Consider the following 72,089-nt stretch of genomic DNA (forward strand, 5'->3'; position numbering starts at 1 on the left):
ATGGGACCTCAACAGCTGTTGTGTCAGTGGAAGAGAATGGGTCTATACACTTGTGACACGCCCACAAAGTGAGGAATTTATAGAGGGAGAAACTGAAATTCCTTGCCCAGGTCATACAACTAGGGTTAGAGACACAGTTGGTGGCTTGATGCGATTGCCCAGGTGCTAGTCCTGCTCCCACGTGCTGTAGTTCAGGGAAGTGACCGGCCAGGTATCCTCCTGGATTGCTGGTTAGCTCAGGTCAGAGTTAACCCCAAGCTGCAAATACAAACAGAATTTGGTAAGCTCATGTGGCCTTGGGCCAAAACCAGCAAAAAGTGTCAGGGAAGGACTTCGTTCCTTCCAGAGTCAAATATAGAATTTGAGTTTATTCAAGGAGAAGTTTAGGGTCGCCCAAATAAATCACCCCTCCTGATGGAGGTCCCACCCTCCTGCCACTGCCTAGACAGACCCCAATGGGCCAGAAATAAAGTATCCTTAGTGGAGAACCACAATCCTGGGGCTGAAAAGAATAATTTCACTTATTATATTCCACTACTTGAACATATAGAAGAAGCTTCATTGATTAATGATAAATTCCTAGTGTAGAGTCTGTTAGTATTAGCATCACAAGGACAGTGTTTTAAAGAAAAAAATGAAAACAGTGACTATTATGGTACAGGAGAGAAAATAAGCAAATATCCAAACATTGGCGAATAAGACATTCCCTTCTTTCCTAAACTTGGGACAAAAGAGATCAGGCAAGGATCTGACTTGTATTCCTTTCTCTTAGCCAATAAGGAGAACTTTTAAAGAAAAAGAAATCCATGGAATAAACTAGAAATGTGCCTCAAGACAGACAAAGGGAATGCAAAATTAAATTCTTAATGTGAAAGGGAAGGCACAATGAAGCCTTCTAGATGAGATACCTTTGGAGAAAATTTCAATTTCACTGTTTCTTTTCTTTCTTGCTTGCTTTATCTTTTTTTTCACAGATAGGCTCTGTGGAATGCCTGAAAACCTTTTTCTTATTTCTTATTTTCTTTTTACTCTGTGGTATACATTCATTTTTTTTTTCAATCTTCCTTCCAACATTGAAGCAGCTCCTGTTTTTCTAGTTTTGTTTCCGACACCTAGCTATGACCAACAATACCTTCCATTGAATCCTTTCTTTCCTCTGCTCTGTTTCTCTTTTTCCCTTCATCTCTCCTGTCCCTTCACCTCTTTACCTCTCATTAACCCTTGCAGTTCCAGGTAGATTGTGACTCTCATAAAGAGACACTCTTTTTTTTTTTTTCAAGCCTAACCTATTTTGCTGCATAAATGCAAGTTTCTAGACATGATTCTAACTAGGTCCACAGACTCAGTCTTTTCAGCAAACAGGGAACTCTGAATTTATTATGTATGATACAGTTTTTGCCTATGTTTTGAGTTGTTCATAAGACGTTATTTTCCTTAGGAGAATAAAGTATATTTTAGTCTGGGCAGAGAACAGCTTCACAAACAGCTTTATATTGTATTAACTTGCTAAGTCACTGACTTCCCAGGGTCTCTAACAAGAGATTATGACATGATTTGAACATGACATGATGCCTTTTGTCAGTTTTTCATGTCATTTTCTTATGGAAGGGTGATGAGTATTCCAAGGAGTGGCATTTATGTCAGGAAAATAGATCTTTAGGAAGCTAAACTTACGAGAGATAAACTAAAATTTTAAATTGCCATATTATTTCAGTACCTTGAGCTCTTCCAGAAATATACATATCCATGACATTTGGGTACATTCATAATTTTTCACCATGAAAATCCCAACTTTATGAATAAGTGTTATTTACAGTCCCCTCCCGATTCATGGATATTTGCTTTTTGCTATATTCTTCCACATGTCTATATTTTGATATTATATTCCTCTACGTAATGCTTTGAAACATGAGGGGAAAAGTAATGTTTTTGAAAAACAGGGATTATGTTTGCTTGTGAATGTGGAAGATGTAAGTTTTTCTTTAAATATCATATAATGTAAAGTCAGAGAAGATATAAATCCAAATGTGCCTTTTTATCAGACAGAAGTCTTCCTTTAAATCTACTCAGAGCAGGATTTTTTTAAAATTAATACTTTGACTATTTATCTTTAGTTTGTACCACATAAATGTCTCTGTAAGTTAAGGAGTTTGTTGGAAAATTGACACATGTGGCAATCTATTTTTCATGAATCAACAATGAAATTTTTACCAACTTAATCAACTTGAAAATTTCTTTTTTGGTGGTCTTTTCTACTTTGGAAATAAAACTTAAGAAAAGTACTTCTGTTTTTTTCCTTTCAAAGGGAAAGTTTTTTTTTAAAACAACATAGAAATAAGTCTACTTTACAAAAACACTTATGAAAGTAACTAGACTTGAGTGAATGGAAACTTTGCAAAACTTAGGGAAAAACTTTTTAGCTGTACCTCAGTGGCAAAGTATGATTTTTCTGACAGTATACTCATACATTCACCCAACCTACTTTAGGTCATTAAGTAGAGCAAATTTAAAATCAATGAATAATAAATCATCTTGAGGAAAATACTATAATCAGAATTAAACTGAAATGTGAAATATTTAAAAAATCTTAGAAACTTTTAAAAATAAGATTTTTTTAAAAATCTTGTAAATGATAATGTTTTCCAAATTCAGAAAATCCATTAACTCTGTAGGCTCATGAACCATTAAAATTCATGGAATACAGAACTGATCACCACACTAAAGTGGCCACAAAACTGAAAATCGAGTCACGCATCCAAAATATTTGTTCATGCAGCACTCTTGCTTTTGCAATACAGGTAGTCATATTTCATGTCAAAATACATATTTCAAAAGACTTATGGGAAAAAAAAGACTAATGGGAAAGATTTATGGCAAATTATCTTTCTGTTGAAGAGGAGCAGTTTCTCTTTTCATTTTAGTATTCTCTTCCTGTGTTTTCTTCATTGTCACTTGCGTCGTAAACTTTCCTTTTCATGAGTTGGACTTAATATTTTTGTTTCCACAATGTTCTAGGAGGGAATTTTTAGTAGAAATGAATTGCGAAGCCTGTGAGTTTGGGACATGGCTTGTCTTTTTATTCATGAATTCGGAGGTATTGTTCAGTAAAATATGCTTTCAGGATTGCAGAGGATATCATACTCTTTTAATAGGCATCAGTGATTTTCTCCTACTGCATTCTGTCTCTCTGTATCAGTCTAACAATTAAATGCTATCAGTTTGTGTCATTTCCTCAGGGATTCCCTGTAGGCAATGCACCACTTTGGACTGTTTCACTGCATTCAACATACTTTCTAATTGCCATATCAAAGGTTTACTTGAACTCATTTTTAAGTATAATGCATTTGACCATAAAATCAAGCGTTTGCCGTTGAGTATGCACTTCCGTCAAACTTCTAGCTCTACATTTCACTTAGGAGAAAAGCCTCATATTTTAATGCAGGTTTTGAATGCAGATTCACTGCAAAATAAGTGAATAATAATGCCAGGTTATTTTGGAAAGTGTTCTTTTATGCCGTCACTGCATTTAATACAGTCACAAAATGGCTGCCCAACAGGTGGGCTTTTCAGAGTGTTAAGCCACAGCAATCAGAACAAAAAGGACACCAGAACCTAATGTTCTTCTGAATTTAAAAAGCTGTTCATGTTCTTTTGTTAATTTTCAGATTTAGCCATGTTCATTATGGTTGAGTCCCAAATGCAGGACATTCTTTTTTGACATTTTGCCCTAAATAGACACTGACCGAGGCTGACTCTCCAACTAGCTGTTTTGTTACAGGCAGGCGGAAACTAGTTGTGAACAATGAGTGGGCATTCTTGGTACTTAAATGGCTAAGGAAAGGACCAGTTTTGACCCGCTGCAAATCTGGCAACGTCTGGGTTAACAAAAGTGTGTTTGACAAAAGATGAAGTTTCTTTTCCTATATTTTCCCAAAAAGTAAGTATTTAATTATGTCCTAACACATTTTTTCTTTCTTCGCCTGGAGGATTATATGCCCCGGTGACAGGCTCATTCATCCTCGGAGGTTATCGTTTGGTTCAAAAGCCTTCTCAGAAAGAAACTATTCTTTAGCCAATAAAATTATTCACTTAAGGGAGAAGGATTACAAACGTATATAATTTCATTGTAGCATTATCATTCCACCATAGCAGTAGCATTTTATAAGGTAAAGTTGTTTAAGAAACTTCTCAGGAAATTGACAAATACGGCAGTATATCTTTCTAAGCAAAAGATCAGGCTATATTAAATACAAGGAGGAAAACGTTTCAAAGGATTTAAGTTTATAAATGCTCAAGTGAATAAAAGAAGGATATAAAGAAAATAACTTCTATACTTAAACACAAGACTAAAGTACACTTTTGAGTAAGCTGTTGAATATCTTATCCTTCATTGTAAAATCTGTAGCCTTTTAAATTGAGACTTTAAATATTAATATGTACAAAGCATGGCATTGTTTATAATTCAGTAAAGCTAAATAATCATTCACTTAGAGAAAGAGGTGAGTGAGAAGTGTTTGTGAGAAGAACATAAATATAGATCTTATGATATGAATTGAATTAATGTGTATGTAATAAGTTGCTATTTGCTTGCAGTAAATAAATAGAGAGGTTAAAATAGCTAAAGTGTTTTGTCTGGGTAATGAATAGTGTCATAGAAGGAAGGAATAAAAACATCCTACATTTCAGGGTTTTATTTAAAAATACAACCTAGGAATGTCATGGGCTGCTCTGGATTCAGCCACGTCACCCTTACGTTCTGCATCAGCTGTACTGTTCACAGAACACTGATGTTCAGAAGAGTGGACTGGAAGCATTTGGAATTCTGACTTGTCTGCACAAACATCAAAAAAAAAAAAAAGATTTCATTACGTCTGGTAGAGTTTTCAAAAAAAACCTCTTTATATTACTATATCTTAATCCTTGGTACTCAGTACTATATTATAAGTGGAACTTGCAGTTATAGAGACAAGCAGTCTTTTAAAAATGGAGTTTATGGTGATGACCTTAGCTTTTATTAAACTGGTCTGAACAACTTTCATTCTTCAAGGATTCCAAAGCTCTCTGGTTTAGAGAATTTCCCCCTAAAATTCCATCTGATTTTTAAAGTAGGCCTAAGTTTCCTTGTGTAAATTTGGACTGACCTAAAAGAAAATCTAGTAGGAAGAGACCCTGGGGTTATGCCCAGAAAGTGGCTTACATCTGTCCATGGCTTACATCACTTCCATCCACATCCCACTGGCCAGAACTCAGTTGCATGGTCCCTATCTAATTGCAAAGGAGCCTGAGAAATGTAGTCTTCCTTTACGTCCAGAGAAAAGAAAATGATATTGGTGAATTTCTAACAGATCTCAGCCACAGTGGTCTTTACCCGAGGTTAGAGATCATTTGCTTTCCCTCCCAATCACTGAAGTATACACATTTCCAAGCTTGGCCTTCTTGTGCACACACCTGAAGTGTCTTGGCATCTCTGGTCTGCGTCATAGACTGAGTTGATCATTAGCACTTAGGAGAAAAACTAAAACACCCTTCCAGTCCTTGCATAGCATTTTTAACTGATCTGGATTTTAGAGAAACAGCTTTAATTAGCTCCTGGTTGCATAAAGAAAAAAGTGTCTTGCTATTTACCTAATAAACCCCGGCCCTGAAACTTGTTTAGATTTATCCAAATGTCAAATCTAAACACAGAAAAACATACACATATGTAAATTTGCATAGGAAATTCCCAAGAAAGAAAATTGAAAGGTTTTGAATAGACATTGTAGTATCTCAGTGGTACTAATTATAATTCAAAGCAAGACTATAAAGGTGCGAGGTTCAACAATGTATGTAACTAAAGTGGAAAAAAAAATCTATTCATGGAAAAAAATTAGGATCACTGCTCTCCATGAACTATTTGAGTGGACTCTGGCTCTCTGGATTATCAAACATATCTATTTATTCGTTTTTAGCACATGATTATAACTTTTTATTCTCTGACTCAAAAAGTGTGGGAAGTGTAAGTCTTTAGTGTGAAATTTAACATCAAGTTGCATTTGAGAGGACTGTTTTTTATTATGCTCTTGGAGAGTTTGTAGTATATTGTGAAACTAGAAAACTGCACCATAATTAATTTGGAGAGCTAGTCCAGCCACAGGGATAGAGGCAATTCACTTGCACTTGGGAAACTGATGGGTAGAGAGACTCTATTTTCCTGCTGAGACCAAATAGATTTTTCATGATATTGTTATGCTAAGTTGAACATCACACCTTTTATGTTCTCCCCCTTTGGCCTTGAATAAACATCAGTACAATAATAATCTAAATGGTTTGCAAGTGGTCATGAGCAGTTGCCCATCTGCTTTGGACAGAAATTATACAAATCAATTACATGGACATAAAAGCCAAACAAATGTGGGTGACTCAACAACAGAAATGAAACAGATGAACTCTTAAGTTTTGTTCACCATATATAACCCCTTTAGTAACCAGAGATGAGTAAATTACAGTCATTAACCTTGAGAAATTAGATGATTTGTGCATAATAGGTTTGAAACAATACCTTTCTATTCCAATTGTGATGAGTATTCTGTCCAGCACAGGCATAGTTAATTGAAGGTCTACAAAGGAGGTTGTTTTGATATGGTTTGTTCCTTCCTAGAGAGCTTATTCCATAGAATTAGCTTTCATTTGTTTTTCACTCTATAACTCAAACTAAAAAATTCAGTTGCTAGGTTATGCTTAAGTAAAAGCGAACATTGACTATCTGAGGAGTAAAGTACGTATGTAGTTTAAAGAAATCAGTACTGAACTTATGGGCAGGGGCTTACATTAAGAGAGACCAGGAGAAATACTGTTTAAGCTTTCTCATAAGTATTTGTTAAGAGAATCTTAATTAGTCATCACTGCCATAAAAAAAAACCTATCAATGAGGAGAACTTGCAGGTTGGGATAAAGTTAATCTGAAACGTTTATTTTTCTCTTAGGCTGTTCTCCTGTAAAAGTAAGACTCATTGGAATTACTTTTCCAGCCAGGAGACTGTGGGGGAGATCATCACTGATCTCTCAGGGCTTCTTGAGAGGTGGGTTTCAGGTCCTGGTTCTGTTTCCTGTAAGATAAGTCACTTTAGAGTCATTACATGTTGGTTGTCCCCGCCCCTGTCAAGGAAGCCTCCAATTTACAGAATCTGGGTTGAAAATCTCAGTGGCAGCCTCTCAGAATGTCTTTGGAGAAAGCCATTGGCCATGAGTTCTCCAAACTGAGACAAGCCTTTGCCTGAATAAACAGGCTTGTATTACAGAAAGAGAGTATTATGTTGGCATAGGAAGAATGATTTGACTGCTTGACTGATTAAAATGAAATGGGGTGTAAGTGGGTAGTTGGACTATGATGGTTCATTTCATGGGTCAACCTGACTAGGCTAAAGGTTGCCCAGATAGCTGGTAAAACATTTCTGGTATGTCTGTGAAGGTGTTTTCAGAAGAGATCAGCATTTGAATCCTTGGACTGAGTAAAGAAGGTCACATTCACCATTGCAGATGAGCATCATTCGATCTGTTGAGGGCCTGAATAGAACAAAAGGGTGTAGGAAGGGCAGATTTGTTCTCTGTTGAACTGGAAAGTCCATCTCCTTCTGCCCTTGGACATCAGTACTCCTGGTTCTTGGTCCTTTGGGTTTGAACTGAAAGTATACCACCAGCTTCCCCAGGCCTCTAACTTGTAGATCATTGGACTTCAGTCTCCATAATCCGTGAGCCACTCTCTCATAATAGCTACCTATCCATATTTGTCTGTCTGCCTGTCTATCTCTCCGTTTATCCTACTGGCTTTGTTTCTCTAGAGAACCCTGACTAATACCCATACCTAAGATATCTCATCAGATGTTACTAGATGTTACCTGGATAAAAGATGCCTTGAGTCCCCTTTCTGTGCTGCAGATCTACTTAAAGTGATCACAGAAGAATTACGTTCTTTCCATCCCTGTCTTTTGTCATTGTTTTTCATTTATTTCATGCTAACTTTTTTTGAGGACTTACTCTGTGCTAAAAGCTTTGCTTCTGTCATATTCTTCATACCTCCCTCCCTCCCACAGCTTCTTCTAAAGTATAAATCTAACATATTCAAAGCATTGAATTTTTAGCTTGTTCTGACAGTATGTCTGGGCTATCTTTCTAATTTCCAACTGCCATCTTTCTGAGGTTTTTTTTTTTTTTTTTAAACCAACACCTGCACACATCTTGATTTCTTAATCACTCTGGGTTGTTGCTTACCATTGTTATGTTTTCAGAGCTCTTCATGCCTCAGGATTACTGCAGAGGACTTCAGCTTGGCACTGGGGGAGTTAAAACACTTGAAGAGTAGTGTATGTTCTTAATTAATACAGAAAGAAGAATCACTTATAATTTACTAAAAAGTACCCAGTGCTGATCCAAATAACATTTTGGAGTAAATGGGTATGCAGGGAACAGTCTTCTCTGGTTCCTCATTCACTGATTCTTCCTGCTGGTGTGAGGGCTGTTCAAAATAGCACTTCACTTTTTGGTTTATTTATTAAGATCCCGCACTCAACTATAAGAAATTAGCCTCCTAGAGGTGAATCACTTTCCCGATGGCAAAGAAGAAAAAATCTGTTCCTATAGCAGAGAAGAAAACTCTGCATACATTCCTGAGGCAGACAATAAAAAAAGGCCAGATAGGTTTATTGCATAGCTGATTCCACGTGTGAAATAGGGCAGCTGGATGTTTAAGTAATGTGGACTGCAGTATTGCAAAGAGTCATCTCCTTACCACCCATTAGACGAGGGCTGTGCCTGAGATGGGAACATGATGGGTTTGGGGTGAACTTTTAAACTCAAAGCTCTTTAGTAATTGAAAAATGGAAAAGCTCGAAGAAAAGTGTTTTCCCCCACGTAGGATATTCTGAAAGCTAATCGCATAACTGCACTGGAAGAGACAATGAGAGGGCTCTAGTCAAGCCCCGTGCCAGGTATGTGAAAATCGCCCTGCTGCGAGTCACAGTCTTTGCTTTAATTATCTGCAAAAGGCTCTGGCAGTGCAAATGTTTCTCTTCCCTCCTCTGTTCTCAGCCAGTGTACTGGTGGCTGATCTACTGCATCGGCATTTTCAAAGACTCCCCGCTTCCTTCCATTTCCAGGGAGCTAATGCCAGTTAGACTCTAAGTGTCTCAGCAAAAATAAATTCCTCAGTAAAGGCCACCTCAGGGACACAGGTATACTGATTCATGGTTGACCTGCCTGCCTGAGTGATGCTGTCTCCAAGCCCCAAGAGGCCAGACAGGGGCTGAGGGAATTCATAAGTTTGGTCTTGTCTCTCTCCCCCTCCTTCTTTCGTCTTTTTTCTTTGCTGCTTTGTTAGTGATATAGAAAGGCACAAAAACATCCACCCGTATTTTAGAAAAGAAAAGCTCACACATGGCTCACACTATGCCCCCATGGAGAGAGCGAGAGAGAGAGAGAGAGAGAGAGAGTGTGTGTGTGTGTTTGTGTGTGCGTGCATGTATACACAAAGGATACATAAATTATATATAAAATATTATAAATAATATATAAATTATATGTTAATATATAAATATATAATATTATATATGTACTATATTTTATGTATACATATATATACACATAATCACTTTGCTGAACTAAACAGTTTTTTGCCTGTTTAGATATAGCCAGTGGAAAGCATGTTAAATAGGCATTACTTTGGGACCAGAGTCCTAATCCCTACTTTCATAACTCCTCAACAGTTCTTCAAGACACACTGAGCAGTGACAATGGCCACAACACTCCATAGCCTGCTGGGTGTCCGGCCCCTGCCCTCTTTCCTAAATAGATTCACCTGCTTCCCGGCTAGCTGGCTTCTCTCTGAGGCAGGTTTCCCTGGGCCAGCATTCTCCCCTCACCGCCTCCCCATCAAAACTCACCAAATCTATGGTCCATTCCTTGGAGTTTTGGTAGCTGATTGGCCAGTTAATGAGGTGAGTGGGTCATGACACAACCACGTGTATTAATCCAAGGTCTCTACCAGGTAGTAGAGAGGCTGGTTTCTAAAAGGAGACATTTCTTGTGCTCCTCAAATCTCCGTCCGTGGGTGACCATTGGTTGCCTACTGGCTCCAGTTTAGTCTGCGTCTTTGAAAGGGCATGAAGTGATTTTTCAGAGTGACTGGATCTCCCTCCACAGAGAGTCTGTGTTCTGCAACTTTTGTCACAAACCTGGCTGAAAGTTCTCTTTGGAGAAGGGAGACCTACGGTTCCCTGGAGCAAGAAATGTTACCCTTCTGGGCACCACACATACTACAGCAGCAGGCTTTCTGAGGGTCTGAATGCTCCTCAAACCTTCTTGGCCAATGACAAATACCAAGCTATGGGAGAGGGGTGGTGTTAAATGATTTAATAACTGCATTTCTTTTCTGTAGCATTTTATCTTTAATATTAGTACCTCAGCAAGAAAACCATCTATTGAATTCTGTCGCTCAATAGAAACTGTATTTATGGTTGTAACTGTGATATTCCCCCAAAATTCAAAGTTGATACTCTTCATCGCTCCATAGCTCTTCATTGGAGAAGAAAATTTGTCTTTTCTTTTTGCTCTTATCGAAAGGATAAATCCTCACAATTTTATTTTTCCAGTTAAATGTTTGCCTTTGCCATCTTCCCTTTATTCTGTTGTTATTCAAGATAACGTCAGCCTTACCCCTCCGCATCTGCTGCCTGACCTAGCTGCTCTGTAAATGTGTATCTGCAGCTTTTTGTAGAGAAAAGACACGGGCTTAGAGCAAGAGCAGGTTAACCAACCCCGCCCCTTACAGAGGGCAGGACTCACCTTTCTGAGTCTCAAATCTGTTATCTGCAAATGAGGATAATGGTACAGTAATCTCTAGCTGATTGTAAGGATTAAATGAGATAATGCATGAAGTCTTCATTCTTTGTCTGTTTTGAGTAAACCATCCCAGTTGTTAGTTCACGCCAGCTCTTTCTTTTTCTCCATTTTAAACTCCTCTCCCGTAGTAGAAATTCACAGAACTGAATAAAATTGCAGATGTTTGCTATTTACATAATAACTTTAAAAAAACGACATTTAAACAGACTATAGTAAGATTTACTGTGGTTTCTTCAAAGGGGCCCTTTTCTAAGCTTTTTACTTGGAGGCCCAGAGGTTAAGGTTAAGGCTCTGTTTATAATAGTAACTTCTTAATCACGTGTAATGTACGTCACCATAATAATCTATTCCCCACACTGTAGCCAGAAGCCAGAGCAATTTTTCTAAGGAGCGAGTCTGACAGGGCCATCCCTCTGCTCCTCCCACCAGCTCCTCAAGCTGACTTGGGTCCATCTTCCCTCCCAAAGGTCTCTCCCCATCTCTCCCCTCCTCACCGCCTGACCGGTGTTCCACACGTACAGCCGCTAAACAACGACGGTGTATTGAATGAAGAAGTACATGAATGAGTCAACAAAGAACAAGGTGGTCACATACTCAATCGCTTTCCTTGAACTACAGAATTCAACAGATGGCCTTCTTGCCACTGCCACTGTAGAAAAAAGCTCATTTACTAAATTTAAACATTTATCTGTACGTGGCTGCTGCCAAAGAGAGGCATAATTGGTAAATTCAGTGTTAAGATATTTTTTCTGAAGGTAATATTTCCCCCATGGGAATTTCTGTTATTTTTTTCCTTTTTCAGTTTTATTAGGTAGAATTATTACAGTTTGACTGCACATATACATTATAGTGCATGTAAATACATACATACAATATACTGCATATATTTTTTTAGTTTACGCATATGTACTAATCATTGTTTCTAAGAACAGATTAGAGCTTTAGCTTTTTAAATTTATATAGTTATCTAAGGAATAAAGCCAACCACAAAATAAGAATCAACAAAATGTGGCAATCCAATCATAAAGGACAGTCAAATGTGCTTACACATATTCAAGAAATCAATCATCTAAGTTATAAATAATAAGTGGTTCATTTGTGTCCTTATTTTTTTTTTTTTTTAGATTCCACATATAAGTGATATCAATATGGCATTTTTCTTTCTCTTTCCAGCCCACTTAGAATGACAATCTCCAGGTCCATCCATGTTGATGCAAATGGCATTATTTTATTCTTTTTATGGCTGAGTAGTATTCCATTATATATGTACCACATCTTCTTTATCCAGTTATCTGTTGATGGACATTTAAGTTTTTTCCATGTCTTGGGTATTGTAAATAGTGCTGCTATGAACATTGGGGTGCAGGTGTCTTTTTGAATTTTATGTTTCTCTGGATATATGCCCAGGAGTGGGATTGCTGGGTGACATGGTAAGTCTATTTTTAGTTTTTTAAGGAACCTCCATACCATCGTGCATAGTGGTTGTACCAATCTCCACTCCCACCAACAGTGTAGGAGGGTTCCCTTTTCTTCACACCCTCTCCAGGATCTATTGTTTGCATATTTTTTAATGATAGCCATTCTAACTGGTTTGAGGTGATATCTCATTGTAGTTATGATCTGCAATTAGCAATGCTGAGTATTTTTTCATGTGCCTATTTGCCATTTGTATATCTTCATTGGAGAATTGCTTATTTAGGTCTTCTGCCCATTTTATTGATTGGGTTGTTTGCTTTTTTGGATATTGAGTTGTATGAGCTGTTTGTATATTTTGGAAATGAGTCCCTTGTTGGTCACATCATTTGCAAATATTTTCTCCCATTCTGTAGGTTATCTTTTCATTTTGTTGATGGTATCCTTAGCTGCGCAAAAGCTTTTAAGTTTATTTGTTCACTTTTGCTTTTATTTCCATTACTCCAGGAGCTAGTTCAAAAAATAGACTGCTGTGATTTACGTGCATGAGTGTTCTGCTTATGTTTTCCCTCAGGAGTTTTATAGTATCTGGTCTTACATTTAGGTCTATAATACATTTTGAATTTATTTTTGTATATGGTGTTAGAGAATGTTCTAATTTCAGTCCTTTACAGATAGCTGTCCAGTTTTCCCAACATCACTTATTGATGAGACTGTCTTTTCTCCATTGTATATTCTTGCCTTCCTTGTCATAGATTAATTGACCATAAGTGCATGGGTTTATTTCTGGACTTTCTATCCTGTTCCATTGATCTATGTGTCTGTTTTGGTGCCAGTACCTTACTGTTTTGATTGTGATAGCTTTGTAGTATAGTCTGAAGTCAAGGAGCACAATTCTCCCAGCTCCATTCTTCTTTTTCAAGATTGTTTTGGCTATTCTGGGTCCTTTGTGTTTCCATACAAATTTTAACATTTCTTTTTCCAGCTCTGTGAAGAATGTCCTTGGTAACCTGATAGGGACTGCATTGAATCTGTAAATTGCCTTAAGCAGTATGGCCATCCTATCAATATTGATTCCTCCAATCCAAGAACATGGTACATCCTTCCATTTGTTTATGTCGTCCTCAATCCCCCTTATCAGTGTCCCACTGTCTTTGGCATATAGGTCTTTTGTCTCCTTGGGTAGGTTTATTCCTAGGTATTTTATTCTTTTTGGTGAGATGGTAAATGGTTTTGTTTCCTTAACTTCCCTTTCTGCTATTTCATTGTTAGTGCTTAGAAATGCAGCTGATTTCTGTATATTCATTTTGTATCCTGCAACTTTACCAAATTCATTGATGAGTTCTAGTATTTTTCTGGTCACTTCTTTAGAGTTTTCTATGTATAGTATCATGTCATCTGCAAACAGTGACTGTTTTACTTCTTTGTTTCCAATTTGGATTCCTTTTATTTCTTTTTCTTCTCTGATTGCTGTGTCTAAGACTTCCAAAACTATGTTGAATAAGAGTGGTGAGAGTGGGTATCCTTGTCTTGTTCCTGATCTTAGAGGAAATGCTTTCAGCTTTTCACCATTAAATATGATATTAGGTGTGGGTTTGTCATATATGGTCTTTATTATGTTGAGGTATGTTCTGTCTATGACCACTTTCTGGAGAGTTTTGAGCATAAATGGATGTTGAATTTTATCGAAAGCTTTTTCTGCATCTATTGAGATTATCTTGGTTTTTATTTCTCTATTTGTTGATGTGGTACATCACATTGATTGATTTGTGTATATCGAAAAATCCCTGCATTCCTGGGATAAATCCCACTTGATCATGGTGTATGATCCCTTTAATGCATTGTTGGAGTCGATTTGCTAGTCTTTTGTTGAGGAGTTTTGCATCTATATTCATAAGTGATATTGGCTTGTAATTTTCTTTTTTTATGATATCATTGTCTGGTTTTGGTATCAGGGTGATGATAGCCTCATAGAATGAGTTTGGAAGTGTTCCTTCCTCTGCAATTTTTTGGAATAGTTTCAGAAGGATAGGTATTTACTCTTCTCTAAATGTTTGGTAGAATTCGCCTGTGAAGCCATTTGGTCCTGGGCTTTTGTTTGTTGGGAGGTTTTTAATTACGGATTCAATTCCAGTACTGGTAATTTGTCTATTCATATTGTCTATTTCTTCCTGGCTTAGTCTTGGCAAATTGTACCTTTCTAAGAAATTGTCCATTTCTTCTATGTTGTCATTTTTGTTGGCATATAGTTGCGCATAGTATCCTTTTATGATCCCTTGTATTTCTGTGGTGTTGATTGTAACTTCTCCTTTTTCATTTCTGATTTTATTGTTTTGGACCCTCTCCCTTTTTTTCTTGATGAGTCTGACTAAAGGTTTATCAATTTTGTTTATCTTTTCAAAGAACTAGCTTTTAGTTTCATTGATCTTTTCTTTTCTTTTTAGTCTCTATTTCATTTATTTCTGCTCTATACTTTATGATTTCTTTTCTTCTACTAACTTTGGGGTTTGTCTGTTTTTCTTTTTCCAGCTGCTTCAGGTGTAAGGTTAGGTTGTTTACTTGAGATTTTTCTTGTTTCCTGAGGTAGGCTTGTATTGCTATAAACTTCCCTCTGAGAACTGCTCTTGCTGTGTCCCAGAGGTTTTGGATCATTGTGTTTTCATTTTAATTTGTCTCAAAGTATTTTTTGATTTCCTCTCTGATTTCTTCTGTGATCCATTGGTTGTTTAGTAGCATATTGTTTAGCCTCCACATGTTTGTAGTTTTTGCAGTTTTTTTTCTTGTAGTTGATTTCTAACCTTATAACATGGTGGTTGGAAAAGATGCTTGGTATGATTTCAGTTTTCTTATGTACATTTGCTGAAGCTAGCTTTGGGGGCCAGCATGTGGTCAGTTCTGGAGAATGTTCCATGTGCACCTGAGAAGAATGTGCACTCTGTTGTTTTGGGATGGAATGCTCTATAGATATCAATTATGTCCATCTGGTCTGATGTGTTATTTAGGGCCCATATTTCCTTATTGATTTTCTGTCTGGATGAGCTGTCCTTTGATGTAAGTTGGGTGTTAAGGTCCCCCACTATTATTGTGTTGTTGATTTCTCCTTTTATGTCTGTTAACAATTGCCTTATATATTGAGGTGCTCCTATGTTGGGTGCATATATATTTATAATTATTATATTCTCTTCTTGGGTTGATCCCTTAAGCATTATGTAGTGTCCTTCTTTGTCTCTTGTAACAGTCTTTATTTTAGAATCAATTTTGTCTGAAAAAAGTATTGGTACTCCAGCTTTCTTTTGGTTTCCATTTGCATGGAATATTTTTTCCCATCCCCTTACTTTCAACCTGCATGTGTCTCTAGCTCTGAAGTGGGGCTCTTGTAGACAGCATATATGTGGGTCTTGTTTTTGTATCCATTCAGCCAGTCTGTGTCTTTTGCTTGGAATGTTTAATCCATTTACATTTAAGGTAATTATTGATAGGTGTGTTCTTAGTCCCATTTTGTTTATTGTTTTGAGTTTGTTTCTGTAGGGTATTTTTTTTTTCCTCTTTCTTCTTTTTGTTCTCTTTTCTTATAGTTTGATGACTAGAGAAGATCCTTAAACATTTGTTGTAAAGCTGGTTTGGTGGTGTTGAAATCTTTTAGCTTTTGTTTATCTGTGAAGCTTTTGATTTCTCCATCAAGTCTGAATAAGAGCCTTGCTGGATAGAGTATTCTTGGTTGTAAGTTTTTCCCTTTCATCACTATGAATATATCGTGCCACTCCCTTCTGGCTTGCAGAGTTTCTGCTGGAAAATCAGCTGATAACTTTATGGGAGTTCCCTTGTATACTATTTGTTGCTTTTCTCTTGCTGATTTTAATATTCTCTCCTTATACTTAATTTTTGTCAATTTGATTACTATGTGCCTTGGTGTATTCCTCTTTGGATTGATCCTGTGTGGGACTCACTGAGCTTCATGGACTTGGGTGACTGTTTTCTTTCCCAAGTTAGGGAAGTTTTCAGTTAGTATCTCTTCAAAATTTTTCTCAGGTCCTTTCTCCCTCTATCTTCACTTTCTGGGAGCCCTGTAATGTGAATATTAGTGCACTTCATGTTGTCCCAGAGTTCTCTTAAACTATCCTCAATTCTTTTCATTATTTTTTCTTTTTCTGTTCTGCAGTAGTGATTTCCACTAATCTGCCTTCTAGCTCACTAATCCATTCTTCTGCCTCATTTAGTCTATTCTTGGTTCCTTCTAGTGTGTTACTCATTCCAGTAATTTTATTCTTCAACTCTGTTTGGGTATTCTTTGTATTTTCCAGCTCTGCTAAAAACTTCACTCTGTGCGTCTATAATCCTCTTGAATTCTTCTGAACATCATCATTCTAAACTCTTTCTTAGATAAATTGCCTATCTCCTCATCACTTATTTCTTCTTTTGGGATTGTATCTTGTGCCTTGTCCTGGAAGATATTCCTCTGCCACCTCATCTTGTCTTTCTCTTTGTATTTTTAGGTAGGTTAGTCACATTTCTTGACCTTGGAGAGGTGGCCCTCTGTGAGAGATGTCCTATGCCTCCCAGCAGTACACTCCTCTCTTGTCACCCAAGGGCCAGGGTCTGGCTGGTCCCAGTGCAGAGTCTGGCCTATTTTGTGGATTCCTTCCATATGCTTTGGGAGTATTGTTTTCTTATTTCTAGTATCTGCCCCCTGGTGAATGAGGCTGAAATAGAGGCATATGCAGGTTTCCTGGCAGGAGGAATCAGTGTCTGGGTGAAGCTTGGTCCTGGACCTCTGGTGGGTAGGGCCCTGTCTAGAGGTGTTTGTGGCTCAGGAAGTCTGCTGATAGATGGGACTGTGTTCCCACCCAGTATGTTGTTCAGCCTGAGGCTCCCCAGCCCTTAAGCCTACAGGCTGTTGGGTGGGGCTGGGTCTTGGTGCTAATGATCAAATCAAGATGTCAGCCTCCAGGAAAGCTCATGTAGATGAACAGTCCTGGAATGTCCGCCACCAACTTTTATGTCCCCTGGGTGAGCTGCAGTCATCCCCTATCTCCCCAGGAGAACTTCTAAAACCAGCAGGCAGATCTGGCCAGGTCCCTATGCAATCACTGTCTCTGCCCCTGACCCAGTGCATGTGAGATTCCATGCAAGGTTCCCAAGAGAGTTACATCTCTGTCTCCCCTAGTCCCTTGGGGCTCCTGAAGTTAAGCCCCACTGGCCTTCAAAACCAGATGTCCTGGGGTCTCCTTCCAATGCCTGAACCTTGGGCTGGGGAGCCTGACATGGGGCTCAGAACTCTCACTCCTTCCTGTTGTGGTTCCCTCTCTTTGTTTCCACTTGAAGCAGATCCTTTTTGCTGGGCTCTAGTTTTTCTTCTCGATGGCTGTTTAGCAGTCAGTTGTGGTTTTGTTGTAGCCTCAAGGAGAGGTGAGCTCCTGGTCCTGCTACTCCACCATCTTGACTGATACTCTGGAGCTAAAATTTAAACCCAGGTTTGGCCTGAATCGGGAATTTTTTTTTTTTTCAGTTATGTGTCTAGAGTGTCTTTCTGGAAGACAAACTTGTCTATAAATCAAACAGCTAGCTTAAATGGGAAATCAACTTTATTAACATATGTGCATATGGATTAAATGTGTAAAAATAGTAAGGATGGAGAAATAGCTATGCTTATGTTTTCCCAAGTGTTTTCATAAAAAACATTCAACTCTTCAAAATCGTGGAAAGAAATATAGTGAAAAAGAAAATTCTTTAATCACAAATTATATTTGTTTTTATGCTGGAACTGCTCACATGGAGATGATTTTCCAGAGGAGGGAGCAGACAATAAATATGATATTTAAGTAAATTACGTAGTTTGTTAGAAGAAACTGAGGGTGAGGAAGAAAGAAAGGAAGAAAGGAAGGAAGGAAGGAAGAGAAAGAAAGAAAGAAAGAAAGAAAGGAAGAAAGGAAGAAAGGAAGAAAGGAAGAAAGGAAGAGCCGATGAGAGCAATCTGGAACGTGGGAGTAGAGGGAAGGAAGGAGGTCACTAATCAACCTTGGACTTCTCTTTATGTGTAATAATAAACCCCGTCATTGTTTAAGCCAGTTGAGTAGGCATTTTCTCTAATTTGTATTCAAAAGCAGCATAATAGATACACACACCCCAGTGATTAGCTTTTCTGGATATTTTCATTCCTAGTTTCTCTTGAGCATTAGTTATGCTTCTTGGGCATTTCCAGATGCCCCTAGTTTTCTTGAAAAGAAGTAACTAGGGCTATTGTCAATGCTGTGGATATGTCAATGCTTAATGCTTCTGAGGGCAACAATTCTATCTATAATGTGTATCAGTGTATACCCAGCCCCTTTATAGTGCTGGTTATTTAATATATGTGGAATGAATAAATGAAGTTTCCATAATTCTGTTTTTATCATAATGGTACATTAGGCTGATAGCCTCAGGCAGCAGACCAAGGTTAACAGAATGCCTTTTCAATTCCTTTTTTTCCAATTTTGTTTATAAAGGCAAATAACAGTCAGAAGCCATGACTTTTCAAACATCAGTTAGGTTTTTTACTCCAGATGAAGGCTGAAGTTCTTCAGCAACAGTGAATTTAAAAGCATACTTCCCATGCTATTAAGCCCTAAATGTTTAAATCAACTGAAACGATACAGGAAAGAAACAGAATTTACACAGTTAAAAACTGAACATAGATTTTATGCTTGGTTAAATTTTTCTGTCTACCATTTTGAATATCTGGTTCTATCTGTATTAAATAACTGGTTAATTTGCATCCCTCTTTTAAAATTAAAGACCAGCAAATCTCTTGGGTAGCTTGTTCTCCAAGATTGGAAGCTATGTGCTTGGAAGTCTGCCCACTCCAGAGGCTACCATACATAGTTCAGGGTACCAGCCAAGAATAAAAAGAGTAGAAACAGTTTAGACATCCCTCATTAGGGAAATGAACAAATCAACTCTAGCTTATTCATACATTTGAAACATTAAATAACAGTTAAAATAGGTAGATGTACATAAATGACTAAGGTTAACTGTGTTCAGTGAAAAGTAGTACATTTTAAGTGAAAACAAAACAATACTAAAAAAATTGCATGAAAATGATGCATACTAACTTTAGGATTGGGGCTCCTTCTGAGAGAGAGAGGGAGGGAAAGAGAGATTGGCTTTCACTATGTCTATACTTGGACTGCTTCTTTAGAAGTAAAAATTTGAAGTAAATATGGCAAGTATTAACCCCTGTTAATGCCGGGTGATGGGAAATGGTTGGTTGATAATATCATTGTCTGTACTTTATGTTTGAAACAGCTTTTGAAAGTATGTTTTTTAAAAGGGGCACTAATTTCACAATTCTGGAATGGCAAAGATCTATTTTTAAATTAACTCCCCTCTTTTATGATAGTCTAAACTTGTATCAATATTCAAACTTTAAATTTTTTTTTTACTTTAATTGAAGTATAATCAGTTTACAATGCTGTGTCAGTTTCTGGTGTACAGCACAGTGCTTCAGTCATACATGAATATGCATATATTCATTTTCCAAACTTTTAATTTTAAGATAACTTGGAAAAATTGTCTATATCCTAGTGATTTATAGCAGTGTGGATAAAGGTTATCCTAGAAAGGCCATTTAAAGACAAGAAAATAGTACTTGTAATAAATTTCTCAGACAGTTCTATGCTTACCAAGAACTGCGAGTTATTTAAAAAAGTAATTAAGAATATTTGAAGCATTTTATCCTACAAGGCTGGGTTGTTTGTGAAAGTCTCCCAGCTTGTTACACAGAGAAAGCAGTGTGCCAGCTACATAGATGTTTACTTTTTTAAAAAGCAGAAGCGTGAGAATATTTTGCAATCCAAGGATTTTCTCATGGTTTTATTCGTTCACCTTGACTAAAGTTTCCTGGAGAAGGTGTGTGGGGAAGTGATCTTCTGTCTTTAAATTTATTGGAATCTTAAAAAAAAAATGTTGGAAAGTGACTATATCTTGCCTGAATATATGATAATTTTTTTTTACTTTGGTACTACTATAAAATTAATATTAGGCAGATGAATTTCATAAATCTCTTCAGATTTTAAAACTATATCTTAACTCAGTATACCAGGAAGACTACCATTTACCATATGGGTCCAATAATCTTAAAATTAAAATATATATTTTGAGTCACTTTATGAATAATTTACGGAAGTACAAAGGGATAGCTTAATTAGAAACTTAAAAAGAGGTTAACCATAGTAAGCATGGTTTTTATTTCATATTTTTTGAAGGTTTTGAAGCTATTTATATCTGAAATGGGCAATGTTGGTTGAACATAACTAACTGCTCATTGCCTGCCATGCATGAACCTGGAATATATTTATGTTGTAAACAGTGACTCCCGATTTCAAATACATTTCTACTAGAGTCTGGCTTATTACTCAGGTTCTTTCTGTACTTGCATTACCAAAATGCAATACTTTGAAAAAACTTTGTCAATTTTTGGAAGAAGGATGGCAATTATTGGAAAACATTTTAATTTTTAGATTTGTAAGTATGAATTGGAATGACAAGTCCAGTGATTTTTTTCATTTATACATCATTTATTTACTTTCAGTCACCTTTGTGTACAAAGCTGTCTTCAGCATTTTTCAACATAGGAACTAAATTAAGTAAATTGTGGTGGTTAAACATCATAAAAGGTGAAAGAATACTGCCACACCATCCATTTAGCAAAAATAGATGGTCCAGGCTCTTGTAGTAAAATATTGCATGATGAAGCCCTTCCTGTTAAGTAAGTGGATGAGAATGCCGTATTTCTTTGTTGTCCTTAGAAATACATGGTTCACTCATCCATTCCTGAGTTGGAGAAAACTCATTTAGAATATGAACCCAAAGACTGTGGGTCTGAGATTTTGCCCACGTGATCAGTTTCATCACCATGATTAGGATCTAGAGTACTGTCCTCTGACTCTGCATTCACCTTCTCATCATTTTATTAATTGTGAAAATTCTTCTGTTAATGTTCTTCTACTTGCTATAATGGTCAAAGTGAAAAATCCTAAACTCTCAACTGTACTCATTGGAAGCCTTTAAAAAAAGAAAAAAGATTCAAAAGATTATGTCTTTCCAGAATTTTATACCTTGTCGAAAGATGATGTAATACTGAGGGCAATGTGATGTGAAAACTAAAGATGATGTATTATTAGTGATCATTTATTGTAAAATAATTACCTTACATGGAAATAATTGATTTGTGATGGTGATGATCAAATAATTCCTGAAATAATGAAATAGTAAAATATTTCAAAAGACATAGGAAAAAATTAAAATTAAATCACTGAGATCTCATAATGTATCTCAGTTATAAAAGGGTCCAATGGACTCGCATGGGGATTGAAAGATATTATAAATTTTATTCTATTTTTAAAGAGTAAGTTTTCTCTTTATCCCTGGGAGAATATTAAGAAAAACCAAAAGTCATGAAATATCCATCCTTATAAATATTTAGAATTGCTAAACACACACACACACACACACACACACACACACACACACACACACACACACACTCAAACTAAAATTTTGTCCAGTGGACCCAGATGGTATCTCTAGGGTTAACAGTCATAAAACATTTTCAGTTAAAGTTATGGGAAAAAGAAGTATTTCTTAAAGAACTAAAAACTTTACAAAGGCCAAGTGTTGATCAGTCTAGGTCCCAGGGGCAGAGTTCCCTGCTCATGTTTTCTTTGTGGGAAGTGCCCCTCTAACAAAAGGCTGGACAAGTGTGGCTATTTTTGTTCTCAGAGATCCTAACACTCAAGCCACAGATAATTGGTCCAGGGGTAGACAGTTGACCCAAGTAGTGAATATGAATTCCTCTTTTACCAGATTTTGAATCAGAAGAAACAAACAAGGGACACCAGAGTCAAAGGGCTAAGTCAGAGTCAACAGCACCACGGAGCCCAAAGTCTCCAGCAAAACCAAACTGCCAAGAGGCAGGAAAGACGACATCTTCAGAGAAGCTAAGGTACAGACGGAACGAAGCAGATGTGCAGAATCCAGACAACGTGGCCTAGTGCGGGGGAGGCTGACCACACCTGGCTGAACTGCCTGCAGTTTGCATTGTTCATATTCTTGATAACAACACACTGTAAGTCAGAATCGGCTTTCTGTTTCTTAGAAACAAGAAATCCCTAAAACAGAACTTAGTGCCAGGAATAGGATTGTAAGTAACTGGCTCTGAGTGTAAAGTATAGGACTAGCTGTGGAGTCAGGACAGAGAGATGGGGTAAAGGCAGGGGTGACAGAGGATTCCTGATTCCACGGAAAACAGGTGGCACACAGGTAAGAGATGCCAAAATAGCTGAACCCACTGCCTGAAGTCTCTCAGGCCAAACCACATGCCACTGAAGAAGGCAAGGCTTCAGCTTTGAAAGTTATCAAATGTTGAAATGTAGGAATGTGTTAATTCCCTGTGGACATAATTAAAATTCAGTGGCAGTGAGTTTTCTATACCAGGTGTTCTGACTGAAAGGCGATAGGGAAAAGCAGGAAGTTACATATCCATGTTTCATAAAGGGAATTCTTTTCTGCTGAGATTGTTGAAGATAAGGTCCAGATATTATTTATGAATTTGGAAAAGCTCAGGGCTCAGGAGCCTAGCAATTAAAAGGACGACAGCTGGCAATAGTTAGAACAGTTTGGGAAGCTTAGCCCTTTTCCACAGGATGAACATGCTTATCAGCCCCACCCCCACCCAACCCCCAATTCCCAGCCCCTAGTAAAACACTTCCCTAGATTGGAATGTAACCTGTGGAGGGGAGGGATTTTTAAGAGCAGACTAGGGAACAAGTGCTTCCTGTCCTGCAGTCCTCTTTCCAGTCACATTTCCTCCTTTATTCTCTTCAGGACAGAGCCATTAAGAATAATGGGGTCTAAGAAGAGCTAAATAACAAAAACCCTGAAGGAATGGTCATTAGGTGGCCTGATGATTAAGGGAGCAAGCTGACCTCCCCAGACATTCCTGGCATCACCTTTTGGTCAATGATGCACTCAAGAAAGACGATGATTGAAAGCCCACTAAAATTCTGGGTAGTTATCACCAGAAGAACCTTGGTCTTAAACAAGCACCTATACCTACTGATACCAACATGGTGTTGAGTCCTGGCCTCTTCTGGAGGCTCCGACTCAAGTAGAAAACGATGCTGGCACCAGACAATACTTACTGGAGACAGGAGGACTCTCTGATGTCCTTCAGAAGAGTAGGTTTGAAAGATAATGGAAAAAGAAAATCCTTCTAATGGCCAGATCCTAGGACTGTCCGACATGACTTAGGAACTTATTCTACTGCTAAGAGTCAAGAAACAGACTCATGGCATTTATTTAGGGGCAGACCAGTGAGTGACCAGTGTATGATCCTGTTTTCTAGCTTTTTTCCCCACCTCTAAGTTGTCCTTCTGTTCTAATCGATCACTTTTGTTGACGTTTTTCTGATTGTGTTGCTGGTGTGATGGTAGTAAAATGTGCCATTAAACCCAGAGAAGGTCATTTCTGGCAGGATGTTGATAATAAGGACCAGATAGACTGAAGAGCAGGCATTTTTTGTTGTACCTATAATACTGGGTCACATTAAGCAAGATTAAATATGGCAGTAGTAGTTAGCCCACAACCAGTTCTTGGAAATGATAAAAAAAAAAGTCTCCATTGTTTACTAGGTGACCCCAATCTTCAAGGCTTCCACAAATGGTTGTGCAAGATTGTGTGTACAATGCATATTTCTATGAAGAGGTCCTGCCCCATCATCCTGACCACAACTGATTGAGACTCTGATGACACTGAGATTCAGCCTCTGAAGGACTTTGAACTATGAGATACAAAGACAGGTAAGCCATGGTCAATGGAGTTGTCAGATTCCATAGAGCTGGGTTCAGAATGTGCGCCATGGAAGCTCAAAGGCATGAACAAGCCCAAGTGATGGAGGCAGGGCCAAATGTCACCCATTTGGGGAAGCAGGAATGAAGAAGCCTTCAGAGAAATCAGTTCACAGAGAGAAAATAAAGCAGATGCATACAGGATTATGTGTAAGAGAAAAAACGAGGAAGAGGAAGACAGAGGGAAAGAGACAGAGGGAGAGGAAAAGCAGAAAACGAGGTAGGGGACAGAGACATAATTAGAGCTAGAGGCAGCTAGGGACATAAAGGAAAAGATGAATTGCTGGTGACTTTCTGGATACCAAAATGTCTAGCTATACTTCCTGCAATTAGATTCCAGATTTCTGATGTTTTTCAACAACTCTCCTTTACGAGTTATTTTTGGGTAGGTTTCTGATTCTTTCAGCCAAACAATTGTTGAGCCAAACATCTGCTCCTTGACTGCAGCTGCTTTAAAAAAATTTTATTGAAGTATATTGGATTTACAATATTGTTTCAGGAGTACAACATAGTGATTCAGTATTTTTGCAGATTATATTCCATTATAGGTTATTATAACATAATGGGTATAATTCCATTATGCAGTAAATCCTTATTGCTTATCTTATAGATAGTAGTTTGTATCTGTTAATCCCGTACCAGTAGTTTGCATCTGTCCCTCCCCAATTCCCTCTCACCTTTGATAACCACAAGTTTGTTTTCTTTGTCTGAGTCTGTTTTGCATATACATTCATTTGTATTACTTTAGATTCCACATGTAAGTGATGTCATACAGAATTTGTCTTTCTCTGCCTGGCTTACTTCACTAAGCATAATATCCTCTAGGTCCACCCCCATTGCTACAAATGGCAGTTACATCTTTTTTTTCTGGCTAAGTAATATTCTATTGTGTGTATATATTTACATACTGTACATACACACAATGGAATGTATATACATCTCACATCTTCTTTATCCATTCATCTGTTAATGGGCACTTAGATTGCGTCCCTGTCTTGGCTTTTGTAAACAGTGCTGCTATGAACATCAGGATGAATCTGCCTTTTTAAATTAGTGTTTTTGTTTTTTCTGGATACACACCCAGGAGTGGAATTGCTGAATTATATGGTAACTTTATCTTTAATGTTTTTAAGGAAACTCCATAGTGGCTGCACTAATTTATAATCCCACCAACGGTGTATGAGGGTTCCCTTTTCTCTGCATCCTCGCCAACATTTGTTACTTGTGTTCTTTTTGATGATGGCCCTTCTGACAGGTGTGAGATGATATCTCATTGTGGTTCTGATTTGCATTTCTCTAATAATTAGTGATGTTGAGCATCTTTTCATGTGCCTGTTGGCCATCTGCATTTCCTCTTTGGAGAAATGTCTATTCAGTTCTGCCCATTTTTTAATCAGGTTGTTTGTTTTTTTTGATGTTGAGTTGTATGAGCTGTTTGTCTATTTTGAATATTAACCCCTTGTCAGTCACATCATTTGCAAATATTTTCTCCCATTCCATAGGTTGTCTTTGTTTTGTTGGTTTCCTTTGCTTTGCAAAAGCTTTGAAGTTTAATTAGGTCCTATTTGTTTATTTTTGCTTTTCTTTTGTCTTGGAGACTGATCCAAGAAAATATTGCCATGATTTATGGCAGAGTGCCTCACCTCTGTTCTTGGCGTTTTATGATTCATGTCATACATTTAGGCTTTCTAACCATTTTGAGTTTTTGTATGTGGTGTTAGAGAATGTTCTAATTTCAGTCTTTTACTTGTACCTGTTCAGTTTTCCCAGCACCACTTGTTGAAGAGACTGTCTTTTCTCCATTGTATATTCTTGCCTTGCTTGGTTGTAGATTAATTGATCGTATATGTTTGGGTAGTAGGTGCATCTTTTAAATGTTTAATTTGCAACTATGGAAATATATGTTCTCAAGGGAGAGGGATTATGTTGTAACAACTACTTTCCAAAGACAGACTTGGTTTTACAATACAGTAGTAATAATGAATAATAATAATAGCTAACATTTACTGAGTGTTTCCCTTAGGCCAGTTTTAAAGCTGTACGTGCATGATGTCGCCTATTGTTCATGACGGCTCTTATCATTCCCACTTTGCAGGTAAGGAAATTAAGGCACAAAGAGATTAAGGGGACACGATCTACTAGATTAAAACTGACACTTGGAAAAAGTATATACATTTATTTAAAAATCACTATTTTTATTGAATGCCTATTATGTACAAAGTACAGATTTAAACTAAAACTGGTTAACATAAATGTTACAAATATAAAGCCTTCTTAAGTATCACTATTCAAAGTAAATCTTCCTTTCTGTGGTAAACACACAAAAAGATGTACTTTCAAATATAACCTCCTTTAAAACAGAAGGGACTAAATTCTGACAATGCTATTTTCAATGCATTAACTATTTCAAAGTACACTGGAATATATGAAGACTGCTTGCTACAAAGTGAACTCACATGAAAATAAACCTTGATTTCAGAGGTAAGTCTACACTGATAAACACATATCCACTTAACTAATTACAGTGTAAGGTGCACACATGTATCTAAAAAAGTAAAGTGACAAGAAAGAGGACTTTTTCATGGAAGGTGATGAGTTGCCATGGATTCTGCTTCTCTTGATTTTCTGAGCAGGGCTTGTCTGAGGGCACTAATTTTCTCATCAAGTTCAGCCAGTGAATAGTTCTGCTGTAAATAATAACACAAATTGCTGAATAAGACTCTTTAGTATCTTAATGCAGACAAAATACTAAATGTACTATAAATATGAGAAAAAGATATTTACCATGTTTTTGGATATTTTATATGAGAATAATTTTTAAATTGAACTATTTATGTTGACCTTGTTATTTTATGCCTTTAAACTTACAGTCAACTATTTCTGACTTTCCATTTTTCTAATGACTAAGCCTGGACCTTTTTATATACTCTGAAAGCATTGTAAAAACAATTTTTTTTCAACTGACTGTTCTTTTTAGAATTTGTTTAACTGCTTAAATTTTGATAGATTAACCGTAATTAACTATCTCCTGGAAAAAAACAAGTAGAGTGGGATCAAGATTATGGAGAAAGACGCTGTGGAGCGCAAGTCCCCACACAAACACATCAAAAATATATCCACATGTGGAACAATTCTCATTGGAAACTGGCAGAAGAACTACACGACCAAAGCTACAAGATCTCCACAAAACCAAGTAAGATAAGGAAAAAAAGGCATTGGGTTGGGACTTGTGCCCTGAGGGGGATCTGTAAGGAAGAAGGCCTGCATGGGCAGACCCTGGCACTGGGGGGCGAGCAGGTTGAGCCACAACCTGGGAATTCCACTCCTGGGGTCCTGCACAGAGGGGACAAGCCCCCTTGCCTGCTGGGAAATCCACTGGGACAGACGCAAGGGCTGGAGAAGCCTAGACTCTACTCGGGAGAAGTGTGTGTGCTGGCTTTCCGACAGCCTCGCACTGGCAGATGCCGCCTCACTACACTTCCCACTCCAAAGGGGGGAGCACCACAGCCGGGGTGGTCTGGGCCTATCAAGCACTGGGAAAAGACTGTCTAGCTCTGCAGAGACGACCAGGGTGCCTGAGGTGTGATCCGGGCGGAGCCACAGTGGTTTGTGCCCCAGCACACCCACTCCACACCACAGCTTAGTGCTAGATCTGGGGAAGAAACGTCCCGGGGGAAGAAGTCCACAGAGGCAGCCACAACAGCCCTGCCTCCTCCATGACACACCTTGCACTGCCTCTGAGCTGGACCACGGACACCCACACAGGCAGTGCATACATAGAGCCTGTGACCGCAGCGGCCTCACTGCTTCAGGCTTCAGCAATCACCTCCTTTGGGGCAGGGTACATACTCAAGAGCAAAGAAGCCTGACTGCATCTGACCCTCTCTGACCCTCAGGGCTTCTACGCCAACAACTCGGGAGCAGACCCACCCCTGACAGGGAGGCAACAGCTACAAAGCAGAGAGGAAGCTCCGCCTCACACCCTGCAGAGGTTTTAGATACCAACACCAACCACGTCCCTATCAAGGGGATGACCAGCAACACACCCAGAGGAGAGACGTCATCCATACCAGAACCAGCCCTTGCCCCTAAGAGCTGGACACAGAATCTACACAGGGGAGCTCCTACATAGAAACACCCTTTCAAGACCACAGTAGACAACTTTATCTCTATGAATTTAGGAGAAACAGTTACCTGAGATGAAAAGGCAGAAGAATCTGCTCCCAATTAAAAGAACAGGATAAATCAGGGATTTCCAGTCAAGATGGAAGGCCCACGAGCTCGCCTCTCCTCACGACTACAATGAAACCACAACTGACTGCAAAACCACCATCAAAAAAAAAGACTGGAACCTAAAAAACATCTTCAACTGGAAACGTAAAGCGGGAACCACAGAAGGAAGGTAGGAGGGGCGTGCTCGCGGTACAGGCAGGCCCCATACCCCCGGGCGGGTGACCCACAAGCTGAATAATTAAGCCGCAGAGGCCCTCCCCCAGGAGTGAGAGCTCTAAGCTCCACCTCAGGCTCCCTAGCCCAGGGTTCTAGCATTGGGAGGAGGAGACCCCAGGATATCTGGTTTTGAAGGCCAGCGGGGCTTAGCTCCAGGAGCCCCACAGGACTGGGGGATACAGAGACTTCATTCATTTGGGGACTGTACACAGAAACTCACGTGTGCCAGGTCCAAGGGCAGAGGCAGTGATTTCATAGGAACCTGGACCAGGCCTGCCTGCTGCTTTTGGAGGGTCTCCTGGGGACATGGGGGGCGGCTGCAGCTTACCTAGGGGACATAAAAGCTGGTGGCAGACATTCAGGGAGTGTTCATCTACATGAACTTTCCTGGAGGCTCACATCTTGATTGGATCATTAGCACCAAGACCTAGCCCCACCCAACAGCCTGTAGGGAAGCCTCAGGCCAAACAGCATACAAGGTGGGAACACAGCCCCACCCATCAGCAGACTTCCTAAGCCACAAAGGCCTCTAGACAGAGCCCTACCCACCAGAGGTCCAGGACCAAGCTTCACCCAGCAGTAGGCAGGCATCGGCTCCTCCTGCCAGGAAACCTGCATAAGCCTCTAGTCCAGCCTCACCCACCAGGGGCAGATACCAGAAATAAGAAAACAATCCCAGAGCCTGTGGAAGGAATCCACAAACACAGGCCAGACTCTACATTGGGACCAGCAGGAGCCTGGCCCTTGGGTGACAAGAGAGGAGTGTACTGCTGGGAGGCATAGGACATCTCCCACAGAGGGCCACCTCTCCAAGGTCTAGAAATGTTAACTAACCTACCTAACAATAAAAATAGAAAGATAAACAATGTGAGGTGGCCGAGGAATATCTCCCAGGCCAAGGCACAAGATACAATCCCAGAAGGAGAAAGAAGTGATAAGGAGATAGGCAATTACCTGAGAGTTTAAAGTAATGATGGCAAAGGTGTTCAGAGAACTCAAAAAAAGTATAGCTACAGAGAGTGAAGTGTTTAGCAAAGAGCTGGGAAATATAAAGAACACCCAAACAGAGCTGAAGAATAAAAGAAGGAACCAAGAATAGACTAAATGAGGCAGAAGAATGGATTAGTGAGCTAGAAGGCAGATTAGTGGAAATCACTACTGCAGAACAGAAAAAAATAATGAAAAGAAGTGTGGACAGTTTACGAGAGCTCTGGGACAACAGGAAGTGCACTAATACTCACATTACAGGGCTCCCAGAAAGAGAAGAGAGAAAGGACCTGAGAAAACTTTTGCAGAGATAATAACTAAAAACTTCCCCAACTTGGGAAAGGACACACTCACCCAAGTCCAGGAATTGCAGAGTTCCACACAGGATCAACCCAAGGAGGAACCCACCAAGGCACATAATAATCAAATTGACAAAGATTAAGGTTAAGGAGAAAATATTAAAATTAGCAAGAGAAAAATAACATAAGGGAACTCCCATAAGATTATCAGCTGATTTTTCAACAGAAACTTTGCAAGCCAGAAGGGAGGGGCATGATATATTTAATATGATGAAAGGGGAAAACTTACAACCAAGAATACTCTATCCAGCAAGGCTCTCATTCAGATTTGATGGAGAAATCAAAAGCTTCACAGATAAACAAAAGCTGAAAGAATTCAGCACCACCAAACCAGCTTTATAACAAATGTTAAACGAACTTCTCTAGTCATCAAAACATAAAAGAGAACAAGCAGACAGACGGAAAAAAAAAAACCTACAAAAGATTGCTTTGGTAATTCGGGTCCTTTTATGGTTCCACATACATTTTGGAATTGTTTTGTCCTAGTTCTGTGAAAAGTATCATGAGTATTTTGGCAGGGGTTGCACTGGATCTGTAGATTGCTTTAGGTAGTATGGCCATTTTGATAATGTTGATTCTTCCAATCCAAGAGCACAAGGTGTCTTTCCATTTCTTTGTATCATCTTCAATTTCCCTCAGTGTTTTACAGTTTTCAGAGTATAGGTAACCTCCTTGGTTAAGTTTATATCTAGGTATTTTGTTGTTTTTGATACAATGGAAATGTTTATGCCGTTTATAAAATTCACTTTTTTTTTCCATTTAAAAAAACCCAGAATGAAGGGCCATAAATGGCAAAATATCCTTTCTTATGAGTGAGTTCTATTCCACTACGTATTTATGCTGCCTCTTCTTTATCCATTCATCTATTGATGTGCACTTAGGATGCTTCCATATCTCAGCAATTATGTTACTGTTAATAGTGGGGTGTAAGTATCTTTTTGAAGTATTTATTTTGTGGTTGGCTTTATTCCTTTGATAACTATGTAAGCTTAAAAAGCTAAAGTTCTAAACGTTCTTAGAAACAATGTATAGTACATATATGTAATTTTTAAAAATGTGCAGTATATTGTATATGTTCAAATTGTAACAATTCTACCTAAAACTGAAAACTGAAAAAAGACAAATCACCTGAAAGAATAAGTAAAACATGAGTTCACCAGTCTATTAGACCCTGAGATCAAAAAGATGGTAATAAAAATGCTAACTGAATTAAAGGATAATTAATAGAAATGCAGATCACTGGAAAAAGGAACTAAAAACTGTAAATCAAAACAAGACAACCCAACAGACAGTGCAATTGCTGAGATAAAAACCAATCTAAAAGCAATGAATAGCAGACTAAATGACACAAAAGAATGAGTTAGTGGCCTGGAAGACAGATCAAGACAAACCCAAACAGATCCACACCAAGACATGTCATAACTAAAATGGCAAAAGTGAACGCTAAAGGGAGGATTCTAAAGGCAGCAAGAGAGTCAGTCACAAGGGAACCCACATAAGGCTATCAGCTGATTACAGAAACTTTGCAGGCCAGAAGAGAGTGGCATGATACATTCAAAGTCCTGAAAGGGGGGTAAAACAATCCACAACCTAGAATACTCTACCCAGGAAGATTATCATTTAGAATAGAAGGCGAGATAAAGCTTTCTCAGAAAAGCAAACACTAAAGTAATTCAGCACTACTCAACCTACTCTAAAAGAATTATTGAAGGCTCTTCTCTAAATAAGGAAAAAATCACAACCTAACCTACCACCTAAAATAATTAGAAAATTATCAAGAAAACCAAGAGCTGTATTTTTTTTAAAGATAAAGTCAACAAACCTCTAGCCAGGTCCACCAAGAAGAGAGGACCCAAATAAACAAAATAAGAAACACAATTTGAACACACTGATCACTAGAAGTGAAACAGATTCTGTAATCAGAAAAACTCCCTGCAAAGGAAAGTCCAAGCCTGGATGGCTTCCCTGGGGAATTCTACGAAACATACAAAGAAGAACTTACACCTATCCTTCTCAAACTATTTCAAAAAACTGAAGAGGAAGGAACACTCCCAAATTCATTCTGGGCCACCATCACCCTGATACCAAAACCAGAAAAAGACACTACAAAAAAAAAAAAAAACAAAAACAAACTATAGGCCAATTATCTTTGATGAATACAGATGCAAAAATCCTCAATAACATTAGCAAACTGAATCCAACAATACCTTAGAAGGATCATACGCTATGATCAAGTGGGATTCATTCCAGGGTCACAAGGACAGTCCAACATATGCAAATCAATGTGATACACTACATTAACAAAAGACAAAAAACACATGATCATCTCAATAGATGCAGAAAAAGCACTTGACAAAATTCAACATCCATTCATGGTAAAAACTCTCACCAAAGTGAAAATATCTCAACATAATAAAGGCTATTTACAACAAACCCACAGCCAAAATAATACTCAACAGTTTAAAGCTGAAAGCCTAACTGCTAAATTCAAGAACCAGACAAGGATGCTCAGTTTTACCACTTCCATTCAACACAGTATTGGAAGTCCCAGCACAGCCGCCAGTCAAGAGAAAGAAAGAAAAAGTATCTAAATTGGAGGGGAAGGGATAAAACTGTCAATAATTGCAAATGACATGGTTATATAGAGAGACCTGAAGTCTTTAAAACACAGAAACTATTAGAATACATGGATTCAGCAAGGTAACAGGATACAAGATTAATAAGCAGAAGTCTATTGCATTTCTTTACACTAATAATGAAATATCAGGAAAAGAAAATTTTTTAAAGTCTTGTTTAAAATTGTATCAAACAAACAAAAGCACCTAGGAATAAACTTAACCAAGGAGGTGAAAGACTATACAAAAACTGATAAAGGAGACTGACGGTGATTCAAAAGAAATGGAAAGGCACCCGGTGCTCTTGGACTGGAAGAATTAATATTGTTAAAATGGTCATACTACCCAAAGCAATCTACAGATTTAATGCAATAGCTATCTAAATACCTATGACTTTTTTTTTTTTAAACAGAACTAGAACAATTAACCCTAAAAGTTATATGGAACCACAAAAGACCTAGAACTGCCAAAGCAATCCTGAAGAAAGAGAACAAAGCTGGAGGTATAACCCTTCCAGACTTCAAACTGTACTCCAAAGCTAGGGTAATCAAAGCAGCATGGTACTGGCACAAAAACAGACAGCCCCCAAATAACCCACACATCTATAGTCAACTCATCTACAACAAAGGAGCCAATATACAATAGAGAAAAGACACTCTTGAACAAGTGGTGTTGGGAAAGCTGGATAACAGCATGTAAATCAAATCACTCCCTCATACCATATACAAAAAACCTCAAATTAGTTCAAAGACCTAATTATATGAACATGATAGCATAGAACTCCTAGAAGAGAACATAGGCAAAACATTTTCAGACATAAATCACAGCAAGATTTTCTTAGATCCGTCTTCCGAGGCAAAAGCAAAAATAAACAAATATGACCTGATCAAACTTAAAAGGCTCAGCACAGCAAAGGAAACCACTGACAAAACGAAAAGACAACTTACGGAATGGAAGAAAATTTTTGTCAACAATGCATCACCAAGGGGTTCTTGATTTAGATGCTACTAGTGGTGTCTGCAAAAGGTGCGGGGATGAGATTTAAAGTACTTGAGCATTTATTATTTGTCAGCGTTTTGTAACTGATACTTTCTTCTATAGTTAACTTCTGGATGAAGACTTTAACATTTATTTGGTCCATCTGAGTCATGCCATGCCCTTGAAATAAAATTATTTCTCTAATTCAACACATTAACTTATGTTGCTCCCCCCTTTTTTTAGTTCTAAATCCCAGGGTATGACCTAAAAGCAACCATAGAAGAAACTTTTATTAATAAGAAAGGTATAAAACCAATCACACTATTTCAGAAACCAAAATGAAAACGTAGTAACTTACTTGAGGTGGTTGAACTTTTCTTCTTTTTCCAGAAAAATTCTAGATTAAAAGTAGAAAAAAAAAAAAAAGTGATCAGTGCTGAGAAACACCTAAACAATTTTCCTTTATAGACTGGTGAACAAAATAAGGAAAAACCCTGGTAGAAACAAAGCCCACAAACTCACCGACCAGTATCTGTAAGTGGTATCTGCCTTCTTTTACTTTAGAAGTTATCCTCCGAAGATGATATTAAAAGTACACAGTAATAACATCACAGCAACATGATTGTCCCTGGCTACACACACTTTCCCATTTATTTCCAGCTTCTGATGAAGCTGAGTGATTATGGGGATGCTCTGAGGATTTTCTACTTAGTTTCCCTTCTTAGAACATTTCCATCCCAGGACACTGAACAAGTGAAGCAGCAACAGACAGAGGAACACTGAATGAGGAATACCAGGCAAAGGGATGAACACACACACACACAGCCTTGACTGACTGCAGTGGACACGGTGGTTGTCTCAGTGAGCAGCTATCCACTGCTCCTCCCTGTGAGGGGGGGTCGCATCCACTGATCCACCCCACCCGTCTTGTCAGTTACCAGAATGGGCACAGGCCCAATTCTGGCCAATGACTAAGGAGAGGTCCACTAGGGAGCATGGGGAGAGCTTCTGGGAAAAACTTCCTCACTTCTCAGAGAAAGCCCTGAAAGGAGGCTGTTCTGGACACCGCTGTCACCTGGACAGGACACCCGAAAGCACAGCAGCTCTCTTACCATCTGCCTGAGGAAAAAGCCAGCACGAAGCAGAGCTGAGGGGAAAGAGCCCAATTCTTTGACAATCATGATCTAGCACAATAAATCAATTAACCCTGCAGACTGTATTCCTGTTGAACCCATTTTATAAGATTATTTCCACACTGTTTAAGCCAGTTTGAGTTTAAATATCTACTACCTGAAACAGATAACAAACATTCTCACCCACACACTACTGTGTTTTTTAAAACCCTGATCTAGTGAATTATTTCTTGACTTTGTTCTTAGTTTCACAGAACCACAGCTCCTGAATGGTAAATGAGTATACTAGTACATTTGACACTGCAACGTAGGTGGCATGTTTTCCTCATGAACACTTCTTACTCATGAGATTTAGAAGAAAAGGCAAAAATTCTCATCTTTCTTTGTGTCAAAAGCTGCTTTCAAAGAATTCTGAGGTACGCCTCTCACCAGGAGCGTTAGTAAGCGGGAAACCAGTGAGTGCTGGAACTGCTCAGTATGCAGGGGGTGCTGATGTAAACGTGCTCCTTCCTTTGCCAAACGGAGCTAGGCACCTGCGGTGGGGCCTATGGGCAGGTAAGGGCTTAGTCTCCTACCCTCCTAAGAAGTGGCTTTTTACCTTGATGAAAATACACTTCCTCTTGTTTTCCTAACAGCTTAACCTGTAAAATACGGACAGTTTCCATGTCAGCGAACAATCAATCACTGAATTATGAAACCAAAGTGAGAAGTATCAGATCAAGGACATTAGTGGGTCAATGACTCAAAAACAGTAAAATGTGGCTTTGGGGACTTGTTTTAGGTCTGAGCCAAACAGCTGACAAGCAGAGCACTTAAAACATACCTGCTGTGGGTGCACTGGACTAGCTTTAACTTTTTTTTTTCTTAAGGTACAAGGAGCTCTCAGTGTAAAAGGTAGAAATTTGAATGTTTTAGTACCTGAGAGGAAATATTTAGCACAGCACACTAAATAAACAGCTAGACAGAGATAATTCAAAATTGTCTTTACTTTCCCATTGTGTCACCTTAGAAGGTAATTTATAGTTACCCTTATAATGCCCGTGTCTCGAAGGTTATTAAACACATGTACGCAGAGGTCCAGGGAACCCAAGCTCTAAGGAAACCCAGTGATAAAGCCTCTTCCATGACCAACCTTCCTTACTTCTAACCAGTTGTGAAGAGTTACAGGGCAAGTGCCTTTAACATTTCTTCTCTTCTAGTCCCGCTGCCCTGATGCAGACTTTCATTTCTCCCTGGTATGGACAAAGGTACGTTTCCTAAGCTACTTTCCTTGACTCCAACCCTCTCTCCAACTCGCAACTTCCCAATGCCACCAGACAGGAACCAAAAATTCAGGTTTCTCTTTCTCAAAACCTTAATTGTGCTCCAGTGACAATGGAATTGCAAACTGGCTACTGTGACCTTCAGGCCCTCCAAAATGTGTTTGCAATTTTCCAGCTGGATCCATTTGTCTACCTCATGCTATAGGCCGACCATCACCTTCACAAATGCACAACCTGCGTGCGTGAAGTCGACGTGGCCTCCAACGCTCTCTTCTCACCATGCTTCTCTTTAAAACCAGGACTTACCGTTACAGACTAGAGTTAAGATACCACCTAGTCAGTACTTTGGAACAAAGTTAACATACCTTTAAAAGTCCAATAATTAACTTATCAGCCAATCCTATCCATTCATTCGCATATTTATTCAACGCCTACTACACTCTGTGTTCAAAGATGAACAAGACAGTTCCTGCCATTCAGAGGCTGAAAATATAGTGTGAAAAATAGTTGTGTAAACATATAATTGTAAATGAGAAATGCTATAAAATGAACAAAGTACTGTGGAAATATACTTGTGAAGTATATTATACTTACCGTTTTCAAGGGTTATAAGTTTAAAATCAGTAATTCTCTGTAAATACTCAAAGACTGTTATCTTTTAAATGGTCTGTTAAACAATGCCCTTGAAGAATTTTAAAACATTACCACATTCAAATCTTTCCATGTTGCATGTGAAGCATAAAGATCTTTAGAACTATTACATGTAAAAGTGCAACAAATACTAGTCTTTCTTGTAATCCTGTTTTATGTACATCAACTTGTTTTGGAGTTTTATATCTGTTTCATAAATGGAAAGAATTTTACATCTAGTTCTGTTTTATGAACAGAGTACAATTTTATAACTTTTTTCTGTTTCCCTTTTCACATGCTGTGCTTCAAGGTCACCCATGATAATCAATCTCTAGCCAACTGTGTTTAGAACTCATTTACATGTGAACCTGAATTAAACACATTGCAGCTAAAAACTTTTCAGAAGTTCAATTTCTAACAAAAGTCAAATTCTTAAGAAATTTAATGATCTCAACTTTCCCTTTCTAACTTCAAATACTTTAAACTTCTGGGGACAGCATTTAAGGTCTTGTACAATCTGTTTCTATCTCTTTAACCAAACATCTAAACATTCTGTCCTGTGTATAAATGGATCTCCCGAAACAAGATTATGATTTGAAGTGCTTGTTCTTTTGTTAACTAAATTTAGTAAGATGTATGTTAAGCTTTTGTAAATCAGAATCAGAGAGCAAAGATTAACGATGGAGCAAAGTCTCACTAATACTATGATACTCTCTTGTAAGATCAGTTCTTTTGTTAACAAGAGTTGTATTAATGAGGTATGAAATTGTCCTAGAAAAAAAATAACCTGCCTAGGGATTTCTAATGAAGAAATGAGAAAAAAGCTTATGGCAGACTGGTGCAGGAAAAGGCATAAAATCTTTATGAAGTTTTCTAGGAAGACACAAAGAATAATCCTAAAAGTGGAAAGAACTTTGTAATTATGTAGAACCACCAACAAACCTTCTACAATGAGAGAAGGCCACAGGAATTGTGTGACTTGTCCATGTTTATACCGCTACTTCATAGATGGTTTCTGAAACTAAATGAAGGTTCGTATTCACTGAGTTTTACCACGTGCTAGACAGTGTGCAGAGTGCTGACTGGCATTATCTTATTTAGTCCTTGCTTCAGCCCTCAGTACTTTAATAAACCTCATTTCATATTTAAGGGAAGTAAAAGGGAAATATTTCTTTTTTCTATCTCACTCAAATCCCAATTTACTTTGGAAAGACTGCTGTTACTCCAAAAATTCTAAATATATTTTCACCAGTGACTTATAATGATTCATGTTAACTGAGCTATTTTACATATTTCAGAAATAAGTTTTAGTATAATTTTCACTAAAAATGTAGTCAATTTTAAATTTTTGCTCACTTTTACACGACTTTAGTTCTTTCTAATATGGCACTGCTTTAAAATAAACATTAAACCCCAGGAAAGGCAGGTGTCATGTATAATCACCCCAGAAGACGGCAGAAAACAACACAGTGAGCTCAGGATTGCCTGTCTGAAACACACTGATAGGACAAAGAGGATACTTATCAGCACAGATTGTTTTTAATGTCCTTGGAAAAAGAATGAATGAATAAATAAATGCATGCTAGTGTTGAGGAATTAAGCAAATATAGACTAGTCTTCCAAAAAGTCTGGTGGTTAGGATAAAGAAAAAGGTTGGGTGGCAGATTGAGGTGCGTGCTGGTTTGGTATAGGGGAGAGATGGAACTGTGTATGAGCTCAGGGAAGGAGTCTGTGGAGAGGGAGGGATTAAAGAGACAGAAGGGATAAATGACAGCCAGGTCCCAGAGGAAGCCTTAGCTTTATAAGAGAGCAAGTTCAGAGTGACAGTTTTCACCACTATTCAGGCTGATTTACTATGCCACGGAAATGGCCTAAGTTTGAGTACTTGGGTAATGTACAATAAAAGTACCCCTTTTTAAGAAATTAAGAGTCTATAAAACAATATTCAGAATCACAATCTTTAAAGAACTAGGTAACTCTCTACAAAGAACTATGTTCATTCATCACTGAATTATTAAAAGTCTTTTGCACACAGCAGATCAATGAGTGAATTGTTAAATGATGAATAATCCTAAAATAGCATTAATTTCTTAAAGACATTTATACTTACTACAGATTGAAAATATTCAGGAGAGATGCCTTCCAACTCAAGGATTTTATCTTCAAGTTTTTTAATTCTCTGATAAATGTCTCTTGGCACTGGACCGCCTAATACATTAAAAAAAAAATCCGAGGTATGATTAGTTAATTCTTCTTACAACTTTTCTTCTTAAAATACCATGCGAAGACATGTATGCAAAAGAATGGGAAATAATTTAAATTTAAGAAAATACATTAACAAAAGTAAAACAGAGTGAAATCTTTAGCTCACATTTTCATACTATACACTAAGGGGATATATTACTATCTACACCTCTCCCCCACCTCCATTTATGCTTCTTACGTTGCTAGGAGTTTTGTTTTATGTTAAATTCATTTTACAAGACTGAATAGTTCCTGTATAGAACAACTTGTATTTCTGATAGGCTCTGACAGTTACTTAGGAGGAGAAAAATGCATTTTGACAACTGATAATTCAATTCAGTGGCTGCAATATGTCTTATCATTTTCTTCAACTTTTATTTCTCCTTATGTGCCATATTTTCTCCTTTAACCTAGAAGAACATTAAAAAACATATGGTAAAGCTCCTTTACCATAATTCTTAACAAACAAACCTTCTAGGGAGTGGAGCGGTAAAATTAAGGTTACTCAAATTTCCAGGTTATTATTATACCCCAAATCCTTTACATTTCTCAGCACCTCCGATGTAAACATTATGGTCCAGACCACCACCCTCTCTCCCTGGATTATCACAACCTCCAAATTGGTCTCCCTGTTTCTGCCTTGCACCCAGAGTCTACTTGCAACACAGCTGCCAATGATCCTTTAAAAATGTAATTCAGATAGTGTTAACTTCTCTGCTCAAAACCTTCCAATACCTTCGCGTCTCACTCAGATTAAAAACCAAAGCCTTTACAATAGTCTACAAGGTCCTACACAATTTGGACACTCTCCCCAAATTCGTATCATTCCAGTCACTTGATTCCTTTCTTCTGTTACTCAACTAGGCTACGCACCCTCACAGCTTTAGCGCTCATGTTTCCCTCCACCTCCACATTCAAAAGGCTTGCTCTCGCCAGCTTCAGGTCTTGACTCAGAAGTTACCTTATCAGTAAGGCCTTCTCTGACCACCCTTTAAAAAATACCAGTGCTACCACCTCCCCCTACCCGGCACTCCCGTATAACCTCTTCCCCTTTTTTTTGAAACCACTACTACCCCTTGACAGTCTGTATATTTTGTTTATTTATTGCCTGTTTCTCCACTCTAATAAAAGCTCCAAGAGAGTTCACTGAGTATGGCTGCGCAGTCTGTGCACTGCACAAACCTAGGGAGCATCAGTTCACAGAATACACAGGTGCTTAATATTCACTGACTGAATAAATACATGATTAAACAATCATTATGCAATTAAAGAATATGGGCAAATTTTCATATCAAAAGTATCAACTTGTTACATATAAAAAGTCTAGAAATATACATATATTTTTTGGAGAATGTTTTTTATTCTAGGATCTTGGTGGTTCTTTCTCTTGAAGTAAAATAAGTAACTTATTTGACTTTGCTCCTGCTGCTCCCTTACCTAGAACGTCCTCTGCCTCACCTCTGTGCCTCTCAAAAACCAGTTCAAGCATCACTGGGTCAATGAAGCACTGCCTGAATCTTTTCACAAGGAGGCTCCTTGTGCCCCGACCATACCCTTCCTCCACAGCCCCTCTGACATTCCCCTTCACTATTAATCTTTCTCTCAGATTATAAAGTCCTTGAGGCCAGGACCTGTGACTTCATCATCCCAGTATCCCTCCTGGCTGAAAGGGCACTTGGCCCACAGTAGGCATTCAACAGATACTTCTCAAAATTAACTACTTGATATTAGATTTAATAACCCAGTCAATCCTGTTACACAGTTGTCTTTTAAATTCATCTAGTCCTGGGGGTAGGGGAATTAATTTTAACACTGTCTCTTACTGTCCTCAAAGATCTACTCATGCACTTATCCTCTTCTGCCTCCATCCACTAGTACACTTGCTAGACTGGACTCAGAAGTCCCCTCAGCCGCACTCTGTGCCTTTTGCAGATGCTGTTCTGTTTTGGAATGCTTTGCTCCTGCCTGCTGAAAAATTCCTACTAGCCCTTCAAGGGCACAAATGTCACTTCACCAGGGATACCATCCCTTGACCTCCCCTGAAAGGAGTGGAACACTTTGCGTCCCCACTGTACTCTGCATGTATCTGAAAAGATGAAATGAGCAATCCTTTATTCAATAAACACTTGAATATCTGTTTTGTGCCAGGTACTGCCGCAGGTACAAAGTAATGAGCATGACAGTTTGCTCTCACAGACCTCACTATTCAGCAGGGGAGACAGATACTGAACAATAGAACTGTGATAACTGCTATAAAGAAGGACAGAGAGTACCAGGTGGTACTGAGATTATACAAAAGGAGAATCTGCAGCAGTCTGGGATCAGGAGGGAAAAGCATGGGCAGAAGAAAAAGCCTGGGTAAAGTCCACAGGACAGCAAAACCAGCGGAGCTGGGAAGCCCAGAGATGTGGCTGAACGACAGGTGCAGATCACGTTACTTAGAATCATAATCCCCTCCCGTGCCAGTCTCCTTTCCCTTCCCTTGGCCAAGCTGTTTTCCATCATCTGCAGCCCTTCTCTTCAAGTGTAGCATATAATTTATGTATTAGAATTTTTGTTCACATGTATTCTCAGTGCCTAGAATAGTACCTGGCTTTTCTAGCAAGAACTTAATACCTATCTGTGGAATGAATGAATATGTGCTAAGTTTGGTATGCATATAAGAACAACAGAAAACCATCAAAGAATTTTTAGTTGGAAGAGTAGCAAGATCAGACTTGAGTTCTAGAGAAACCAGTTTGGCCACAGGGTAGAGAACTGATCTTGAGGAGGAAGTTGGGTAGGAAAGCAACCAGCTAATACCCTTCCATAAGTCCAAGGCCCAGAACACAGTGACTTCAACTAGAGTGGCAGCTGTGGATATAGAATGGGCAGATTTGAGAGAGATTTAGATGGTAGAATCAACAGTATCTGGTGACTAAATGGGGAGGGGGACTCAGACTTTGCAGCCAGTTAAGATCTAGGTGTGATTTCTAGTTGCCACTTGCAACCTTGGGCATGTTGCTGGAGCTCTCACAGCTTCAGTTTCTTCATCTGACAATGGTAAGGGCACCAGCATCTCACAGGGCACTGTTAAATACTGAGCTGACTTTGTATAATACTTTCACAGGGAGTGGCACACACAGTATTTGTCAATAAACGTTAGTCACCTCCCCTATGGCATTTATTTATATGCTCATCCTCACAGGGAAATCTTAAAGGACCAGGATTACGCTTATCAATACTCTGTACCTAACACAGTGGGTGCTAAGAATGAGATAGTTAAGTTGTGAAGCTGATGGCAGGAAAAAGACTACATTAGTTTTCAGCTATGACTAATAAACCCTAGTGGCTAAATGAATTAGAATTTCTTTAACCACTGGCAAAGGCACATTAGAGGACACTGCCCACCCCTCTGCTTACCTGTCTGCAGTCGCAAGTGAGCCTCAATATTCTGCAGTCGTTCCTCCACAGCCTGGTTACCGCAGTCTCGCAGCATGCTGCTAGGGTTATGGCCTGACCCTTGAATTCCTTCAGGTCTAGTCTGTGGTCCATATGTATTCACAACTCTAGAAACTAAGTTAGGAAACTTTTGAGCCTATTAAATTTACATTTCAAAAAGCAGAAATTCTCTCTCCCTAACAGTACTTTATGTTCTTTTCATAACCACAAACCCAAGTATAAAGAAAGGCAAGACTTTTTGTTTTATTTTAAAATAAACAAAACTTAGATAGGAAAGTAATTTCTATTCCATTTTTCTTTTGATCTAGAATAAACTTGTGTCAGTGATGAAGGTCTCATGTAGAAGATACGTACCTTTTACGTGACTTTTAAATCCAGGGTAAGGAGTAAAAACGGCATCAGTTCTCGCACAACTATTTTCTAAGGAAAATTTAGATGAATGTAAGTTTAAATACATTCTTAATTTCAAATGTATGAGATTTTGATAACCCTCAAATAATGCGTATTAACATATTACTCATAATCAGAAAGTAACTAAATTACTATCATATACAGGATAACATTTAGTGATCTTTACCCTCTAAAATTTGTAATATCTAAACTTTTCTAAATTCCTGACTTATATATAGGAAAGTCCTCAACACTCAGTGGCATAGTTTAATATAATTTTTAATGAATACCAGTATCCCTAAAAAATCATCTGTGCCTTTGAAGAAAATAATTTGTTATAGAAAGTATGTTAATTCTAAGCCAAAGAGACATTTTCATTTAATTCCACACAGAAATAAACAGAACTCATTATTTTTACTGAAATACTTTTTAAAAAAAACCCAGCATTTTTATCTTTAAGATCAAATTATTGAATGTCTAATAAAAAGGGATATGCATTTAACACACTTATTCAGAACTCCACACAAAAAAGACCTTGAAACCTGTAGCAGTTTTACACTTTACCTAGATTTCCAATGCTCATTGAAAAAAATTCCTAATCACAAAAGCCATCTCTTTCCAGACTACTCTTTTTAAAAAACATAATTTTAAGATACAATGTAAAAATGTATTCAATTTTTTTCTAAGCTGAAAAGTACAGTTTCTTTCAAGTTAGACACCAACAAATAAATTACAAACCAAGGGAAAGTTGTAATGATGTTAATATAATATAGAAACATCTCAAATACTACAAAATAATCTTTAAAATGACATTAAGTAAAACCATGCAATGCAGTAAATTTTCTGAAAAATTCCCATTGATCATTTTATAATAAAAAATAGATGGTAAAAGAGGTAGTGATAGAAAATTCCCTTTCTTCCTATGGAATTTGATTCTTTATAAAAATCCAGTGTTTATATTTAGGTCAACTGAGAGGTATTAAAAGGAGCAAACTAACATGTTACAATTCATTTGAATTTTTTCAGTCTGCTTCCTTAAGATAGTTCTGCTGACACATCATACAGCCTTTATTTGAACTACTTCTGTGTGACTAAAATTCCAAATTCACTTATCTTTTTACGTATAGATACTAGACAGAGTCATTTTCTTTTTCTGTTCTTTTTTTTTGAGACATCTCAAAATATGTTTAAAGGGCCATCACCTCTCCATTCTCTTTCTACCATTTCATGGGGCTTAGGGTCAAAAAAAAAGAAGCTATCATCCATTCCAGAGCTATATTCCAAATATATAGATTAACTGACCCATTAGAGAGAAATTCAGCATGGTGTGAAGATAGTGAATGTGTGAGTGCTAGCACTCTCCACAGCAATTCTTCCTAGCACTGTTTGGAGCCAGCAAGGCATTGAATGGGCCAAGGAATCCTGCTGAGCATTTCAATTCTTGTCAATTTCTATCCCCTGGTGGTTTATAATAATAGAGCTAGCAGGGAGAACAGAGGTTTAACATTAGTGACACATGTGCTTGCTCCCTCAACAAACCCTTTCTCATGGGTTGCTTGCAGTTGGATTACAGTACCTGAGATTTTGCCACTGCTGCACCTGTTCTGCAAAGCTAACAGTAAAATATGCCAAGCCTAGACATATGCATGTGTAATGTTCATAGTAGAAAAGGCTGAATTTAGGACCCAGCTCAAGCCTGTATTATTTCATTATTAAGAGAATCAGTGTACCAATATGGTAAGAGTCAACTCTAGGTTCATCTGACAATTCTGTGTTCATAATAATTAGCCAAGAGATATCAGAGGCAACAAGAAAAATGTTCATTCCAATTAGGAACTCTTCTCCGTAATTTTTTCTAAGAACTACTTGTTCTGATTATTACTATGATGCCTGAATATGATCTATGCTAGTGCTTTGCCATTTTGTATTCTGCAGCATACCTACAGATGTGTAAATATACTATAGCCCCATGTGGAGAGGAAAAGCAGCTGATGGAAAACAGCAAGTGCACACGCTAGAAGAGAAAACGGAAAAAGCCTAAGACATCATCGTCTTCATGACAAACTGGTTTTATCGTGACATAAAACATTTCAAACAGCTAAGGAGTAGTGAGAAAACTGCTCCCTCTTGAGGAGTATTAACTTGACTAAGTTCACGTCATGTATTAACATCACAATTTTATAAGTACCTTTATAGACTTGAAATTTATATAGCTTAGATCCTTGTTACTAGTGAGACTGAGCAACCCTGCCACCCACAACTTCATCTTCATTTCCTGAAGGAACTTCAAAGCAATCTTTTAACCTGTGGTAAACACTAGCCTTTTAATGTTAGCATTTATTTGATTTTTGCATAACCAAGATGAAAATTATGCTGCAAGATAGTCTATTATTAAATAGAAGGAAATTCTGCTGCCTTAGTTTCCAAAGAAGCCTGTGAAATAAATTGTGTTCTTAAAGTTATTCATTTTTAAAAATAAATGAAAGATCATTAAAATCCTACAAAAATTAACTTTTAGGTAGTTACCTTGATTACAATCAATAACATTGCAAAATTCCCTGACGTTGTTTTCATTGATTTCAGCTTGCTTTCTTTCAATAAATGCAGATATTCGTCTGTCAATCTACAAACAATAAGTTGACATGTCTTAATTCAAACATACGATTAAAAAAAAATTCTCCCCCAGCCGCCAAAGAAAAACAACTTACTTCTGCTTTTCCAGCCTTTATTTGAACTACTTCTGGATCAAAATGGATCTGTGTCTTTTTCACATCTCCTAAATCACAATCTTTGTGCTTTTCTTCCTCCTGTAGGTCGCCAATGGGAAATTTGCCATTTACTTCATTCTTGTTCCCTGTTTCTGTTTTTCCTATCTCTTCAACAACAGTTGTATTCTCCTCTTTAATCAGAGGCTGAAGTTTTGCTAAAAAAGGCTGAGAAGAACATAATTCCATCTGCTGAGGTTCAAACTGATCAAAGTTAATTACACATTTGCCATACTCATAAATTTCTGTTAAGACAATATTTAATATCCATTAACTAAATATAAAAGGTAGGCATATCATACACAGATCTGACCACATGTGTTTGCTGTTGTTCTCTGCTATTGTGACCAATATCATTTGCTATAAATCTGTTAAAAAAAAAAAAAAAGAAAGAAAAGAAAGAAAACCTGAGGAAATTTTAAATTTTCTTTGAGGGTATCATTCTGTCACTCATCTTTTATTTTGTGCCAAATCAAAGCCTCAGCCTCTGGCACCAATGCCACTTAATTAACATGTCATTCAAATGCATCCTCAGAACACTACGGCTTAGTATTTTTCCTCCTTAACATGAGAGCCAGTGCTCTCACTCAGCAAAGCCCTGCATTATCACTGTATCACTGGAGATTCCCCACTTGAAACTACAGTTGGCCAAAGTGAATGAGAGAGCATAGACATGAAATATATAGGTGTTATGCTGAGTGAACACTCAGGCTTTCCCTGACATGGCAAGGTATCTTCTTGGGTCATGAAATTAAATTTTTAAAAAGAAAACGAACAAGGATAAAACAAACAAACAAACAAACAAAACCCTACCAAAAGCCACAGCTGAAAAGAGGTAGATGCCTATCACTATGCCAGAGGGGGGAAAATAAATCCCTGTTGTATAATGTAAATTATATTCCCCATTCCCACCCCCCCCCCATTAGGCCTCAATTGAGTGCTATAGCTCATTGCTTCCGCCCTTTCAAGCTAGGGTTAACTATCACTTTTAACATGAAACAGAGTTAAAATTTCCCATAAAGTCATTGAACAGAGGACTGAAAATTAATGTCTATTCCATTAGTCAAAACACATCAACACTTGTCAATGTTCCAATTATTTTTTCATGCCTACTATTTTGCTTCCATTGTCTGCTATGCCAAATATTCTTCTGAAACCTTAGGACATCTCAATAGCAGTAAACTGACCAATCCAAACCTTTTTGACACTTCAAGCTTTATACTTTGATTAGAGATAAACTGCAAACTTACATTAATTATAACTGCAAAGATGTTCAGCTGGAAACTAGCAAGGTCATAGTACTGTTCAGTTATTGAACTGAAATATTAAAAAAATAGAGCAATACTATTATAAATTAACAACTCAGTGTTGCCTTTTAATATAAAGGATGAATTATTTTAAATGCTTAAGAAAAAAGAAGATAAAATAGTGACTGGCTACTTCCTAAGATGAGACATTAATGTCACAGAAATTACTTTCTTTTTAAAAACTATGCTGAAACTGTTTAATTGCAATAGACACTCCAGGATGTGTCATGCTGGGATAATGCCACTTCTTGAACCACTGAAAGCACTCCATGAGCCTCCAAACTCACCCAAGGCATGGAATCATTATCATAGCATGACACACACCTGCCGTGTCTTATTGCTTAATTATAACCCACCATAGATGCAACTGTATTGAATTTTCAGTACAAGTCTAGAATTGAATAGAATTCCATTCATTCACTCTTCATACCCACATCAGCCTATTAGGCTATATTCCTGTAACTGTCCTGATCACTATGTAAATTAACAGATTTGGATCCAATCTGGCTCAAGTAACCTTTTATTAATAACACTATTAATATAGTGTTAAGATTGAACTGACAAATACTCCAGCTTACAATTTAACTACAATTAATTTCTATTCTAAATATCGAGTTAACATTTTTAACAAGAAATTTACCTGTAAATATAAAACGTGTTGCTCAAGTGCACTAAAGAGCAAAGCAGGCTGGAATGCCGTGAGGCTCTGGAGCTTGTTCCAATCGATTGTAATTTTCACCACATCATCTCTGAGGTTAAGCTTCAAAAGGGCAAACAAGCAACATCACAAAAATTACACAATTAGGCTGTACATATGAGATTGTGACAAAAATAAAATTTCTATAGAGTAACATGCCTATTTAGCTCAAAGTTCTCAAGTTTTTAATGATACATTATAATGTCCTAACTAGTTACCATTTTAAAAGGCAAAGAAAGATGCAATTGTGTAGCAAAGCAGAATGACATCTCACTGTAATTCTATTCTTAAGTCTGTGTAATGGGACCATCTTACAGGTAAAATCAGCCATAAAAGACAAAAACATGAGGTTTTGCTACTTCAATATCTAAAAACCTTTGGATTTGAGCCAAGATAGGCTTGTCCTAGTCAGAAGCCTACTGTTTCTAGCTCAGAGTATTAAACAGAGGGGGCAGATACATTTATGAAAGGTAAGATATACACATTTCTTTGTGTTAAATACGTACATAAATGCGTAACTGAAATATATTACTCTGATGTCTTCTGAGTCACACTGTGCTTTCAATTTTAACCAATTTAAAAAATAATTTAAAAATCAAGATGATTCATACATATTATAAAGTCTAGGGATAAATGGCAACATGTTTATCTACTTCAAATAAAAATTATTTTTTAGCTGTGGAAATCTGAAAAACAATTACATTTCCACAGAGGTGAAATAAATGGCCAGAGACAAGGAAAGAAAGCCAGACCTATTTCAAAACACTATTTTCTAGTAGTGTGAGGGCTCATTATATGAAAATTTCTTATAAATTGGCTATGTGTGACCTATTAAAATAAAATTATATTCAGAAAGCTACCAAGAACCTGAATATAAAATATCGAAATGAGTGAAAATTTGAGATGGAAAGCTTCTATCTCCAGTCTTTCAAGTGAATAAAAGTAAAACGCCACTTTTCTAGGACATGTGTTCACAGTAAACATAGATACAATGCATCATAGGATCAAGTTAACTATATTATTTTTTCAGAAATCATTTAAAATTAGTCATATTTTCTACAAAATAAAAACAAATATTACATTAGTTCAAATATAGATTTTAAGTTGTAATTATAATAAAACAAAAAGATGAATCAAAGAACTGAAAAGATCCAAAGTTCCCAAAAGATGCACTATACTGAATGAACACTAAATGACCGAAATTTACCATCCTTTGACCAGAAATAATTAAAGTCCATACTAGACAAGAATAAAGAAATAAGAAGCTCTGTATAGGCCACACTGGCAAAAATTAGTTTATATTAATTTAACTAAGATTTTACATTAAGCTTATAACCTTAATTTATCTTAATTAATACTTAAAAAGATTTCGTTAGACAATATCTTACATGTAGAAGTAAACTATTACTATACCTTTACAGTTCTTAAAAAGCTTTATGGTCATTTATAACAAAGTTATGAATACAGTTTGGGGACAAAGCAGGCAAATCCTCAAGCAAAGCAAAGCATCCAATTTTCTAGAGAAAGTAATAATTTACAGAAATTCAGCAGAATTATGTAAGCCTTCAAGTACAATTAAAGATACTTGGACTTTGAAGAAAACCACCTAACAATGTCACAAATTAACTTTAAAACTATTCCAATACATCCAACTATTCCCTACTAGTAATACGAATTCTATGCATTTTTACTCTATAGAACTCGTAACTGTAAACCATTCACTGGAAAATGTATTAGTCTGTCATTAATACAGACTATTTAAAATACGTATTTCAGTAAAAACTTTATTAAATTAAGATGAAAACCCAAACTAACAATAAATAATCCTCAACTTGGTAAAATGGACATCCAGAAGCAAGCAATAAAATTAAAATCAGTAAATCAGAAATCTGGGATAGAAAACATTTTTTAAACATTCAATTTTATGTTTCCTATTGAGAAGATCTAATACAATGATACTACACAGAATGAATTTAGGCGTATCACAATATACATTTCTTAAAAATTCCTTAAACTTGTTTAAAAAAGAAATAGTGATTTCCACCAGGGACAATTTTATAAGTATAGTACTCTGGCTTTTATTCTTATCTTTAAACAATACATCTCAAAATGTAAAGAGTATTAGCAAAGTGGTTAGCAGTTAATTAATGAGACAACCTTATTTTTTTGACACTTTTATAGGTGGTCCCTTCACTCTGTCATGAAAATTCACCAAATACTTAATCTAAACATTTTTGACAAGGGACATAAGTAAAATTTAATCATATCTCTACCTACAGAATATCTGAATGTTTAGAATTTTAAAATGAATTTTACAAAATCAGTATGCAAAATATTTCAAAAGGAACGTTTAAATTATTTCTTAATGTTATTTTTTTCAAAGTATCTCATCGAGGGGAAAAAACTTCTGTAAACTTCTTTCATCCTGATGTTACGATATAAAAAAACGTTAAAGTTCCAATGTCCACGCCATACAAAGTTCTCAAACTTTTAAACCATTTACAGATCTTGAATCTTGAGATTGAAATATTAATGTCCTCAAGTCTTAAAAAGCAATTTTAAGTCCTTGACAAAAACTGGGTTTAAAAGTTTTAACTTTTAGCCGATTCTATTAATAATCGTTTCATTACACCAAACAATGTTTAGAGTAATGCTCTTTATAAGTCAGGACAAACATTAGGGTTTTTAAAAATACTGAAATACCGTTTCAAAAGACTGGTTCTCCACCCACGCAAGGGTTTTAAAAATAACTTTTACAAATCAGACAAACGCTCTATTTTCATAAAGGAAATTATCATTAGCTTCAACACAAATGCCTAACTCTGTCTATGGTTAAAAAAATTTTTTCCTTTTTAAAAGCAAACGTATTCTCAATTGTTTCTCATTTTAAAATCTGCTTTGCATTTTACACTATGAAACAAAATAGTGACTTGACGGTTACAGTCTAAGGAGCACTTCTATTCAAACCCGATTTTATTAAGACATTTCTACACTATTAGCCAGTTAAACTACTTAACAGTTAAATAACTAATTAAACAACAGCTGTGATGCAAACAGTATCAACCATGGATAACTCATCTAACCTTAAGCTAGAAATAGTTTAGGCTAATTTCTTTTCTCTTCCTCCCGGTTTGAAAGGGGAAGAGATGCAAGAGCCAGAAGGAAAAAAATATAACCAAGTGACTCATAAGAGCAAATCACCCAAAAAAGACTAAAAGAGAGCTTTTCCAGAAATCTCAGGCCGTACTAACCTATCCATGTCTATAATGAATGAAATGGAGGAAAAGGAATCCTGAGAGCCAGGCGCCCCCCAAACCCTCAGAGCAGCTTTTTCCGCAACCATTCTCTCCAAGCGTGTTCCTCTCCGAACCAGGTTTTCACTTAACACTATCCTCACTCACTCTTGGGGAGAAGAGTTGCAAGAAAATCTGGCGTGCAACCGGTCGTGAATTTAACCCGAGCGGCCACCCTCACCCGGACCGCAGGCGGCCGGGCCCGGGCTCCTCCCCCGGCCTCGGCAACTCAGGCCGGGTCCCACGCCCCGCAGCCTCCGCTGCCCCACGCCTCGGCTCGCGGGAAAGAGGCGGGAGGGGCCGGATGGTTCCCAGACCCCTACTCCCATAGGCCACCACTCACTTGTCCAGCCAGGGTATGCAAGGAGCGAAAGACTTCGCAGACCACCTCTCGGGAGAGGTTGGGGCTGCAGCTCCGCTCCAGGTTCCTCTCACCGATGGTCGGGAGACTAAGCTCGGCGGCAGCAGCCATGACACTTTCGTAGGCCGCCCCCGCCAGCACCGAGGCGCACTAACAACCTACCCCTCCCTCCCAGCTTTCGTCGCTCCGCGATGATGTAAAAGCGCTGCGTCTCGTTTAGAGCGGGGCTTTGAGGACCCACCCTCTCAATGTGACTGACAAGCACATGCACCAATCAGGTGCAGCTACAGCGTTCCGCCGAGGACCTCCAGCTGGTTAATAACAACCTAAACGAGGCTGGCCGCAGTGTTTGAGATTGTGATTGAAGTTGTTATCTAATGAGAGTTAGCTGCGTGAAGCCTACCTTGACTGTTACATGTTGCTTATAAGTGTTGGTAAGAGAAAACTTTTATAGTTATATGTTAGAGTTTTAGTCCCAAATTAAAAGTTGAAATTTTAACATGGCACTGTGGAGTGGTTTGGAGAAAGATCGCTGGCCAGGGATGTAGCGGTGCCCACACGTATTTCTAAACATTGAAAACTCACACGGAATTGTCTTAATTGTTTAGAATGTTTTCATCTGTACACAAATTAACATCACCAATTTTTCATGTGAGGAAGAGGAGGATATAAAACAAGAAACGCTCTTTTATACCTCATTTCTATATCATTCAAAGGGATGATATTAATTACCTTAAATATGCAAAATAATTCTGTCAAGTTTTAAAACTTGCATCAGTTGCCATTCTCTGGGTGATACGGTAGAGACACTCATCCTAAAACTGTTTCAAAGAAGGGAAACAGTGTCAATATGATTCCAACAGTAATTTCACCCAATGAAGTAACTGCATGCAACACAATCTTTGAAATTAGAGGATAAATCCGAATTGAAATTTGACAAAAGTATTACTTATCAGATAATTTTATTAAAAGATATTTGAAACTTTGTCATATTACAGAGTCTAACGTTAAAAATTTTGTTGTCCCGTTGAAAACCAAAACAAGGTTAGAAATTTTTAGTGTTAAACTCTATTCAAAAGCACTTAAAAATAAACATCAGTTTAGAGATAAGGGAGAGCGACTTAAAATTCTTAATTCTAATAGTCTAGTGCATTTACAGTTGAAGCAGAGGTGGAAACTTGCACAATGTGTATTCTTCAGTTTTAGAGCAGGCCAAATGAAAGGGAAGGAATAAGGCATCAAGGAACTGGGATTAAGGGCAGTGGGATAAAAGAACGCCTTTGACCTGTCCCCAGGGAGCCTCTTAATTAGGCTTTCATTTCCAAAGATCAACAGGCTTGACAGGATCTTAAGTAATCTTGTCTGTTCCCTTGTTCCCAGCAAGATATACAGTTTATAACCCAGCCTATGTCTAGAGACATCCAGAAAAAGATTTCACAATATCTAATCCCAAATTGAGCAACCTTCCTATTCAAGCCACTTATCCTCATATTTAACCTAAATTCATGATTCTCTGCAATGTTGGCCTATTTTCTTTGCCTTTAGTTCTCCTGTTAGAGAATAATTCTAGTGGGATAACTAGAAGTTTTTGTTTTGTAACATATTAGCAACCAGTTTCAGATCATTTGTTTTCATTCATTCATTGTTTTGTTTTCAAATATTCAGGACACATATGAAATACATTTGGGAACATACTTTGTATAGTATAAGAATACCATATTTAATAAGGTACTGCTCATTCTTTTCTTTGCCATCACTGACTTTGAAATTTCAAGTATTACTTGTTCCCTTGAACCCCTAATACAGAATTAATTGATGGCCATTTGATCTGTATATAAATTCTCTATGGGATTCTGTTACAATATGCAGGCTCCCACTTACAGTATTCCTTACTTAGCAAATATTTACAATTTAACTCTTTTGCTCATTATTCCTTCTTTCCAGGGATCTTCCTCCTTCCTGATGCCTATTATCTTCATTTTTGGATTTTTAAAAATTATTTTCTTCTATTTATTTTAACTAGAATAGTTTGTAAGCTGAAAAGATGTGGATTTCCTTGGGCTTTCAATAGAAATATACAGATAATGTATAACAAAAATATGATGAAAGCTATGAAATTTAGAAAGGGAGTAAAGGAAATAATTTGCCCTTTATAGAAAACTAATTACAGTTTATAAAGTGGGTTGCTGAAAAATCTGCTGCCTGGCAGAAATGATTCAACCTGCTGGTCTTGGCATTAGCAACTGAATCAGAAATACTGTCCTGAAAGTTCATGCTAAGAATCACTTGGGAGGATAGAAACTATAAATGAAATCTAGGCTATCTACCTTATCAACAAAAACCTCCTTTATGAAGAGCTTTAACAGTAGGACTCTATAAAATAAAGCAGTGCCCAGCAAAATGCTCTGACATATTATACATGCTCAACAGATGGTTGTTCAATGTATGGTAGTACACCTCCTCCCTAATGTAGAAAAGGAAAAATGGTATTTGCCTTCTCTTGCTCCCCATCACCTGATAGATAAGTTCAATTTCCTTAGAATGGCATCTAAGGCTCCTCTCATGATCTAGTCTTTGCCTAAATTTCCAGCCTTATTTTCAACCACAAGCCATCTGGTGCTTAGTGTTCCTGAAACTGCTTTTTACTTCTTCAAAACTTAGCTTTTTTTTTTTTTTTTTGCCTCCATGCTTTTATTTATGCCCTTGCTTCTTGTCTGACTGGAAAACTCCTATTCTTCCTTCAAAAATTCCAGCTCAGAAATCTCTGTGAAGCCTTTCCTCATACTCCTTGTCATAAAGCACTTATCTTCCCTGCTTACACAACTCCTGCAACTCATATATGCTTCCATTATCACATTTCTGACCCACAGAAACTGAGTGATAAGAAATATTTGTTGTTTTAAGCCACTAAATTTGAGGGTATTTTGTTGCCCAGTGGTATATAACAATAGAGTTTTCTGGGTTTCTTGGATCTGTGATTTGATGCTTTTACTATTTTTGGAAATTTCGTGGTCATCATCTTTTGAAATGTTTCTTCTGCTGCAATCTCTCTCTATTCTCTTTCAGGGATTCCAATTACATGTATTTTAGACTGCATAGAATTGTCCTACAGGGGTTGGATACTCTATTTTCAGTTTTAAACACTTGCCAAATCAGCCTCATCATGCTCCCCTTTAAAACACCAGTCCAAGCTGAGCAGCACTCCCTTCTCTGAGGGACTGCACAGGAATATTCCTGTAGATTTTAATAATTCCTAAAAACTCTTTCCTTTGTTCTCACAACCCTAGAGGGGTTAGCTGTTTTCTGAAATTGCCCAACACTGTGATATATTATTGTTTTCTTATTATCTTTTCAGTTAATTAACAATTTCTATTAATATGTTCCCTGTTCAAGTAACAGGTTTTCTAAACCTTGAGTGAATCAGAAGTCAGTACAGGGAGTTCCAGTAAACAAATCCTCAAAGCTGGGATTTTGAAATTGAAATTTACTTGACTCTCCATTAATCTATGAGCATTTATATGTACCATGTTTGTATACTTAAGACTTAGCATAGTTTCTGGCACAAAGTAAATTGCTTATTGAACTGAATTTATTTGCATAAGGTGAACAGATTTGTAAAATGGAAAAAAGAGAAGTAAGTTTCTACTCTGGTGGGGAAATTATAACATATAGTAAGAATGCTATAAATAATTCATTTCAAATAATGAAGAATGTCTGTTTATCCTCTTCTGGAATAGCACATTCAGAGTGTTCAAATTTTCCTTAATGAATAAATATAGCTAGCCTCCATAACCATTCTCATGAATGATACCCATACAAATTAATTGTACCTACTATATGCCAGACACTCTTACTGGCATTGAAGGTACAAAGATGAATCAGACAAGGACTGTCTCTCAAAAAGCTCCAGTTCTCACGGGCTAGGCATATATGTAAACAAACAACTATGATATAATATGACAGTGATATTAGAGGTATGTATAAAGCAGTATACCCAATTAGTTCCTGTGGGGAGGAGTCTGGATTCAGTGTCAGGAGAAGGATATTTTGAACTTTTCTCTCATAGCCTAGCCTTTATATGCATTACAAAAGAACACCAAATGTGACTCTTGCTTGAAAAGATCAGGATGACTTAGCTTCTATTAATACCAGAAAAGAAAGCTTGATAAATTCCTCTGCCCTTGGACACCTTACTTATCAACTTCCCTTTTTCCTCTTCATATATGAGAAGGATGGACGCACTGTTGGAGTACTTACCCAGAAACATGGGGATCCCCACTGCCCCACAGGGCACTGCAGGCAGCAGTAAAGTACTGCTAAGCACGCTGTTAAGCACCACAGTGAGGCAGTGGCACCCGATGCCCCCTTGCCTCAGAGCCACTCCTGCCACTGTCCTTTTAGTTAAGGCCACTGGAGAAATTGCCACGGAATCCCCTCTTACCATCTTTGTACCGCATGCAGTGGACGCTCTCCTGAATTCTCATCACACTCCACACCTCTCCACCAGTTGCCTGACCTCTTGCTAACCGCTCCTCATAGGATTCTTTCTCATTACAATCACCTTAACCCTGACGCCTTTCTTCCCTCTTCTAACGGTGATGCTCCTCATGACTGTTAGACTCTGACAGATCACTCTTTGATGCCCCACAACGATTTACAGGAAACTCATCTAACCAATGCTGAGTTCTCATGGTTTATCAATGATTCTTATTTAAAGGGTGAAAATAGTAAATATTTTGCTGGATATGCAGTTGCAATGCTTTTTTGAAGTCATGGAGGAGGCATCTTTGCCTTTGGCTGCCTCAGCCCAACAGGCTGAATTATATGCTCTTACCTGAGCTTGTCCTCTAGCCGAGGGCAAAACTGCATTCATACCAGGATGCCTCTGGAGGAGTCCGTGACTTTGGAATGCTATGGAAACAGAGAAGTTTCCTTACCTCTACTGGGGATAAAATGAAAACATGGCTCTTATGTCCAAAATATATTAGATGCCATACTTTTACTGACCATTTTGTTTATTGTTAAGGTCCCTGAGCATTCCAAACTTGACTCCCTGGAGTCTAAAGGAAACTACCTCACTAAGAATTATGCTGTCTCTCAAAGGAACCAACAACCGAACTCAGTCATGGTCCAAATGATAATCTAGGAAATCTGACTAGATATGCCCAAAAATCAGCCCCAGAAAAGGAAAAACAATATTGGAAATCTAGTAACTGTCGGCTCAATAGAGAACTCTGGTTTGAGGAAAATACTAATCCAGCCTTTCCAGAGACTCTAAAATTCCCATTATTGACCACTGAGTATACATTAAGCCATTGGTCTGTGGATAAAATGATAACGTTTATGAATCAATACTGGTGGGGAAATATTAATGAGGCTGCAAGAAATGCCTACTTTGCTTGCCTCGCCTGCCCCACCTGTCCAGAAAAACCTGTCCACACTGCTTCTGGACACTTTAAATTGTTAAATGGACCATTTGAGGTTTGGAAAATGGATTTTATTTAGATTCCCTGTTTCAGGGATATAAATATACGTAGTCATGGTTTGGTTTTTTTTTTTTTTTTCCCCAACTGAATCGAACCCTTTCCATATAGACAAGCTTCTGCCATTTCAGTGGCTAAAATACTAATATAAGAGATTATCCCTACGTGGAGAGCCCCTCTTGAGCTCCATAGCGACTGGGGAGCCCATTTTACTGGTCAAATATTACGGCAAGTGTGTTGTCTGGCCAGTCCTACAGCACTTTCTCTGTGCTTATCCTCCTCCTCAAACTAGTCTTTAGGACTGATTGAACAAACTAGTGACTTCATCAAAACCCAATTGAAAAAATTTGTGCAAACCCTCCAAATACCCTGGCTAAAGGCATTGCTGTTGGTCCTCTAAATCTCAGATCCACCCCCTTTGGAACTCATAAACTCTCACCCTTTGAGGTAATTGCTAGGTGTCCCATGCATCTAGCTCCTGCCTCTTTTGATATGCAACTAGTAAAAAGAGATATACTTCAATATCGCAAAGGTCCAGTTACATCCATTGAAAATAACCATGGTTTAGTAGAGCAATCTTTTCACAGTGCATTCCCAAGAAAGGAAGACCTCAAACACTACCCTATGCAGCCTGGAGATTTCATCTGTTGGAAAAGACATCTTCAGAAAGACTTCATTCTCATTGGAAAAACCCCTATCAGGTACTGTTAACCAATCCTGGTGCTGCCACAGTTGAAGGAACAGACTCTTGGATTCATGTGTCACATCTAAACGAAGCACTGCACCCTGACTGGATCTGTACACCACCTGCTGACCTGAAAATAAAAATCTCCAGGAACTGAGGACTACAGCTAAAGGAGACAGCTTTCCCGCAAGGACCGGACCAGGCCTGTATACTATTTCTCACTATTGCTTCTTCACTTATTTTCTCCCTCTTTCTCTCTCTTGGAAAGACAATGCTCTTATCCACATTTCCCAATCTATTGCAAAAGGGGGATAACTTTTTGACTGTTAGATCTGTCACCAGAAATTCCAGTCTGTTCACAATGTAGGAGACTCCTTGGTCTTACCTGTAGCCAATTTCTCTTCAGTCCCAAATCCAATTGCCAGTTATACCTGTGAACCTGTGGATGTTACCTATTGGGTTATATTGTTACGACCAGGTGTTTCCATACCTTGTTTCAGTCTTTCCCCAGTCATAATGGTACTAGCTCAACTAAATACCTCCACCCTTGCTAATTATACAACCTTCACTCCCCATGTTCTTTTCCTTATCTGAATATGATTTGTCCCTCGGCACCTGAGGGAGATACAAACAGGCTAATACTTTTGCAAGGCTTTTAGAAAAGACTTTTAGAATGGAATGGCACCTTACAGAATATCATCCCAATTCCTCTGATCTCTGGCTTAAAAAGGTCAATCAGGAAATTCTAGCTAATGGATCCATCAAACTAGATCTCTGTACTCTACCTGCTTTCATTTTTTTTCTGCAGTGAACAGCATTTCCCATGAGCATATGAATATTCAGATAGCTGGTGAATTGAAGGTCAATGCTTATTGGACCATTTAATTGTCCCTGTTAACATACGTAAGAAATCAGAAGTCTCCCATTGGCCCACCCCACTTAGCCTCCATGGCTGCCTTAAATGGGAACTTCTAGGAGGCATACGTGACTCTGGGTTTGCTTCCATAGAGAGAGCCTTTCTCCCTTGGGTTGGATTGAGTGCCAGTGAGCACATTACCAGAGCTAGCCGATTCCATAGCCACAGCGGTAGCAGCCCAACAACATCACTTGACTTGTTGGCTAAAGTATTTCTGGACAGTCACACTGCTCTTGATTACCTGCTTTGTGAACAAGGAGGCATTTGTGCAATAACAAATACCACTTGTTGCACATGGGTAAAATGCCCTGGGGAGGTAGAAACTCAATTATGCAAGATCAGGGAACCTACACTGGTTACAACAAATGTAACCCAACTCTCCGTGGTCCTTTGATTTGTTCAGTTGGCTACCTTCAAATCTAGGGTCCTGGTTTAGAACCCATACAATCTGGATTTGTCATATTACTTTTAATTTTGCTTTACATAGTTATTTTAAAATTTTGTACCTATTGCCTGTCAAATCATTGTAGAAACAACGTATCCAATAAGGTGATGCTAGCTCAAGGCTTCAAAATGCTCTCCAACACTTACAACCTTGATAAGATACAGACTTTAGATGGGAAATGCCTGAGAGTTCTCCCTCCTACCCTTCCTTGTTACTCAAGTGGCCTCAATGGTTTCCAATCTGTACACTTTCTCTCCAGTGTGGGACATGACAACCAGGAAAGGTTCTTCCTGGCATCAAGGGACAAAACGACTAAATATGGAAAACCTGACTCTTGATCAGTGATGCCTTTGAGGGAAGATCTTGATCAAAGAGGGGAAATGTGAAAATGCATAAAGGGAATCCTCGTTCAAAATGGAGTCGGGAAGCCCTGAAGAGGGAGCTCTCACACACACCACTCCTTGCAGCAAACCTCAGCAGGAAGCTTACTCTGCATGCCCTAGCAGAAAGAAGGAAGATATTCTCCTTGCCCAGCAACAGCCAGCCATTAATATACCCTGCAACTCAGCCAATAAGAAGCTCCCACAACCTTAAACTTTCGTCCTCCTCCAATGAACTTTTGCTCAAAACAGCCCATCTCAAATGCTTCCTTTCCTCTGGAAAAGTTGCTCCTCTCCTTTGCTCTCTGGACTTGCCAACTGTAATTCCTCTGTTGGTGCCAAATACAGATGATTTTGCTGGATAAACCATTTACATTTTTTGTTTTAAAGACTGACACTATTTTAATATCTGTGCCTGCTAATTACAATATCTCTTATTTCTCAGTCTGTTCCTGCTGAATGACTTTTGTTATGGTTATAAATTTTATATTGCTGGTTTCAGGATTTTGAAGCATTCATTTACATAGGGTTTTATTCTAATATGCAGTTGAGTTATATGTAATCTGTTGGATGTTTTGAGGCTCGCTTTTAAGCTTTGTCTTGGCATGTCCAGGGCAGCTTTAGGCCAGAGCTAATTTAGCCCCACAACTAAGGTGACACCCATTCTGAGTATTCTAATCAATGCCGCTTGTACTGCAAGAGCTTTCCACACAGGCTGGTGAGAACCCAAACTGTTCACATCCCTATGTGAGCACTGGTAAATGTTCTACCAATTACTTTAGAGTTTGGGGTGGTTTTCTCTCACATATACCTGGATCAGTACTCAGCCAAAGACTCAGGAGGACCCCTTGCACATCTCCAGAACCCCCTCTACAGAGCTCCCCTTTCTCTGGTCCTCTGTCCCACAAACGTTGGCTCCCTTGCCTCCCCAAACTCCCTTTATGCCATTTAATATCTTGGTTCTGGGAGCTTTCCTCATTTCCATCTTCCTGCTCATTAATTTACATTTCATTTGTATTTTGTCTGCTATTTAGCCCATCTTCTGAGGTTTTTTTTAAACTTCAAATACAGTTTTTTATTTCTAAGATGTCTAATTGGTTATTTTTCTTAACTACTAGGTTAATGTGTGTGTTTTATCACCTGTTTTTGTTTGCTTGTTGATTTTTATCCTTTTTCTCTTTGAAAATATTAAATGTATTTATTTAATATTTCTAACCCAGACTTCTATATTCTGGCAAGCATTTGCTGGTCAACTTCTCCCTTGGACTGTGTGGAATGATACCTACTTTATAGAGTTGTGAGTATGAAATTAGATAATACAAAATTTTTCTCAGGCCACTGGTTAGCATGTACAATTAACTTATTTTTTAAACACTATTCTCAAGTCATTTGACTATATTCTCTCCTTTGATTCTCATTGGTATCCCCATCCTAACCGTTCTATTTTCAGTCATCTATGACTTTAAATAGAAAGAAACAAAAATACACATGTCACTCATTCCTTCTCCCAAATGTTTTCCTCTTCCATTTTTTGATGGCCTCTGACTAGAGATTCCACAACATCCTTCAAAATCAGAAAGTGTCTACTTGTATATCTCCAGTTGACTAGGAGCAGTTTTTCTTATATTCTACATTTATTTAACGGAAGCCTAAACTTACTTCCCGTGTTGATAAATTGACTCACCACATCTAGTTGCTGCAGTGAATTACTCTTCATCATTTTTCTCAATCATGCAATTACCTTTATTGAATTACTGCATGTAAAATGCTGGAACACTGTGCCATGTACATACTGAGTTTTCAGTAAAGTTGGCTGCTAATATTATTAATATCTTCATCTTTTTAAAAAGAGAATGATGATTAAAACTGATGTTATTCTTTAAATATCTTATTCTACTAAGGTAACAACTAGATGTTCTCTTTCTTTGCCAGAGAATATAATGAGAAGAGCGACTTGAGGGTTTCTGTCTTTAACATTTAAGAGAGATACAAGGAAAACTTCCTATAGATTTTTAAGGACTGTAAAAATAGAACTGTTCTCAAAGGTAATAAGACTGACTACATAAAAATCAAATCCCTCCTGATCCCATGGCTCATTCTAGTATTTGGCAAATGTAAGCTTGTAATCTGCTCTAAGGAAGTATTCTGCAATACACAAAAAATGTTTTGAGCATAAAAATATCCAAAATACCTTTCTATTTATACATCTTTAAAACTTAGAAATAGCTTATGCAGTTATTCAAATGATATTTAAAGACTAAAACAAAACACGAAAATGTTAGCACTGTCGAAAGAAAAAGATGGGATGATAAACTGTACAGAGTGTTAACTCAAATACTGGAATAGTGCATAGAAAAAAAGACTGAAAGGAAATTCCCAAAATATTGACGGTGGTTGGCTTAGAGTGATCTTTTTCTATATATTTTCCTGTATTTTCATTTTCTACAATGATACAAATTGCTTGAGTAATCAAGGAAATAGAAAAAAAAAACTCAACGGGCTAGTATTAGCCGCATGACTTAACTTACAAGTTGTTCAAATCAATTGAGGTAGAGTATGTGAAAGCATGTTGTAAACTACAAAGTAGTAAGGTAAATTATTGTTATTACCAATAACTGAGGGGTAATATAATTCATCTTTTGAACTCTCGTACGGAGAGCTCTCTTTTCGGTCAATTTCATCTAATTTATTTTTGTCAATACAGATGGGGTTCCAAAACACTTAGAAAATCTCCCTGAAGATGAGAAACTGTATTATCTGTTTAGTTACTGCTTTGGACTATTACAGTGATGATAATAAACAAAACCCTTTAACCTAGTTTTTACCTCCTGTTCTCACATCCAGGCAGCAGCATCATTCCCCTCCCCCAAAAAGATAAAACTACTGAGATTTAAAATATAGTTTTACAACAGCTTTCTCTAAAAGGTGAGTTAGGTATATCATGGGCAAAGCAAATATCAAAATTTACACAAGGAAATGTATACCTATTAAGCAACACATTAACTGCAACTGATTTCATATGTAAATTGCCTATAATTTGAATGCAATTTTCTAAAATTTTTTAATGTGAGTAGCTCCAAAAGTTCTTTGGTGTTTAATAACATATGCTATTATGAAGACAGTTGTTGAAGTGCAGATGTTTTGTTCATTGCCTGACCCATTAAGATACTGCCTGAGAGAATATTATGACTTACGATTGAAGGTAACTATTTTGGGACCTTCTGGCTTCCCTCCTTCTCAGCACCAGTTATGTATCTGATACTTTGGTAGGCAGTGGAGATCCAGCTGTGAACAGGCCAGATACAGATTCATCCTTGGGTTGTATGGAGTCTAGTCCCATGTTTTTGAGTGTCTGGTGTGAACCCAGTCCTATTCTGAGAATTTTAGGGTTCCCAAAGAAAAAGATATTCCACATGCTTGAAGAGTTTTTGACTTCTTATCCTCTTGAATGTTATTTTCTTGACAACTACATAACAGCTTATATTGACCACCTACCTGGCTTCTCAAGGAGAGGAACTGAGAACAACCAGAGTCAGGCAGCTTCTTTCCATCCAAGACCAGAAGCCCATCTAAACTGAGGAAAATCCAGGGGTCAGAAAATTGGTTTAAAATAAAAGATACTAATTCTGCCATGGAGTTTAGAACTGTGATGTATTTAATCATATTATTTTTGAATAAGCTAATGCCATTTTGCCATATTTTATTATAGTCATTTCAAATATGCAGACACATGGGATATTTAAATTCTGAAGAGATGACAAGCAGCATAAATGAACATGATAGTAGCAAAATCATTAGAGGCTGTTCTTTAATTTGTGCAGATTTAATGTCCTCTGATGGGGTCTCCCATTTATTCAAAAGAAGAATTTATAGGATTTACAGTGTGAGATTTCCAAAATCTCACAGTGGAAAAGTAAATATTTTAAAATTTAATATTAATTTTATAAAATCTTGCATTCAATCTTTGTGTAGTTTTATGAAACTTTAAGATCGGAGTCTATCATAAGAGGACACTTCTGTGGACATTCCAACACAAATAAAACAATTCTGAAGCAGGTTTATTAACGGTACAGCAATTTCAGAAGTCATGTTCGAATGTGATTTTAGAATAGTCAGTTTAGAATACAGTAATTCATTATTATGGGTGAAGAACATGAGGGAAACACTGTGTAACAACAAATCAAGTTATCTAGGGGAGAGAGGGCTTGCCTTTAGTGAAGTTAGACACTCTACTTTGCATTTATTAAACCCCTATCTTTCTGCCATGCCAGTCCTCCCCTCGGTCACCACCCTACCCCAATGTGCTTCCCTGATCCTTTCCCTGTACTGTAGAGAATTTTGTTAAAATAGTATTCCCAGAGAAAGTCATACCACTGTGTGTACCCCTGGCCCACTGCAAAATCAATCTGTCCTACTCCATCCAACTGGGTTCTCATTGCTGCTTGACAGTCTTGATATTGATCTTCCATTTATTCCCCAGCACACCTCCTTGAGAAGGTGCTTCAGATCACTCTGCTCACACATCTAATTCACTACTTACCCTTTCCATTAGCACCAGATAATAAGCATCCTACTCTATAGAGAAATTCACAGATAACTGGTTATGCTTTCTCACTTTTCCTTATTTCTACCTTAAAGCAGCAAAATTTTGTTGTGTATCAATCAAGTGCCAGGCACTTGTGCTTGGGCAATGGTATGCCAATAATGATGTCGCTGGCTGATCTTTGTAAGCACCATACCCAGCACAGTTCCTGGCACATAGTAGATGCTCAATAAATGTTGGAATGAATGTATGTATTGATGAAAAGATAGGTCTAAAGGCAACAATACTTTAGGAGGTATATCCTAAGGAATAGCATTCAAGAAGAGGGGGAAAGTAAGAATGCACACAATAGATACTGTGACCTTTGTCTTCTTAGTAAAGAAGGATGATTCCTATCTCCAAGGAAGAGGTGTTTTTTATTTCAAAGGCTAAACTCCCCATACCATTCCTTTCCATTTCCTCTGTGAACTTGGTTCGACTCTCCCAAAGGAGGAAAACTTCACTATACCTAAAGACACTTCTCCCTGCCAAATCCCACCACCATTATCAACAAAACTAAAATTCTGCCTCTGCTGACTTTTCAAATGCCCTATTTTCATACTTAATGAAGAGGTCTGCAATTGCTACAGTGCACTCATTTCCTTGCCACCCATACTGCTCCCTTGCGTTCATTTTGGCCATTTCATTACTCTTATCTATACCAGCGGAAACCTCACCTATTTTTCAAGACTGAGCTTAAGACTTACCTCTGCCACCAAGCCTTCTCTGGCCTCTGTAACTGGTAGCTTCCTTGAGAGACCCAGCATTGTCTATGCTGCTCCTAGGCAGGTTAGGACATATAATTCAATAAATATTGGTTGAATGAGCATTGATGAATTGAATACCTTAAAATGGGGATGGCAAAAGAAAAAAATGGTTAAAGCTATCTTTTTATAAAATAAACTTTTTTTCTGTAACAACTCTAAAACACAGTTCATTTTAAATGCTATTTCTATTCATGTCTTGTCACTTGAATGAATGAAATTACCAGCAATTTGGCTAGTTTCAATCTTTAGCTACAGGATGTTGTTAGAAATGGTAACAGTGATATAGCCTTAGTACTCTTCCTCTATTGTGGGAGGAAACTAATGCCTTAATATCACATGTTTTACTAAAGTCTCGATTTCTCCAGTGAATCTTGAAGGGAATTGCAAGTTTCTGGTGTCTCAGCCAATTCCAACGTGGATTTGTTAGACTAGAGATGGGGATTTCTGGTTAACTTTCAAATGGTTCTGATGTTTCTTCGTTTTGTCATGTTTTTCAGCTGTTACTGGTTATCACTGTACTTTATCAAACAGCATCTCCATTTCAACTGAGAATGAAAAGGTTCTTGGACAAAGAATTTGAAAAAAAAATCAGGTACATAATAAAGTCATGGATGGTTCTCGGAATGCGCTAAAATGAAATGCTGCATCTAAGTGCAATGTAAGTGCACATCTTAGCCATATAAGATCATTACCATAAAGTAATCATCATGATTAAAAAAGACTCTAATTGAATCATTATTCTTTCCAAAAGATTGGAATTCTAAGAATACTTCTTAGAAGCTCTCAAACTTAATATGGAGCAGGAAGTATTGCAATGAGTCCTCAAGAGTGAGAAATAAAAAACAGTTGTGCCATTCTTTCATTATACTTTTTAATCATTTCATTATTCATAACTATATAGTACTTATGTGTGGTGAAGAATGTAGTCATAGGGTAATGTGTCTGTCAGCTTATTGATATATAAAAAAGAATAAAAGTGAAAACAAAGTAAGCAGACTCAGCAGCCTTATCTTTCATATTTAAAACTTTAGATATACATTCCTTTTTTGAAACAAAAATAAGACATTTTAGAAAGAAATACAAATAAATGTTTTTAAATGTACATTTATGCCACAACTCAAGTAGATTAGTAAAGCCAGATATGTGATTTCTTATTTTGACTCCCTGGACAACATCAACAGCAAAATAATGCCAAAACCTGCATAAAATTTTGCAGCTGCACCTACAAGGACACAGATGATACTTTAATATTCAATCAGAAACATTACATATCTAAAAGTGATAGAAATCTACCACTAAACTTTGTGGTGGTGAAGATTTTACTAGAGTCTGCGATCAGTGTACAATTTCAAAATTTCAAAATTTCAAAATAATGTGTAGTGTTTGAAGGTAAAATGGATACCAAAGAGGAGAAAAGAAAAAAAAATATAAATAACACAACAAGAAGATGTTTGAAGACTCCATAGACCTTGATTCTTCACCCATCAGTTTAAGAAATGAAATAACATACACTTCTGGATCATTTTTGAAGCTGCTTTAATTTAGCCACTCATTCTGTTTTGTTTTTTTTTTCCAGTCTTCTCATAACTTGACATCCTGAGCCCCATCGCGACCTTAGTGAGCTATTACATCAGGCAGTATGGGATAGGCTATGCTGCAGTAATAAAACGTAGCTGTTTGAGACATGTTTGCCTGTTACTCTTTTTACACGTACAGCATGAACTGGCTGGGGATCTGCTATACATTATCCTCATTTGAAGACCCTGGGTGAGGATAGGGTTCTACCTCCATTCTTCCAAACTGCTGCAGAAAGGGAAAGGGAAAGGGAAAATGGCAAATAACACAAACTGTTAAAGCTTCTCCCTAGAAGTGATATTTGTCACTTCTGATCACATTTATCAACTAAAGCAAATCATATGGCCATGCTAACTTCAAATGGGGCCACAGGCATGTGCTCAGAAGGACAAAAGCCAAAAAGATTTGGTGCAGTAATGGGTTTCACAGCCACTTAGAAAAGACTGGAGATGGCAACTCTTTTAACTCATTCTCTGTTCAAGCCAGATTGGGGTGTGGATTCTTCTTCTGTTTGTAGAACTAGAAGGGTATCAATGGATAATAACTTTCTTTAGGGACTAAATGTGAGAGAATATTACATGAAGCATAAGGATAAACTGTTTTACTCTTCACTCATTTGTCTATGGGTTCATGGTCTTCTTTTGCCCCCAAGGAGGCTATAATTTGGAGACAAATTTTGAAAAAGGGAAAAATAATAGGTCTAGTTCCCATGAAATAACTGCAGGGTGAGGCAGACTATCATATTATTCAAGTGAGTGGTGACAGGCCACATAAGAAAGTAATCAGAGCAGATAAAATGAAGTTAAAGATCAGTGTTGAGTGGAGTGAGTTAAGAGAATTTCCTTGGAGAATGTATACCATTAGATGAACATGGAATATTAGATTGACAGAAAGAAGCAAAGAAGGTATTTCCAGTAAAAAAACAAAGCAACTAAGCGGTCAGACATGGGAATGAGCAAGGAAGAAGCAGAGGTGAGGTTTGTTCAGCCGGAGTGAAAGGTGAGATGAGGGGTTGAAGTCGCACGTTAGGATCAGTCTCCTATGAACTTGAACACCAAGCTAAAACATATATAGTTGACCTGATGGGCAGCAGTGAGAAACTGTGGATTCAACCAAATAATAAAAGAGTGTTTTAAGTTGTTTGAATTTTTAGGATACATCTACAGAAGAAATTCCTAAGAGGTTATGTTTTGCCACAAAAAAAAAAAAAAAAAAAAAATCTTGAGAAAGCTGACTACCAACAGGGTTCCTCTTAGACCTGAAGGAATTTCAATCTGGTTGGGGAGATAAACTGTGCCTTTAAGGTAAAAGTAGTTTTTAGTTAAAATGTTCAAGTATAAATTTGGTCACTGATGGAAACTCTTTCCCTAGGTAAAACAATAAATAAAACTCTAATTCAACTATCCAAAAAAGTTTTGGTTATTCTACCTGGAGACAAGAGGTTGATTTAACTTGTGTTACAATGATTAAATACGTACACACACACATATATAATAAAATGTAACTATGTATATATGCACCTAATAAAAGAGCATATTTTCAAATCATCTATAAATAAAAATATATTGTGTTCTATTAATTAAAACATGAAACATGGTTTCATAGGAAAAGCATGATCTTTAGATGGAGACAGATCTGTGTTCAAATTCAAACTCTGCAACCTAGTAGAGACTACAGAAGGTTAAACTACTGTACCTTGCAGCCTCAGTTTCCCCACCTGTAAAATACTGATAATAACTGTCTGCCTCAGAGAGCTGTTACAATTAAATGATAAAACATACAGAAAGTCCCTAGCCTATAAAAGGCATGGTAGCAAGAATGGCAATGATTATATATAAGCAGTTACTAAATATTGAATTGAATTAAATTTAAGGAAGGGTTCCTGTATTTGTACTTGTAAGGGTTACGAAATGAATAACTCTTAATTTATTAACAATTTACTCACTAGAACTAACCCCGTAATTTAATTTTTATTCTAGAAATAAAAAGAAGAAAGAAGAAAATAACTTTTAATTCAGAGAATACAGTGTTTTATTTCTAAAGTGCTCATGATCTTTGATTGGTTTTATTCCACTTAGCAGGTGCTCTCTCTTCCTACCCCAAGGGCAGAAACTTTCAGCAATGACTACTCCCCCTGAACTGTCTCCAGAGAGCAATGCACTCTATTTTACAGATGAGTAAGCTATATGAACTAAGTAGCACTCAAGAAGTCCATTGAAATATTAGTATCTTAACTCATGGCATTTGGTTTATAGATTCTGTTCTTCTCAGTAACTTTATAGTATAGTGTAGCTTTGTAGGTATGGTTATGAGTGTGTCAATCTTCAGATTGTATCCCAAGGACCATATTTAGTCAATATAAGGTCCCTGAAGATTTAATTACTTTCCTAAACTGTGTTCCTGCTTCTTTCCTCATATCTACTCTATATTTTGAAGATAGGGGATCTGAGAGCATGGTAATCAGTAAAATGAAAATGAAGAAATAAAACAAATTCAAATTTAACAACCTTAAGATAGTAATTATATTTGAAATTTTAATTTGAAAGTATCTTATTAAATATTAATTTAATTTTTAATTTGAAATGTTCTCTAATATGCTAATGAGGCCATTGGCTTAATGGAGTATTGAGGTCTGATACTTCCTCTGACTGGGCAGATCAGCGCAGTGTGCTAACATCAGCTAATGTTCTTAGTCTAAGCAATTACAAAGAAATGAACAACAGAAATCATTCTCCTGAAGTATTTATTTTGGTGGTTTCTCAAGAGATGGCCCAGAGTTTCTGCTCTCCTGGAGAATCCTCCACCCGATGACCACTTTCACATTATTGATCACAGACCTTGGAATGGAATGGGTATGTGCGTGCATGTGTGTAGAAAAAAAATGCCTAAGGTGACAAAGCCAATTCTTTGTGACTCAGTTGGACCAGGTAAATATTTCAGCATGAATGTGTGAAGGGGCTTGGGTGCAAATATATTTGACAAGCCACTGACAAAAAAAGACCTTTGTAATTAGATATGAGAGCTCCTATGTCATATAAACAAACAAACAAAAACTACCCTCGCTAAAAAAAAAAAAAAAATTAGAAGAGGAAAGAGAAAAATTCCCACCACAGCTTAAATGATAGATTTTGGAAATGCTCTGCTGTTTTATATTTTTTTAGTTGAAACTACAGTTTCCTTTTTCTTCTTTCTACTTTTAGACACACAGCCCAGAAGATGGACATTTGGCGAGCCATAATAGACTGCTCCTTTCCCAGGTATCTCCTGCTTGTTTCCTTTATCTGTCAATAGGAAATGGCTTAAAGGCACCTGTGTGATGAAGGTCCCAGGGGCAGCTGCCTGACTAGTGAATGCCTGATTATGTGTTAACATGCTTTGTCAGATATTGGCAGAATCTGTTCTCTTCTTTTGCCTTTTCAGCCAGGGTACCATTGACAGCCTGGCTACCCATTTATAGAAATGTTGTCCATCAAACTGTGAGGAAGGACAATAGTGTTTTTCTGTGGCCAGTGACTGTGGGAAACTTTTCTTTGGCTATTCAGGCAATTTTTGTAGCTTGCTCTGAAGAGGAGAGACTGATGAGTGCAAAAAGTACAATTAAGCAAAGCCAGACTTCAATGGAAGGCTCTAGTGTAGTCTGCTGTTCTCATTTTTTTTTTTTTTTATTTAGAGGGGAAAAAAAAAAACCTATGGGTTTTCACGTTGCTGTGTGGCATTCAGCAGGGGGCTATTACAATCCTAAAATTTTTTTTCTAGACCACCTAATTCTAAGTTAAAATTAAATGTAATGAGAGCCACTTGGAGTTCTGAATATTTTAAAGCATAATTCCCACAGAAGGGATTCGACCTAAACTGCAGTGAGCATCAGTTGGCTAATTATAGCTGCATTTTATATTACAGCAGGTGTCAGATGCAGTCATCTCAATAAAGTCCACATAATACTCTGGGAAATAACAAAGACTTTTCTTTGAATGTGGGTACTAATTTCTGCTAGGTGTCATATGAGCTTTGATACTTCTTATTGGCATTAACAAGAGCACTGCAGCACTCAGAAATGCTTTTTGCTTGGGATGAATTGATACTGTAAAGCACTTACCAGTCAGACTTGGCAGATGTCAGTAGTTAATACTAATGTTGCAGAGGTTGGAATATAATGCGGAGAGTCTTATGTAAATACTCTTAGATGATGGGCTGATTTTCAGAAGGCGCCTAAGCACTGCACCAACTCACTTAATGAAAGTTAAATAGATAGCAGTGGGGTATCTGTATTTACTTTGGTTCCTGCTTTATTGCAAGTCCTCCAGAAGTGAAGGGCAGATGGTAAGGCAGTAAACTAGGTGAACAAAATACACTGGACTTGGATAAGGGCTTGTTGTGTTCACAGTACTTCCCTTGAATTTGTGTAGGTGATTCAAATTACTAAAGTGATAGAGAGGGCAAAACCATGCCTGAGGATACAGACTCCTGGGCAAAGCCAACAGATAAAAAATAAATTCTATTTAGAGACTATGTCTGCAGTTGAAATATAATTGGATAATAGGATAGGCAAGAGGGATGTCACTTTAAAATCATGACAATTGTTCTGCCCTGTTCCATTCTGTTGGGAGATTTATAGTTGATCTAACCTTTTGTTGCCACATTGGATCACAGCAAATGAGACCTATTAAAATCTTATTACAAAATACCAAGTAAGATATGACAAATGTGAACTCTTTACACACATTCCACTCTGGAATCAACACTGTTTACTTTAAATCTAATTCAGAGCTAACAAAGCAAAGGCAGTGCACTTAATTATAATCCCCCCAATCAGCTTCGGGTTCTCATTTTGGCAGGTTACCGTTTATGTACATTTAATAGCAAACCCTGTAGGGTGCTGTCAGCAATTAAGCAGGACTTAAAGGAGTTTAATGTTCATTTAACATTGATTCAATCAATGGTTGAGCACTGATATGAGCAAGGCACTGTTAAGTCCAGCAGTGAAATCTACAACAGGAAAGAGGACATAGCATCTGTCCCCAGAGTGCTGACCATCTATTCACAAAAACAACGTCCCTTGAGGCTCTTTTGAAGATTTCTGCTAATGTTCATTTAGATCAGATATATTCATGTTTTTTCATACAGGAAAAAATTGTGAAATAGTGGGAAAAGTCACACAGAAATCATCACAAAAGAGCACAAGTAATCTGCCAATTGTTTTCTTACAGTACTGAATAAAGCCTCAATTAATTTCTTCTTTCTTATATAAATGTAGTATTTATTACAGAACATTTAGGAAACACATATAAGATTAAAAAAGGAAATAATCCATAATTCCACTACTTAGACAACATTATTAATATTTGGTGTATATCATGTTTATTCTTCATTCTTCATTATATGCATATAAAATGTATGTGTACACTTTAAATTACAGGATTATACTAGTTTGTAAATAACTTTTAAAGCAAATCTTATAATGTATTTAGAATATCTTTCTATATTATATATTCTTCCACAACATAATTTTTTACTGATTACATAATATTCTAGTTCATGGATACTTTATTTTTAAATTTACTATTATTGTACATTTAGCTTATTTCCAGTTTTTTGCTGCTATAAACCACACTGTAATGAACACTCTGGTAACTAGTTTTTTTTTTTTCCTAAATCCTTGATAATTTGCTCACTCCTGATAGTGGAAATGCTGGACCTGGTGCAATTTTAATTAAAGATACAGATTTTAAGACATTTGCCATAGAAAAGAAAAATGTATTTTGTATGATATTCTTTATTGCTTTCTATCTAGGTATGAGGTTTCAGTTGTTGAGAGAACTTAAAGTAAAAAATCAAGAGTTCAGTTTAAAGTACTAAATTGTGAATAAAACAAGATATTTCCATCTAACTAGGAAATTGATCAGCTATTATCTGATCAGTAAACAGCCATATGGTAGCTTCTGTAAGCCATGCGATTTTCAGTATAAACAGGATCTATACAATAAACTCTAAATATGCAGCGCCTGGCAGCACAGTGTGAATATCCAAGGTACTGGGGCCCTTATTCAAGCCTTTATGTGGAAAGAGTTCTGGTATATATTTAAACATATATACATAAAGAGAGAGTGTTCTGGTGACCATCGAAATATTGTGTATATACACATTAACTGGTACTGTGGCTATAATACCATGAATTTAA

General features: G+C 37.4%; 1 protein-coding gene across 9 annotated transcripts; it reads right to left on the reverse strand.

The window, feature by feature from the left end:
• Positions 1 to 26,337: 26,337 nt before the first annotated feature.
• Positions 26,338 to 51,256, reverse strand: MBIP (MAP3K12 binding inhibitory protein 1). Of its 9 annotated transcripts, none has more exons than XM_032481900.1 (11): positions 51,061 to 51,256; positions 47,368 to 47,487; positions 45,364 to 45,588; positions 45,182 to 45,278; positions 42,620 to 42,685; positions 42,227 to 42,379; positions 38,691 to 38,788; positions 35,287 to 35,329; positions 33,914 to 33,952; positions 33,525 to 33,594; positions 26,338 to 26,851 (listed from the first exon to the last, which is right to left on the reverse strand). In XM_032481900.1, the coding sequence occupies exons 1-10, from the start codon at positions 51,187 to 51,189 to the stop codon at positions 33,575 to 33,577; spliced, it is 990 nt and encodes a 329-aa protein (XP_032337791.1). In that variant the 5' UTR covers positions 51,190 to 51,256; the 3' UTR covers positions 26,338 to 26,851; positions 33,525 to 33,574. The 9 variants fall into 9 exon arrangements, with proteins under 9 accessions (XP_032337791.1, XP_032337790.1, XP_032337794.1 ...); XM_032481899.1 differs by having other exon boundaries at positions 26,338 to 26,854; XM_032481903.1 differs by lacking the exon at positions 35,287 to 35,329.
• Between the last annotated feature and the right edge of the window lie 20,833 nt (positions 51,257 to 72,089).

Source organism: Camelus ferus, chromosome 6 (assembly GCF_009834535.1).
Source record: "Camelus ferus isolate YT-003-E chromosome 6, BCGSAC_Cfer_1.0, whole genome shotgun sequence".
Taxonomy (NCBI): domain Eukaryota; kingdom Metazoa; phylum Chordata; class Mammalia; order Artiodactyla; family Camelidae; genus Camelus; species Camelus ferus.

Bases quoted from the DNA above. Each gene is read 5' to 3' on its own strand.
- MBIP (XM_006187039.2), bottom strand. From the start codon at position 51,189: ATGGCTGCTGCCGCCGAGCTTAGTCTCCCGACCATCGGTGAGAGGAAC. The intron at 42,686-45,181 runs GTAACTACCTAA...AATTTTCCTTAG, and splicing joins TGTTATTGATTGTAATCAAG to AAAATAGTTGTGCGAGAACT. The intron at 42,380-42,619 runs GTACGTATCTTC...TTCCTAACTTAG, and splicing joins ATTTAAAAGTCACGTAAAAG to TTTCTAGAGTTGTGAATACA.